Source organism: Impatiens glandulifera, chromosome 2 (assembly GCF_907164915.1).
Source record: "Impatiens glandulifera chromosome 2, dImpGla2.1, whole genome shotgun sequence".
NCBI lineage: Eukaryota > Viridiplantae > Streptophyta > Magnoliopsida > Ericales > Balsaminaceae > Impatiens > Impatiens glandulifera.
Window position 1 is genome coordinate 30765398 of NC_061863.1, and position 72089 is coordinate 30837486.

General features: G+C 34.8%; 1 protein-coding gene across 1 annotated transcript; it reads left to right on the forward strand.

The window, feature by feature from the left end:
* Window positions 1–8647: 8647 nt before the first annotated feature.
* LOC124923854 lies at window positions 8648–48862 on the forward strand. Its single transcript, XM_047463830.1, has 36 exons — window positions 8648–9715; window positions 10824–10968; window positions 11835–12113; window positions 12203–12370; window positions 12543–12758; window positions 13873–13967; window positions 14559–14733; window positions 15486–15901; window positions 16374–16497; window positions 18120–18215; window positions 19446–19517; window positions 20502–20639; window positions 21086–21239; window positions 22975–23315; window positions 26063–26517; window positions 26585–26932; window positions 28463–28687; window positions 30371–30461; window positions 30646–30723; window positions 30826–31116; window positions 31209–31406; window positions 31496–31984; window positions 33777–33938; window positions 34083–34412; window positions 34495–34577; window positions 34718–34822; window positions 34964–35192; window positions 35405–35770; window positions 36807–36908; window positions 39210–39353; window positions 40210–40298; window positions 41625–41707; window positions 41779–41894; window positions 44032–44117; window positions 44218–44317; window positions 48230–48862. The coding sequence occupies exons 1-36, from the start codon at window positions 8823–8825 to the stop codon at window positions 48293–48295; spliced, it is 7548 nt and encodes a 2515-aa protein (XP_047319786.1). The 5' UTR covers window positions 8648–8822; the 3' UTR covers window positions 48296–48862.
* The last annotated feature ends 23227 nt before the right edge of the window (window positions 48863–72089 follow it).

The following is a 72089-nucleotide window of genomic DNA, read 5'->3' on the forward strand; positions in this document are numbered from 1 at the left end:
AGGTATTGGTTTAAGATTATTATATATTTATTCCTATAATATACACAAATGAGTATATTTTCAACCCTTTTTTTAAATGACCAATGCAAAAATACAAACCTTTAACCTAATTTAAATTAAGCAAATTTAGGGTTCTTGTTTTATATTGGATTTAATCAAGAAAGAAAAGATATAGATTTCTAAACCAATTCAATTTCAATAATGTACAAGAAAATTAACATTTAAATTAATATCACCTTTCAAGAATTTAAGAACAAGAATTACAGTTTGTATAGTGCATCACGAGATTTGTATAGTGCGTCAAGCGAATTGTATAGTGCGTCACAAACTATATACAATATTTACGATTTTTACTATAATGTTCTTCAAGATCTTGACGAACATTACGGTTAAGATCCTGACGAACATTATAGTAAAAATCATGACGAACATTAATGTTTGTTAGAATTTTTACTGTAATGTTCATCACGGTCTTTATTATAATGTTTTTCACTATCATTACTTACTTACTGTAATGTTCGTCATGATCTATACAATTCGCGTGATGAGTATGTAGAAATAGGAGGAGGCATATATTTTTGATAGATTTTTTGAAATTTATGGGAGAAAAAGAAAACATGAAGATGTAGTTCCTCCTAAACCTTAGGATAAAGGTAGTTCATTCCAACCAAGGTTTGGGAGAAAGTACAAATCTTCATTCTTTCTCGTCCTCCCATCTGGTTCAAAAAATATATCAAAAACATGCCTCCCATTTCTACAATACGCGTCACGCGAATTATACAATTCGCGTGACGAACTACACAAATCATGTCACAAATTATACAATACGCATCACAAACAATACAATTCGCGTCACAAACCAATACATAATTGTGTCGAAAAACAACTATAATATTCTTCACAAAATCAAGTCACTAACAAATTATCAAATCAACTAACTATAACATAAACATAAAATGCACATTTAACATACTCATATGAGAAGGTGATGGTTGTCTTCTTCAACCGTTCCTAGCTGACTGCTGATGTTGAACAGATGACTGTGAGTCTTTTTCAACCGTTGTTGGTTGCTGATGTTGAATGAACGAAGAGTCGTGAGTCTTTTCAGCCGCTGTTGGCTGTTGATGTTGAACGGAGAGTCATGGGGATGGGGAAGAGGGATTAGGGTTTAGGGAGAGGGAAATGGAGAGTCGTGGCTGCTGATATTGAGTTGGAGAGTTTAAAGTTTTGTAAGGAGCGGGAAAAAGAAAATGAACGGAAGGAATGAGGATTCCCGAGATTGGGAGGGTATAAAGTCCATTAGGGACAATATCGACATTTCATAGACCCAAAAAGTCATTTTGACAAACATTATCAACCTTGAGAGTCATTTTTCTAATTTGACTTACTAAAACACCCTTACTCAAAATCGGGAAATTTGACGAAATAACCCTAATAATAGGGTTATTTCCAAATTTAGCATAGGATATATAATATTTGCAAATGTAACCTTTTGTCCATGGAAAAAGTCTTTTTTGCCCCTTTAATAAAAAAATAACATTTCCTTCCCTTTATATTTTCTTTCCCTTTCTATTTTCTTTCCCTTTCCTCTTTTCATATTTCTGAAACCCCCTCTCTCCCCGTATTCTCTCTTCTTCTCCTCTCCCCTGACGACGATCCAAGCCGTGCAACGAACGAAGGAATCGACCGATCATTTCAGGTTTAGGGTGAGTTTTCTCCGAGGCAACCAACTCCCTGAGGCAACACCACATCATTTAAGGTGAGTTTTTCCCATTTTCCCGTTGTTTACCTTCCATGCATGCTGAAATGGAAGAATGGTTTAGGGTTTTAGCGTTTAGAGTTTAGGTTTAGGGTTTTATAGGGTGACTGTATGGTTTTGGGTTTAAAATGCATCTATCGTAGGCGTCATAGAAGAAAATGCATATGTCGCAGGCAAAAATGCATCTGGCGCAGGAGACAATGCATCTGTCACATGCGACAATGCATCTGTCGTAGACAAATATGTATTATTCTTCTGCGACAGATGCGTTGTCGCCTGAGATAGATGAATTGTCTCTTGCGATAGATGTCTTATTTGCTTCTTTAAAGAAGTGGTATTTGCTTTCATTAGTCTAACATAATGTTTTTTTTGCAGATGGCACCAACCAAAAACAAAAGCAAAACCAAATTCGTTATTGAGAACTTTCCTGGTCGCGTTTCATGGAAATCCACTTGTACCTACTTGTTAAAGATGAAGAACAAGTTTAATCACCTTGGTCTTATGGATATGGCTTTGCAGACTCAATTCTAGCATCTATTTAAAACTCTGACTATAATTTTCTCAGAAATAATAATCCATCAGATGTTGATGAGGAAAAGCAACTATAATTCGAAGAGAATAAGTTTCCTGGTCAATGGTCAATAGCTATATTGGGGCATGAAGGAATATGCCTTGGTGACAGACCTAAATTTTGGAAGATTTCTTATGGTCAAAAACTGGCACATTGAAGAATGTCCACCCTAGTCCGTAAATATTTTGGGGGAAAAACGATTGTTAGAGTGAATGAAGTTTAAACAATTTTCCTCTAATGCTCTGATAAAGAGGATGCATGGAAGATTGGGCTCATAAACATGATTTACTAGTGTCTTTTTGGATCTGATAATAGAAGGATGGTAAATTTGAAAATCTTCAGCACGGTGGAGGACATAGAAATGTTCCTTCAATTTCCATGGGGAAAAGTGTCCTTCAGTTCAACCCTGAAGGGTATTGACAAAAACATGAAACATCTCCGGGAGCTATATCTGGCCAAGAAGGAAACCTGCAAGGGGAACTGTGATGTCGCTTATACTATTACTGGGTTCGCAATAACCTTCCAAGTTTGAACATATTTGGTTATCAAGACATTTGTCCCCAAATTTGCGGATATGACCGAGGAACAACCTATATGCCCAAGGATATTACTCTTTACAACCTCCAGGAGCAACACCAACACTATCCAAGAGGTATCCACTACCTTTTTGAAGTACAATGTGTTTAACAAGATTGATGAGTCTGAAGAGGAGAAGAGGAACTATTGTGGGGAAGATTTTGAAGAAATGGGAGGCTACATTTATGAAGAATTATTTGAAGTGGATGGTAGGAAGAGAAAGAATGAAGATGGTAGTACTCCTAAACCGGCGCCCAAGAGGAGAATACCACTTAAAATCACACTAGCTAAGAGGACCGATAGGTCATTTAATGATGAATCTAGCCAAGACACCTCTCGGTCTACTACTCATGAATCTAGCCATGTCCCTTCAGCGATGACTCCTCAAACTAACGAAGACAATTCTCCAACTAGTCAAGACAATCGAGTGACTCAAGCCCAACATGATGTCAAGTTTGATGAGCTGAGAAAGGATATGAAGGAGCTGACAAGGGATGTGAATGAGCTTAAAACTAAAATGAAGGTCATCAAAAAGGATCAACGTGTTATGTTTAATCACATAATCAAATTATTGGGTGAAATAAAACAACAGAAAAATGCTGATTCAGATTTAGTGGAGAAGGAGTTGGAGTTCAACAAAGATGTTGTTACTGATGGGTTAAAGATGAACAAAGATGTTGTTGCTGTTGATGTTGATGATGGGTTGGACAAGAAAAAAGATGTTGTTACTATTGATGTTGATGATGGATTGAATGATGGGTTGAATGATGATGGGTTGGAGATGAACAAAGATGATGTTGATGTTCATGATGGATTGAATGATGATGGGTTAAATGATGATGGGTTGAATGAGAAAGAAGATATTGATGTTGTTGATGTTGTTGATGGGTTGAATGAGAAAGAAGATATTGTTGTTGTTGATGTTGTTGATGGGTTGGAGAAGAAATAAAATATTGATGTTGTTGATGGGTTGGATGTGAAAGAAGATATTGATGTTTTTGATGATGATGTTGATGTTGAGAATAAAAACAAAGATGTTGATGTTGATGTTGATGCTGAGAAGGAAAACAAAGATGTTGATGTTCTGAATGAGTTGGAAAAGAAGGAGGCTGAGTTGAAGATGAACGACAAGGAAGATTTGGCCACGAAGAAGAAGGAGTTCGCCACGAAAAAGAAGGAGTTGGGAACGAAGAGGAATGTGGAGTTGGCCAAGAAGAGGTTGGAGGAGTTGTCCAAGAAGAGGAAGGTGGAGTTGGAAAAGAAGAGGGATGATGATGTATTAGAAATGACTCCAACAAAATTTTTGGGGAAAATGGGGAACTACACAGACCCTAATGGAAAAACGTTTAAACTCAATGATCCAATAACTGTCATATCGCTACGAAGTTTGCGTTTCGTTATTCAAAGTTTGCCAAAAATCTAGAAAAATACATCTTCGACATTACCTTCATAGAATATTTCATGGGTGATTTTGAAAATTTCCTGACTTGTTGGAGCACTATAGATATCGTATATATCCCTATGAACCTGAAGCTGAAGCACTGGGTCCTGTGTGAGGTGCAACTACAAGAATGGTGCATCAATGTTTATGACTGCGAATAGTGGTTTATCAAAAAGGATCATTATGACAAGTTAATGAAACCACTATGTGAAATGATTCCATATTTGTTTCAACATGGAACGACCTATATTGACAGGAGCAGGTATCCTAACTTTAGTTTGAAAAGTATACCATATGTTGTAATACCACACCCAACAATCCCCAAGTGCACCAAGAGTGGGGACTGTGTGTTTTTACAATCATGTATTTGGAGTACCTTATTGCCAAATTGGATATATCAGCTGTGATCACAAAAAATATGAATTTTTGAAGACAAAAATGGACAGTAAGGTTAATCCACCATATAATAGACCCATAGGAAATGGACAATCATATGTTGTTTTAGGAAATGGACAATTTTTGAATGCAAATGGTTGTATTATTTTGCTAATGCTACAATGGTTGTATATTTTGAATGCAAATGGTTATATAATGTAGTCTATGTTTACTTTTGATTGAATATATATATATATATATATATATATATATAATGTAGTATATTTTTACTTTCGATTGTCAAATGAGTATATATATATTTTGCTATCTGCATTTGTCGTCTATGATAATTGCATCTGTCGCAGGCGAAATTGTCAAATACTGCATTCAAAAAACTGCATTTACTAGAATATACATTTGTCGCAGGAGAAATTGTCAAATTGCATTTATCGTCTACGAATATACATCTGTCGTAGGCGACAATACATCTATCGTCTGCGACAGATGTATATTCGTAGACGAAAAATGCATGTTTTGCCTGCTATATCTCGCTGTTAATACAATTGTTGGCTGTGTAAATGACAACACACTTAAAACCCTAACACTTACAATGACAACACACTTCAAATGAAAACACTTAAAGTTAGTACAACAATTTGATAAAAAAAGTTAGTACAATAGTTTGATCAAAAAAGTTAGTACAACAATTTGATAAAAAAAGTTAGTACAACAGTTTGATCAAAAATAGCATTTACTAAAAGTTCTATCATGCCAAAGATTGGGCACTAAATTGTGAAGGTTGTGTACTAGTTTGTGTTGGTCTTGCAGTAGATGGTGCATGCATCACTGCTGAGTATGTTGCCCTGTTATGACCTAGACCGCCACATGAGCCGCACTGTCTCCGTTCCTTACGAGGCTCACCTTGTGATGACCTACGCTTTGTTGTTGATCGTCTTTTCTTAATCTTCATGGGGAGTTTTAGGCAAACTCGTTTCTTAATATATTTGAGAATGTCCCAAGCTTCATTATGATTAAAAATTGGAAAACATGTCTCCGCATATGCCATTCACCACGATTCAGTTGAGTAAAACCTGAAAAATTATATTTGGTTAAATTCAACATAAATTAAACATAAATTGAACATGCAATTGGTTAAATTCTCTAACCTTGTGCAAAACTCATAGGGAACCGATTTCTGGAAACGGGCAGCCGCCAGAGCATGCGTACAAGGAAGACCAGATACATTAAATACCCTACAAGTACAAGTTCGGCCCTTGAAGTCAACTTAAAAATCAAATTCACCATCATGCACATGGAACTGAAATCAATTAAGTGGATAAACGTTGTAGAATCTAGCATTTTCGCATTGCTCACGTAAGAACTTTTTATAATATACAGATAAATGTTTGTTGTGGTTGGTTGATTTTCCTCTTATATGATGAAACCAATCTTGTATTGTGAATCTTAAATAGTCAGCTAATGTTGTTATGGGATATTTCCTAGCTTCCCTACTCTGACAATTAAAACTCTCCACGTAATTGCTTGTCATTTTATTGTATCGCAAACCAGGAAAAAAACACGACTCCATCTCTTCACTCCAATTTGTTCCAAATATTCAGCAATCCGAGGGTCTTTAGTTATGATCTTGTCAAAATGCAGATGAAACATGGACTCGGTGTATGCGCGAGAAGCCAAATCAAACTCAACATGACAGTTAGTTTTAAATTTTGGACATAATATTCATTTTGATGTGGTATGTGAATGCACCGTGATGCGCTTCTAGAAAAACCGCGGACAAGGCATTGACAATACTTGGGTGTCTATCGGATATGAAGATGAGATCCAGGACTGATCTAATTGCCAAACTTAGTTGTTGCATGAAATATATCCAAGATTTATTATTCTCCGAATCAACGACGCCAAAAGCAACGGGATATAGTTGCTCATTCGCATCCAATGCTATCGCAACCAGTAGTTGACCTCCAACCATGTGGTTAAGGAAGCTGACATCGACGCACAATACAGGACGACAACAACCTATGAAACCCATAATTGAGACCCCTAAGGACATTAACATATACTTGAAGTGGTCTGCTCATCCGTATGGATGTCAGTTATGGTACCTGAGTTCTTCTTCTGCAACATAAACATGTATGATGACAATTACCATAGGATTCCTCCACAGTTCCTCGCATCGCCATTAAGGCCCTTTCCATGGACCTCCAAGCCTTATTATATGTCAGAGTTAACCCATAACTTGTATGCATGTCTTTCATTATTTTCTTAGGCACATGATCATGGTGATGTCCATGTATTTACGTTTGATGCACTCCCTAATTACCAAGATGATGTTTGCCTCACATTTTCTTGTCTCGTAAAAATTGAGCATGTGTGTTCTTTTACAAATTTTTTGATCTCAAATATCTCCGGGAATTTTCCTTTCTTAGCACGCAATTTCCACTTGCAGTTCTCAGCCATACATTTTACAAACCAAAGATTTTTTTGTTGACTTCATCACTTTGAGGATAAAATGATTAGACATTGAATGTCTATGCAACCTCAATTGTATTTCTTTTTTGTTATCAAAAAACGTACTCACTTTCAATCCATTTTCAATTAATTGAGCAGGTGTTTCAATCTCGAGTGGTTCATATGAGAAGTGATTGGTTCCCTCAATATGGCTGAATGTTTCCCTAACATGGGAAGTGCTTGGTTCCTGGGGTACTTCTTCTGCATGGTTTTGACTTGGGAAGACATCTTGCTGCTCAAAAACATCTTGCTGCTCAAAACATCTTGCTTCTCAGATACATCTTGTTGCCTTCGGAAGACATCTTGCTGCTCACATACATCTCGATTCCTTGGGAAGACATTTTGCTGCTCAAATATGTCATTTTCTGGCCTTTTGCTTTCTTGAGTTGAATGTATTGATTTCTCTACTAAAGAGACACACAATAGAGCGCGATGGTTGGGTAGTGAAGACGAAAGTTCTTGAAAATAGAACGCCACATCACTATCTCGAATGATTGTTGCAGGAGGAGAATTCATCATAAACATATTATACTTCACTTTTAACACTAAGTCATATTTTAATTTGTCAACACCAATAACATCATAGACAATGACAACTAATTCGTCATATGTAGCATTTCGGGATATATTCACACCACGACATGAACTTGAGACAAAAGAACTAACACCACCATCATCAGTTTTTCAGTCTCCATCAAAGAGGAGAAAAACACTCACATACATGTGATCTGCAATTGATAAAAATCCACAGAAGTTAGTGTTAATTGTGCAAAATGCATCTGTCGCAGGCAGAAGATGCATATGTCGCAGACGGAAGATGCATATGTCGCAGACGAATAATGCATATTCGCCAGCGACTGATGCATTTTCCACCTGCGACAGATGCATCTTCGCCTTCGTCAAATGTATATTCCACCCTAAAACCATTCAACCACGCTCTAAAATCATTCAGCCACCACCTAACCTAAACCCTAAACTCTAAACGCTAAAACATAAAACATTCTTCCATTTCAACATTAAACGATGGAAACACGGGAAAACTAACCTAAAATGTTGAAGCGTCGGCATTGCCTTGGCTTTCCGATTTCCTCCGTTTTGTTCGTTTTGTTGCTGCGATCATGAAGCAAATGAGAGAAAAGGAAAACTGAAAGGAGGAAGTTGGGAGAGAGAAGGAAAAGGATAAAAAAGGGAAAGAACGAGTCCCAAATAAACTGAAAGGGGAAAGGAATCATTTTTTATTTAGGAACAAAATGGACTTTTTACATAGACAAAATGTTACTTTGCAAAAATTATATGTTTTATGCTAAATTTGGAAATAAATCTATTATCAGAATTATTTAATCAAATTTTCCCTCAAAATTTCGTTTTAGAAAATAAAATTTAATTTTGGGAAATTCACGGCTTCATCAAGCTTTGACCTCTCTCTCCGCAAGCTTCTGCAGTATGAACGGTGATGGGTGGTGTTACTGATTGTTTGACGGCAACGACTACCCTTTACTGAAGTTCCGATCACCACTGGCGATGACCCCTTATCAAATTTGCGATCTTTCTCTCGATTAAACTCTTTGTCCATGGAGGATACAAATACGGAGTTACTTTCTCGGGTTGCGGCTAATCATCTCATCTTAGCACAATTTGAGTCCTTCCGGGCAATCATTAGCACTCTCCGCGTCAGACAACCAAACCTCGCACGAGCCATTCTACAGAATGTCGTTGCTAATTCCGGAAAATTGGATAGTGTCCTCTGGTCGGAGTCTTGCCCTTCTCCCGCTCTACTCGCGTATTTGTCATGTATCGAGCTCCTCCAGTTCGACGACCCATCATCTATATGGAGTTTCGATCCTCACACGTTGCGTCTGCGCGTTGAGTTATTGCTATACGTTGAAATGATTACTTCCAGGGTTTCTGAGAGCCTTCATAACGCTGTTGATTTGGAGGGAATTGAGAAGGTTGCTGATAAACTGACTCAAGAATACTCGCAAACTGAACTTTTAACTAGAAACGAGGAGTTGAAAGAGTTAGACAAAGATACTTCAGGGCCATTAAGAGTCTTGGATAAGATATCAGCTCTGGCGACTTGCAGGCTGAGTCCTGAATCTGTTGCTGTTGATGAAGAAGTAGGTAGGGAGTCTTCATATGAGGTCGTTTTGGAGGAGTTCGAACTTACATGTTTGCAATCAGCTGTATTGGAGAATGCAGACATATTTGATGCTTTATGCAGGAATATTCACAGACAAGTCATGAGTGTCGAACCTGAGGATCCAGGATTAGCAATTACATTACGAGTTGAAAGGAAGCCATCAATCTCTGACGGAGCTAAAATGCTAAGACTAATACAGAAGGCTGTTCAGATTGCACATTTAGATGCCATGAAGGAAGGATTGAAAAACAAGGAAGAGAAGCAAGTCTTGTCTCATATCCGGTTCCTTCATATGGACTATGGAGTGGAAGAGGCCAAATACCGGTATGGAGTGGCTTCCATATACTCAGCTTTTAGCTTGAATAAAAGAATTCTTTGAACTTTTGGATTGATTGATTATGTTGTCTCAGTTTTATTACTGATAAACTTTAGATTTAGTTGTCTTTAGTGATATTGAATGAATGCTTCCTCAAAACTGAACTTTCGTAAAATAAGGTATAGACTAAATTATTAAGTATAAATATGGAACACGAGAAACTGGATCAGATAGTTTTCAAGTAATGCTCTCGTCTTGTACTGGTAGATAAAACATTTGGGTAGATCATTTCACCATCAATTATTTATTATCTGCATTGATTTACAACAGCTGAGGAACGAATCTTTCTATTAAGGATCATCGCTCTTTTATCCTGGAAGTGTTAACAAATTGTATATTTTCCTTTTGCTACATGCTTGCAAAGGACACAAGCAACTAGAGCGTGATCTACATTGCTGGTGAATCTCCCTTCAAATTAACCTTTTGGATTTCTTCAACTAAATGCTAATTTTCAGCCAGGCTCTTGGGAATTCTGAGATTTTATATCTGACCACTAATTTCATCTTTGAGTGTGCGTACATTGTGATTAGGTTACAATCTTCCCTTCTTATTAATTATATTTCATTACTTCACCAAACAAGAACATTGTCATCTTTCTTTCTATTCCAGGGTTAAATTATAGCTGGAATCTGTTGTCAGATTTACATTTATGGTTTACGTTTGACCCATTATTATGTTATAGCAAACCCGATTTTTTGGTACTAGCAACCCAATCACTGGAGAAAAACCCTTCAATCCGAATAGGGTCGAGAATGCTGATTTTGAGAATAATAGTTGAACCTTAGATGAACTCCACTAGCAGAACATAACCCCGCAATATGAATAGGGTCAAGTATGCTGATTTTGAGAATAATAGTTGAACCTTAGATGAACTCCAGTAGCAGAACATATCAGATGTTAAGAACTCTTAATTTTTCCTGCTTAAATTTTCCTCTTTTAAGTCATATCAGTGGGTCTGAAGAGAACATAATGGATGCAATGTTTTTATGTTACCTCTTGTATGGGAGTTTTATTTCTTTGTTCTACACCTCTTAACATTCTTCTAATGTCTGATAGCACGGTCTTGCGTGATATCGTGAAGAGAATAGTGCTGAGAAAGGCTGAATATGGAGATACCTGGATTGCAATGAGAGAGAAGTTATTGTTTATTTATGGAGAAGCTATTTCATCAAACTGCTCACTTCTTGTTCAAATGATCCAGGTATTATTCTTTCCTTTCAAGTTAAGTTGCATTGTTTCTATTTTTTTGTGTGTCTTTATAGTTTAAATTATGAGTAAAACTTTTTGATCGGTTGCTAAGGAGAACTATTAAACCACATTTTGTATGTTATACTAAATTATGAAAATATCTGCTTCAAGAAAAATAAAAAAATTGTGAAACTCTTTAACTACGCTTAAAGGTAAGCTGTTGAGAAAGCTTGTTGTGAAGGTAGTATGCTATTGAAAGGAAGATGAATTGGAATATATTGATTGAAGTTAAGGACTAAGCCTAGAACTTCACTTTTTTAATGAGAAAACACAGGGGAGCCTACTAAAACTTGGTCAGTGATTAGGGATCTCATTACCATATTAGAGATCAAGGGTTCAAATATCGACAGATGACCCATAACTTAAAGATCTTGGTGAATTGCATCCACAACCTAAATTACTGTTTCCTCTGCCTAATATATATGGAGATTTTTTTGCAATTGTCAGTTCAGTTATGGGATCTGCACAAACATTGCCTTCCCTATGAACATGCTCGCTTATTTGTCACTCTCACCATAAGAAATCCTTTATTTCTGGAAATAATGATAGTAACAGTTAGCAAATAACTTCTTTATGTATATGGAAAGAAATGTCAGTGGTCCATTTTTGTTTTTGATAGAAAATCACTTCCTTAATTTAGGTTCTATGCTCTCATCTAAAGAAAAGGGCATTGTTTCAGAAGAAAGAAAGGACTTTCTTCTGTTTACAACCATATGGAGTAATTTCTTCTTCCAACTTGCCATGTTTAATACTCTGGAAATGCAGGTTGCCTTTCTTTGGTAAGTGAAGAGCTTAGTTTAATGAAATGAATTCTTGCAGGATATCCAGGATGATGTGCTTTCTGAAGAGATTAACATGCATAGAGCAGCAGATAATGAGCAAATTCCTCCTCCACTCGCACGTCTTCTAAGTCTTGCTACAAACATGGAGCATGGGAGAGATTCAGTTGACATAACTGCCCTGTTGAAAGAGGCAGTTTCTTATTGCACAAGAGAAATGTACCATTATGCCAGGGTTTCTGGAGTGCATATACTAGATAGTGTCATGGACACTGCTCTCTCTGCTATTAAGAAAGGACAACTTCAAGACGCTAGCATTGTATGTGTCCATTACATGCTTACATCAACATCACATTTATTAAAAATAAAGTGCTTATATTCATCTGAAGTCTTTCTTTCTTTTTCTAGGTTCTTTCGCTCTTTCCACGGCTTCAACCTCTGGTTGCTGCCTTGGGTTGGGATGTATTGTCTGGGAAAACATCTGCTAGGAGGCAGCTAATGCAACTTCTTTGGACAAGCAAGTCACAGGTCTTACAGCTGGAAGTGTCTTCTTTATATGGAAATCAACAGGATGAGGTAAATATTTCAGTTTCCAAAATTTTGTTTCAAATAGTTGTTTCTAGTCTGCCATCCTTGTATGCATAAGGTCACTTTATCTAAAAGTTCTAGTGCTTAATTGTTTAAACTTTATTATTTTCCTAGCTTGTACGCTGAAGAACTAATATATTTCTTTTGATGACTTTGACAGGTCTCCTGCATTGAACATCTTTGTGATTATTTATGCTATCAGCTGGATCTTGCATCTTTTGTCGCCCATGTCAATTCTGGTCTAGACTGGTCCTTAAAATCTTCTTTGCTAATGTATCGCAAAGAATCAATTGGGTTCTCAAGTGAGGATGCTGACATGGATCCATTTGTTGAGAATTTTGTGCTGGAAAGATTATCTGTTCAAAGCCCCCTACGGGTATGAATGCGATTGCATGTTTCTAAAACTGATGTTAGAACTTACTAGTTAGACACTATTTTCATCAATTCTGAAGTTTATAATTGAGCCTGTTTGGAAAATAGTATTTTGTCACAATTACCAACACAATCACAATCATGTTATTGGTAACCACCCACTATTCCCATTATTCTTTCATGTACAAAGTGTAGGTAATTGTAAGTTTTCATTCCTACCAATATACTGAAAATTCAGCAAATATCTATCTTATTGTTTTCCCTCCTTACTCTGAATCTATGTAAACTCTTGGAAGCAAATAACACTGAATGGGGGCTCTACAGGGATTTGAACCTGAGGCTTCAAGCAACTGTCCTTGTATTAGTTATGTCAATGTAAAACTTGCCTTGGTATATCTCTCCATGATTGGACCTATAGATGCTGAACCTATAGAGGGATATAATATATAACTATATAATCTCATTGAATTGGAGAGGTTGCTTCTAATAAAGAATTTGGGAGAAAGTATTAGGTGTATGATGAAGATTTGCAAGCATGATTAATAGATTTTGTGTGCTTAAGTGTTATGGCTTCATGACGACGAATATCTCGCATTTGTATGTTTTTGAGGAAGCTTTGTTCTACTTTTGCATCTTTGGAGATCGTTTAGACCTAATGTTTGAGGTGATTTATTTTTTCTTTCTTTTCTCTCTAGGCCCAGTTTCTTCCTCCAGTCTCTTTTTTGGTAGCAGTCTGTGTATTATGTCGCTTTGTGACAACTTACATTTCTTGACTTGTAATATATATGCAAGTTATGAACTTTTCATAAAGGGAAGTTGGGAAAGGAAGTTGAAATTGATATATTAAAGGAGTAGCATATTAAATGAAATAAATTTCTGTCAGTCTATTTTGTTTATTATATAAGATATCTCTTAGCTACTATGAGATTACATGTCTTGGAAAATGCCTGGATATACTATGAGATTAATGATATTTATACTTTGAAGATAATATTTGGTCATACAAATGAACATTTTTTCATCTTTCCTTCAACATTAAACACAAATAATACCAGGGTTTGTTTATATTCATTTGACCTCTTTGTACTCATTTCCTCTGTTTTATTCTTATTTTGCAGGTTTTATTTGATGTAGTTCCAAACATAAAATTTAAAGACGCAATTGAACTGATTAGCATGCAACCAATTAATTCCAAGATGGCTGCATGGTGGAGGTAATACTGGTTTTCCTTTCCTCAGAAAATTTTAAGAATACTTCAGTTCATTTTGCTATAGAAGTGGGTATTATTCCTCTTCCATTGTGGTTGTTATCTGGGATGGGAAGTACTTACTAAAGATGACTGTAGTTGCTATTTCTTTTCATTCCTCATCAGATCATCTATGTTACGTTGAAAGAGTCACATGCAAAGTTGGAGGTTTGGATTTGTACCATTGCACTAAGGAAAGCTGAAAAAAGGAAATCTAATATGTTTATCTTTCATTCTGCTACCTTTTAGTTATCTATCACAATTTTTGATGATGTAAATTTTAAGTTCACAAACATGGAATAGAATGCTGAATATTGGCCTAAATTGGCTGCTGTTTCTTTCATGTAGTTTTGTGTTGAGTTTAATTCTGTTTTGAAATCTTAGAAGAACCATGTTAATAGAGAAATGTATTAGGATGCAATTCTAATACCAGGGAAAAGTAAAAGAACTTAACTCTCCTTTCTTACTTTTTTTTTCTCTTAGCATTTAGTTTTCCCAATCCTTGGTCATTATCCAACGGATACAGTAACTTATAACCCCATAAACTTCGTTTTGTAGGATGCAGGATATTGAACTAATTCACATGCGTTATGCACTTGAATATGCTGTCCTTGCTTTGGGATCTATGGAGAAGAGTATGATTGATGAAATGGGGTATGGTAGTAAAAAAGCATTGCAGCATCTGAAGAGTCTAGGAAACCATCTGGAAGCTATTATTACCCTCCCTCGCAAGGTTATTTTGCACTTGTTTTTTCATCTTCTTCTCTCCTCGGTGCAATGTGTCTCACAGTAATAAGCTATAAACATCTCTTTGAAAATGAAGTTGGGTCTTTTTCTTGGGCTTGTTTGGATTGGGTTATTTGAGGTTATTTGAATAATCTCAAATAACCCATCATCTTTTCATCCATTCCCTCATCAATCACATTATCAACCAAAATAGTGGGCTATTTGTTTTCTAAAATAATTATTTTGTCATTATAAAAAAAAAAAAGAACAACTAGTTAAACACATAGCCCGCCAACACACTTAACCAAGCGCAGAACTTGCCGCCTGACGGGCTTGAACCCAAGACCTCAGAGAGGCTGGGATACCCACCTCATTATATATTAATACCCTTTAAGTCTTGTTACCCAAATAACCCACTTTTCATAACCCCAATCCGAACAAGGCCTTATTCCTAAGTGCAAAAGACATATTGGCATCTAACCTCTCTTTTTGTTTTATGGTTTTTGATTTTCCCCTACCCATCCACCTCCATACTCTGTGATGTTTGAACACTCCTTGCATTCTTTTAAATTAAATGTTGACATTTAGAAAAAAAGAAGAAGACATATTGAGATCATTGGATCATGCAGAAAATTACCAAATCCTGAAATAATTAATTCACTACAATAAATGTGTTAATTTTATGTTCATTTACGAGTTTTTCATTTTGGAATCAGTAATGTCTAAATTTCTTGTGGATATGATCTGTATTATTTGCAGGTGTTGATGTTGAATGTTGTCATCTCGCTATTGCATATGGATGATCTTTTTCCTACCTTTTCTCATTGTGCACTTATTAGCCATCCAGAATTGTCCAAAGATTCTACCGGGGAGGAAACTGATGGTGCAAGTAGTGGAGGAGGAAACAAGATGGCTGTGTCTTTCATACGTTTGCTGCTTGATATATTGCACCAGAATTTACCACTTAGTGTATTTGAACAACAGAATCCTGGCCCTATCCCATCTGACGGGATCCAAGTAATGGAATGGAGAGTATCTAAGGCTAGAAGCTTTATTGAAGATTGGAGGTGGCGTTTGTCAATTTTGCAGCGCCTTTTGCCATTATCTGAACACCAATGGAGATGGAAAGAAGCATTGGCTATCTTACGAGCAGCTCCCTCCCAGCTACTTAACGTGTGAGCTCAAGTACTCTTTGCTCAAAATTTGAAATTTGATATTTTCTTTTCATGGTTTATGAATACTTAAGGTTCCTGTGTCATCATAAATCTTGGATCCCAATGCAAATGAAAATACATAACCAGGTCCTATAGCTTCCCATTCACCTCTTGTTGCTATGATAATTTTTAAAGGGGGGTTGGGAATGTGCCCATGTTAAAATAAACCAATGAAGTTTAGCGGCACTTACAAAAGAAGTGCACCCTACAACAAAAGAGATGCAACAAACTATATCAATAGGCAGGATAAGACCCTATACACTGTACTAATTAATCTTAAGAAAAATGAAGATGAATCCTAAATCATGTTTGGAATGTATCAAATTCTTCTACACTCTATATGGGCAACTTTTGTTTCTTAACTTCTTTTCAAAATCCAAAGGAAGGACTTATATGTTCAATGGAAACTTTATGGTGCTTGTTTGATTTGCAGTTGCATGCAAAGGGCAGAGTATGACATTGGAGAAGAGGCTGTACTTCGTTTTGGCTTACCTCCGGAAGACCGAGCAGCCCTTGAATTAACTGAATGGGTAGACAGTGCCTTCAAAAGAATTTCTGTATGTTCCAAAGCAGTTGCATTATATCATATCAACTATTTCTAGGGTTATTGCAATTCTTGGACTTATGAGCCTGTAAAATATGCTAAAATGTCAAGGGAAAAAGGGAAGAGAAAAAGAGTGATGGTTGCACTTGTCTTTGTTTTCCAAAGTAAACAATTTTTTCTTCTAAAGTGTCATATGTGCTTTATCCTTGTCTTTGTATATCTGGTATATATTGATTTCGATTCATGTGCTATTAGGTATCATATGGTGAGGGGCATAAGAATATTGGGATATAAGCTAAGTATAAAAAGATTTAAATAGTGTTTTTTGGTTGAAGGTTCAAAGGGGTTACAATACACAATTTATCACTTGATATTTGTCTAGCGATATAAGGATATATAAAAGCAAAAGGGTTAGTATAATCGAGCTCCGTTTGATCTCCCAGAAGCGTCTCTCTGCAAATTATGTGTAAATTGTCATGCTATTTTCCAATTAACAATTATCTATCCTAATGAATTATTAGACATGATATTCTTCTTTATGATTGTTTGAGACAAGTTTTATTATTCATTATTGTAGTTATAATCTTTGTGGATTATTTCCATAAATTAATTTATCTTCATCATAATTAAATATCTGAACGTTATAATTAACTGCTACTTTTAATATATCTTATTGATAAAATCTAATATAATGATAGTCTTAATTGAGTTTTCCTTAACATGATTAGTGATAGTACTCATTTTAACATCATTAACAACTATACTAACATGATTAGATGATGAGATGATAAAATATAGAACCCTATATGCTAGAGAGAGTACAATTGGGATGAGACAGAGATAACAACTCTAATGAGAGTATTCAACTAATTCTTTTCATAACTATAACATAATCACTACTAATCTATTTATACTATTTTATTTATAACCACCACTATCCTCTACAAACTGCTATTCAACCCTAGGGCATTAGGTAACACTAACCTTATTCATTACCATAATGATTTAGTGTTATACATGTGGTAAGCCTTGTACAAGGCAGAATGATAGCAGACCAATTAAGTAAGTTCTGGAATTGCGTTCTAAGATTATCTCTGCATATATTTTATGCTAAGGTTTATAATGAAATGAATATTCTACTATTGCAATTTTACATCTACATGTAATTGCATTTTGTATTTGTTCCAAAATGCACAATTGACTTCTTAGACATTAGTTGACTTTTGTGCAATTGGTAATGCCGATCAGAATTCAGTATGCTCTTGGAAATCAATCCTGTATTGTATCCTCAGAAAACTTGTAGTTCCTGGTATATTTTTTTTTTGCATATCCGAGTTTTCCAGTAAATTTGTCTTAATTGGACCAAAATATGAAACATTTAGCTCGAGGATTTGGATCTTTCACAAAATGTCTTCCTCTATTGCTTATTTTCTTTTATAATGAATCTTAATTGTTTATTGCTTCCTATGGGATTTTACAATCGTATCATATTTTATTTTTTGATTTGTTGATAAGTTTTGCTTTTGAGCTTAAATATTTGTCATCTTAGCAAGCCTTTTCATTTTCCCATTGCAATTGTTTATTAATTTTATTTTGCTTGGACTTGACTAATGCTGTGTTGGTAATTGTAACAAGGAGGAGGACGTTGTCACAAGAGCAGTTGATGATAATTCTTCTGTCCAAGAATTAGATATTTCTTCCTTGCGCTCACAGCTAGGTCCTTTGGGTGCTGTAAGTCTTTACATTTCATTTTTCTTTTATTCCTTAAGTAGTGGTGGTGATGCTGACTGGATCATTTTTGGTTATACTAGAAATGCATGAATTAAATAGGATAGAATATTATAGATGTCATGTACCAAGCTAAAAATGACAAACATGGGATCCAATGTAATTTAATATATATATATATATATATATATATATATATATATATATATTTGTCCCACCAGTAATTTATTAAGTCATCCAGTGGTTTTGGGGTGTCTCACCTCTTGAAACCTCAAAGCATATTGCTCCTGTAAAATATAATATGTTCCAGTGGTTTTATAGAAGACAAAATTACTCCAAATAGACTGTTCAAAATAAATTTCACTATGCAACTCTAAATAGGCCATTTAACCACTGCCTATCATAGTCTCATCAACCATTTATCCTTCATAACTACTCTTACTGTTTCCAATCTCAGATTCCTTCCATATTGCTTGCCCATTTTTTTTTTTTGGCTGAAGAGAGCTTGGGATTTCTCATTGTCTGTCTGTGAATCAACTTTTAGTTTTAGCAAAAAGAAACGTCTCTGGTGTACAAATTCAACTGTAACATTCATACATGCATTCCAACATTGATGATTGTGGACTAGATTCTGCCATCACAAGTGCTTATGCTTGCAACACAAATTAGAAATTAGAGACTAGTCTGACTAGATAATGTTTGATTTAGCTAAATGTATAAAACACTAGATTAATACAAAATGTAGATAAATTAACAGAATCAAAGGGGGCTTAAAACAAACCTGTGAAAGCATTCCAAGCTGAAAACTTACTTTTTATGAAAAAAGCATCTCTTTCACTCTCTATTTTTCTTCTTCTTAGTTTTATAAAAGCTTGCATTGTCTTGAAATAAGTCCTACTTTCTCATCTTCTCACATATTGAATGCAAGTTGCCAAGTTCCAGTTTAGTTTAGCTCCGGATAAAGAAAAGTGTCCTGTGGACTTAAGATTAAATAAGTACATAACTAAGTGAAATTAATATAAGTAGGCTTGGAGGGTATCAAAAACATTCAAGTTAAGCATATTAGGCAGTCTTCCCAAGATTTGAAACATTTAAAGTTTGGACAATAAACACGTGACTTCCATTTTACCATATGAATATCACATATTTGACTTCAGGATTAAGATTAAACTATAATATTTTCAATTGTTCTTCTGACCTTCATGGTTGATATGCCTGAATTTTTTTTATCAGATTCTTTTATGCATTGACGTTGCTGCAACTTCAGCAAAATCGACTACTGTGTGCCTGAAACTTCTAAATCAGGTAAATGTTCACTTTATTGCTGAGGTCATTACACGGTTCAATCTTAGTCTGTGTACTTTTCTTCCATATACTTTTTTTATAGGGATTGTAAATGATACCAAGGGTCTGTTGTATAATGGATAAGGAGTTTAATTGGACATGTGTTCAATAGGTTCACTTTTTTGTTGCTTAAAGTAAGCTCTGAATCAGAGAAGTTGACTAGCCCCATCTGTGATAGCTACTTTCACACTAGGTACAGGGTTTGGTATTTGAATTTTCCTAGAGATGCGGATATACTCCTAACACATTGGGACGGGGTTTGGTATTTGAATCTAAGCGTATTTGACAAATGCTGTTGAAATTTAAAGCTGGCTCACTATAAAGACATCTACTTCAAAAGTTGGAGTTGTGTCTTCCTAACAAAATGCTTATTTTTGCCTATCTTGGAGGTTGTTCTTTATTTATTTAGTCTTTTTTTTTCTCTATTGCCTATAAACTAGCCTCCATTGTAATAGTTTCATTTTGAAAAATGTCAACTTTTCATTTGAACAAAGAAAAAAGAACGCAAGAAGCATTCAAGCAAAACAAATAGGTGAAGGGGAAGGGAAAAACCAAAAAACAGGGAAAACAAGAACAAACACGGTTGGATGTCAATAAGATCTAATACAAAACCCACTTTTCCGAATAGAGGCAAAAGCCTGAAGCATAAAGCCTTTGATTCTTCCAATACCGTAGCTTTTATCTTGAAATATTCTTCCGTTCCTCCCATTGTACTAGTTCATTAAATTTCTCTTCAAATTTCTACAAATACCAGTAACATACTACTCTTTTCCTTGCAAAATTTTTGGGAGCACTTCTTACATCAATAAAATCAATCGATCATTCTTCAAACTTCAACAACACATTTTAAACCTTGTCTATAACTGTTGATGTATGTTAGTCTTATTCACACAAAACAACTAATTATGGAGCATATATACTGTAAACATGTTTTTGTCTTTGCAGGCTCAGGTTATGCTGTCACAAATATATCCTGGTGCTCCTCCAAAACTAGGCCCATCTTACTGGGATCAAATACTTCAACATGTGACTATTTCTGTGACAATGCGAATTCTCAAAACTTTACATGAATTGGCTGAACAGGTGATTTATCATGCTTCTTTTTTCAGTGTTGGTTGGTTGTATGACCATCTTTCAGTCATTATAGTGTCGATCTGTAGACGAATTGCTATAACATTTCAATTTCAACACCATCCTGCCATCTGAATGTTATTTAACAATGTGTATATTTGTATGTTTTTACAACATTTAGAGCTATTTTGTACATTTTTAAAGTTGAAGAGCTTATTTGTACATTTGACCAAATTTGGGGGGCTATTTCCTTGGTACATGTTATATCTCCATATTCTTGTACTCACATCACTGTCTATTATGAATATGCCAAGTATTAAATTAACTAATTGTCACTATTTCCAAGTAATCCTCTTCTCCAGTGCTATGCTATGGAATGTTAGTTCAGCTTTGTTTATAAACTGTATTACTTTATGTTATATGCAATATACATTACTAGAAAATTTTATGCTCCTTAGGATAAATCTCCGCCACTTCAAAGCATTTTATCTGGGGGATTTCTAACTTATTTGCCAAAGGACCTGTATCGACAAGTACATAGGGAGCGAGCACTTGGTATACTACAACAAATGATTGAAGATGCTCACAAGGGGAAGAGGCAATTTCTAACTGGTAGTTATCATTTCTTCTTTTTACTTTTGAATTTAGGGTTGGAATAGTTATTTGATGCTTTCTTGCTAAATTCTTTAAATTATTGAGTTAAGCTTTTCTGTTGGTTCATTGTTTTTTATTGGGTTCTTGTAACCTCCTAAGGCATTTACATGATTTAATTCTTGTTAAATTATTATGTCAAAGCATGCTTTATTTTTTTTGGCAAAATGTGCTTTATACCTACTCTAGAACTTGATACAGCGGATAGGATCATTGAAATTGTTGTATTTATGGTAGCACAATAAATATATTATTGACAAGAAATTTGATTACAATGAGAATTTAATGCCTCTATTTATAGACTACATTGTGCTAAACATTAGGACCTGCTGAAGTTATAGGCTACATTAAGATAAACATAAGAAATCGTAATCCAATCAGATTCATATAATGTAATGAAGTCTTAAAAAATATTATTTTATTTACTTCTAACAGTCTTACTCAAACCGAAGTTGGTGAACATCTCGAACATTGATTTGGAATCAATCATAAATATTCATCATGAACAGGTCTTCAACCATGATGGCAAAGGGCGGATGCCTGCCTAATGTCTCAACAAGATGATACATTAGCATTCATAGTTTGTTCTGGTTTGGCCCAAATGAGATGATACCATAACATTTTCTAGCTATCGGCTCTAAATTCATCTGACAAATGAAATGATAAATGTGTCCGCAAAATAATGACTGAAGAAGATACATAAGATTAGAGTAAAGAGTCATTTTAAAATAAAAATTACAGTGAAAAGTACACAATCTTGCGGGTCAGTAGGGTCTTGTTGAAATTCATAAGGTCCCTAATTCCAAGACCACCGTTTTCTTTTCTCATTTTCACTATATTCCATCTCACCAAGTGTGGAAAGGATAATTCCGAGGATCCCCCATAGGAAATTTCTTATAATCTTCTCGGCTTAATGCCACTGTCTTCGAAGCCTGAATAGTGACATCATATACAAGCCTTGCTGATGTGTTTTTAATTAATACGAACTTTCTCCCTTTGGATATAACTTTATATCTTTTCTTTTCCAAAGGCCAACTTGTTTCCATTCTTTCTGGAATCGGGTTCCAAACTTTGTTTCACACTTCTACACTTCTTATTTTTGTGATTGTTTTCATGTGGATATCACATAGTGCCTCCACGAAGCTGGAGGTTGTGCAAATATTAACACCTCCTTACTATTTACATGATTTGTTCATCTTGGGCATTGATTAAATTGTTCAGGCACTTTGGGTTGAGCTTTAGTTAAAAGGGGTTGAAATATCAGGATTATAGATTTGATTTGGTTAATGAGGCTTGTGGAGAGGAATACAGGACTATTAGTGAAAATTGACTAGTTTTATTCAAAATCAAAATTCCTTCCTTTCATAGTGTTAGCTTTTTTGGAACGCTTTTTGTTGTCATGTATCAGTTTCTGTTGTTTATGGGAATAGGTTGCTCACTAACTTGCTGATGATCCATTTCTGGTTCCTTCAACCAATTTTCCTCATATGTCAGATATCTGTTTCATCAATATGCACATGTATAGGTACATATTTTAGTCTTGTACATTCTGTGCACAATAGTTTATTTTTTCATGTTCAGGTTACCTAAGGTATCACTTTTTTACTATTTATTATTGTTGTTGTGTTAAGATATTTCTCTCAGGATCTTTTTGTTATGTTTTTTTTCTTAAATCATTGTTTGTGTTTGAATTCAGGTAAACTTCACAATCTTGCGAGGGCTATTGCTGATGAAGAAACTGAGAGAGATCATATGAAGGGGGAAGGCTTATATTTTGATAAGGATCGTATTCTTGGGCTGGGTTTAAAAATTGGTACGCAAAAATCTAACACTGGATGTAATGAAAATAGCATGCAGCTTGGTGACTATGATGCAAAAGATACAGGGAAGAGATTGTTCAACCCCTTAACTGGGAAGCCAACAACATATCTTTCACAATTTATCCTCCACATTGCTGCTATTGGCGACATAGTTGATGGGACTGATACAACACATGATTTCAACTACTTCTCGCTGGTATTTGAGCGGCCAAAAGATGTAAGGTTCCTGTTCAAACATTTTGCTTGTTTATATATTGGAAATAGCAGTGCGGTGCTCGAAGTTTCCCTGAGCTAAAAGTTCAGTTATTTCCTGAAGGAAAGAATTGGTACAAGTTATTCTTAGATTGTATATCACCCTAAGGAAATTTTGAATGCATTAGATATTGTATTTTTTAACTATTGTACAAATATAAACACTACTAAAATAATTTTAGTTTAAGATTATTAGTATATTCAAATAATAAAATTAATAAAATTCACTAACATTTATCGTTGTTCGGTTCTCCATTTTGTCCCATTTAGGGCGAACCTAAGTCTATGCTCGAGCCATTTTCCCTTACCATATTCCCTTTCCCGAAGATGTAATGATTCATTGCAAAGAAATTATGTTTTACAATTATATGGTATGTGGAATATCTTGCGAGTGAAGATTAAGAGTAAAGAGTGATGATATTATTCAAATATGACTTGTGGTTTACATTAGAGATGTGTGATATATAAAGGACATTTAGTGTAGTAAAAGCAAGGAATGATAGCAAGCATACCAGGAGGCACGTTCATGTAGACTTCTTCTACAAGTTCTCCATTTATGAAGACATTTTTTACGTCGAGTTGGTGTACTTCCCAATCTTTGTTAGCCGCCAGAGATAGAAGTATTCGAATGGTGTCGAGTTTTACAACAGGCGCAATTCGCAAATGTTTTGTATCCTTTCTGATTTGGTGAGTACCCTAGAAAGATGCATTTCGTGTCTCGAGGGTCGAGTTTGTCCAGATTGTGGTTATAAGTGTGGACAAAAGAGGTGCATCCAACAATCTTTGCGGGAATGTATTTGGATGCGATTTTGGAATCGGGAAAGATTTTTAAGAGAGTTTCAATTGGACTTTGGAATTGAAGAATGCGTGATGGAATATGGTTAATAAGGTAGGCAGCGGTGGATACGGCATCACCCCAATATATTTTGGGAGCATATGAGTTGACTAGAAGAGATCGAGTTACCTCGAGTAGGTGGCGTTTTTTTTCGGCGACGCCATTTTGTTGGTAGTATCAACACATGAGCTTAGATGAATGATGCCTTTTGATTTTAGGAAGTCACCGATGTTTGAAGAAAAAAAATTCACGTTCGTTAACAGTTTTGAAGGGTTGGATGGAGGATTGAAATTGGTTTTGGATTAAGATGAAGTCTTTGAAAATTTGACAAACTTCAAAATTTTCCTTTAGTAGGAAGAGCCAAGTGAGGCAAGTGCGATAAAGATCACAAATTATCGTTTACCATTTAAAGTATTCGTGAAGGAGGGTCCCCACATGTCACTATGAATTAATGAGAATGGTTGACGGTTTATATGTAACAATTGAGTAAGATGATCGAGTGTGTTCGGCAAATTGACAAGTGTCACAATGAAAAAAGTGGCGGTTTCATTGATATATAAGTTTGGAAATAGTTTAGTCAAATACAAAAAACTAGGATGTCCATGTCTACGATGCCTCAACATTTTTTCGGCATGTTTGTTTGAAAAGAGAAGTTGAATAACCTGAAACCTTCTTTATAAGTGGGTAATGTTACATGCAAGATGTAGAGTCCCGATCACAACTTAGCATTTCCAATAGTTCTCCCCGAATCCTGAAATTCCAGTCGAAGAGTTGACGAAAAACTTCCAGTTGGACGTCAGTTGAGGGGCAGCCGTATCAAAAGAGTGCTGCCAGTCGGCAGCGGAGTGAGCGGAAGCACTAGAAAGCAGCTGCGATGAAGTGGCAGCGGCTGCGATGAAGTCACAGCTGCAGCGGCTGAACGTTCATGCTTTCATACCATGGAAAATATTGAGCTCTTGAGAGTGAAGATTAAACAGTGATAATATAATTCAGATATTACTTATAGTTTAAGTGAGAAATGTGTTATATAAAGGATATTGAGTATAATAAAAGTAAGGGCGGACAACAAATAATGTCTAGAGTATAAACAAAGCAACATGTTAAGTGCAATTAAATTGTTTCAATTCCAAGGAAGATGAGTGATAATTCTATGTCGAAATACAAAACACATTCAAAAAGAATATTGTGTTAATGTTAATATAATGAGCTCCTAATGCCAGCTTATAACTCCAGCCTATATATTTCAACATCTAATTTACGATCTGACAACAAATGGTTTTCCTTATAAACATGAATGACTACCAAACTACACGTCTTTCTCCTCTTTATTCTTTTACTGCACTTGCGGAATGCATTTTATGTTTCTTGTCTTTTATCTGTGTTATGCAGGCAATAAGGTAATGCAAATCTTCAGGACTCTATATTAGACAAATTCCCTTAAAACAGAAGTTTATCTTTTAAGAAACTTGCTATATTTTGTTTAATCCCATGTTACCGAATTATTTCGATATTTGTTAGGCTATGTTTGGCTCTGTTAGGCTAAAATTGATAGTCCAATTCCAAATCCATTGTTTGTCGATGACTTTAAATTATAATTTAGATTTTGTTATGTTTAACTCCATCATTCCTTTTCCAAGTTGCAATTTTTCTGATTGCTCCAAACATAAAAAGTGAATTGTAATTAAATTCTAGTTCTTATAGAATTGTAATTAAAATTCTGATTCTACGTATGCCATCAAAACATATTAGATTTTTAGCTTCTTTTGTGTTGCTTAATTTTACTTCTACCTTGTATTAGCATTATGATGAAGAAGACTGATATGAATATATTTGAGTGAGGTTTGTAATACGCTTATTCCATGATCATCTGCATGCAGCTTTTAACTCGGCTTGTCTTTGAAAGAGGCAGCACCGACGCAGCTGGAAAAGTAGCAGAAATTATGTGTGCTGATTTTGTTCAAGAAGTAATTTCAGCATGTGTACCCCCTGTTTATCCCCCTCGGTCTGGACATGGTTGGGCTAGCATTCCTGTAATTCCTACTTCTCCTACGACTTTTTCAGAAAGCAAAGCACTCTCACCTTCCTCAAGAGGCACCAAGCCTAACTCTTTAAGTGGGTCTTCAAAAATGGCAGGAGTTCCTTTGTACCCTCTTGAGCTGGATATAGTTAAGCATCTGGTTAAACTATCTCCAGTCAGGACTGTTTTGGCATGTGTGTTTGGCAGTCGTATTTTATACAGTGGAAGTGACTCTGCCATTAGCAGTACCCTAACACAAATACAACCTGATGATGACAGGTTGTTTTATGAGTTCGCTCTTGACCAATCTGAGAGGTAATATTTTTGTTATGCATTATGCGATTGTGAAATGAGGTCTAATATTTTACCATTGAAAGAACAGGTTCCCAACTTTGAACCGTTGGATACAAATGCAAACCAACCTTCACAGAGTTTCAGAGTTTGCTGTAATGGCTGATGATGCAGTACGTGACCATGGTATAGTTAAGCCTGGGAAAAGAACTGGCATCAAGCGTTTTCATGAACATGATAGTGATACTGAGTCTGGAGTAGAAGATATCAATGCGAGTATTAGCACATATATAGCTTTGCCAGATCTCAAGAATTCTTCTAGTGTATCTTCTGACCATTGGCATGAAACATCAAACTCAGAGCTTCCAGGTTTCGATGCTAAGGTCTTCCTTTCATTTGATTGGGAGAATGAGGTGCCCTGTGTAAAAGCTGTTGACAGGTAATCTGATTTTTCTTTTTGATTATTCTCTGTGTTTTGTATTCTTCATTTGTATCAAATCTTGTAATGTTTCATCTTTGTTGACTTACTTTATATATTCTTTCAAAAGACATCTAGTGTTATTGGATTTATCTTCTTCTGGATGGATACAATCATGTGATTGTGAATATAATAAATTACAATAGATACATTTAAAAGGGATATAAATTGTTAGAAGTAGGTTAGAAAACCAGGTATGTGACTTGGGAGATGCACTTAGGTTCTACCTTTATCTACATAAGAATCAAATTTTTGTAAAGATGATGACATAATCTTTTTCTATAAAGATTATTTAGTATAAGGACTATTGTTTCCTGAACTACTTCCACAATTCAATCATGTATCAACCATGAAAAGTGAATCCCTTAATGTCACAAACTCTAAAGAATATTCTTATTAATTATTAATCAGATAGACAGTTATCTTTAAAAGCATTTCATAATTATTAGGATTGAATTATCCTTACTACAAAACTCATGTAAACATGTATTTAAACGAATTCCAGGGATGAAAAGATAATTCAACAGCTACCTTTCTATTCCCCAAAAGACATTCAAATTAAGCACCAAACATCTTATTAGACTCCATATGTGCATCTGTTGGTTTACGTCCTAGAATTCTAGTCTATGTCAATAGATATAGGGTGTTCTATCTTTAATTCACAACTATCCCTTCCTTTCTTTTAACAACTTTCATTCACATGTACTTTAAGCTGCATAGGTCTTTAATCTCAAACTCCTTATATAGCTTCTGTTTTAGTTGTGCAATAATCATCACGCCAAAAAGCAGAATCTCTGTTGGACCTCCTGCATCCAAAGCCACCGCCTGCCTCTAAACTTGTTTCTTCTTCATTATTTATTTATTTATTTCATTTTTCAGTTTCTTGACAATTTGCTAGCATGCATGCCATTATTGAAAATGGACAAGATGTTGATTAGTTGGTAAAACACATGCAAAACTCATTTAACATGTCATAGTTTGGATGATTTACCACAACCTTATGTCTGATTGACCAACTGCTCTCTTTTGGGATAGGTGTAGGCATCAAAATGGTATTTAGAAACTTTTTTGTTCAGAATCTACTTTTGCTTCTGCATCACTTCTGGAAGATATTTTGTTTCTGTAGAATTTTTAGAGAGGGAAAATAATATTTTTATTACTTGTATTTTCTTTCGTATTACATAAGAAGTCTAGTGCTTAAATAGTGAAAATTATAATTGATTTGACAATCAGCAGCAAATCTTCAATCAAGTAGCAAATCAATTATTCTTATTGATTTGCTACTGATAAGATTCAATTCTTGGAATTTTCATTCTTGAAATTGTTTCCTTCCAAGATAATTCTACAGTTTCTTTAGTTTCGTAATCTTTCTTCCCACTTATATACCGCTTGCATTCTTTTCTGTTTATTTGGATGGATGTGAAATTTAAATAAAACTTATTACTCTTCATATCTCCTTTCTTGGAGTCATGCAAATCCTTTCTTTAACAGATTAATAGAAGAGGGAAAATTGATGGATGCCCTTGCTCTTTCTGATCGATGCTTACGTAACGGAGCATCAGATAAGTTACTTCAACTTCTCATTGAACGAGGAGAAGAGAATGATAATACCAGTTTACAATCTCGTGGATTTGGTGATCATGGCTTGTGGAGCAATAGTTGGCAGTATTGTCTACGCCTGAAGAAGAAGCAGCTTGCAGCCAGATTGGCTCTCAAGTATGTATCCGCTCTTTCCTGTTCTATATTTCGTTAAAACATAAACTTAATGTAAGCACCAGCACAATTTTTGTGTATGCTTCTTTTCTTTGTCATGCATACTTCCCCCTATTGGGTAATACCTTAATATCTTGTTTCTTTCTTCAACACATTTGTTCTTCTCAAACTTATTGCCTTGTTGATAAACTACATGGTATAAAAGCTATCTTTATCAAAAACGTTTTTGAAATCCAGCTAGCCAGAGGTTGCTTTCTTAATCCAATGATCCACAAAAATTAAACAGCTCTAAAGCTTCATATATAGGTAACTGCCACTTCAGACAACTTACCATCCTCAGTTCATTTGAGTATTTTTAGTCTTGGGATTCCTCATTTAATCTACCAAATACTCTAACCGTCGAAACAAGTATTCCACTAGTCACATCAAACCTTTCCACAGCATAATCAATGTTAGGTCCTGTCTCAGACGCGGTCTATCTGATCCACCCTTCAAAACATTTTTTTTTGTAGTAAGCATAATGAGTCAATTCATGTAAACCATACTGAAGAACAAATGGAGGCAATGTATAGAATCTTGAGATATCTCAAATTCCCACTTGGGAAAGGGTTATTCTTCAAGAAACATTATGACAAATATCTGGAAATCTACAGAGGTGCATGTCATGCAAACAATATGGTAGACAAGAGATTAATCTTTGCATTGTTCCAATATTTGGGGAAATCTAGTAACTTAGAGAATCAAGACATTGCGTCAATAAGTAGTGATTTAGAATTACGGAGTTAGCTGTTGGTATATGTGACGAACTTTGGCTACAAAAATATTGCTCAAAGAATCCCACTATTTTAGGAAAGTGTATCTAACCTAGAATTGTTCTGTACTTAAAGCGCATGATCCATGAATAAAGTTCGTCACAATTAGACACTACTATTTCCGCAAGAACATTTGACGGAAAGTGTTCTTGCCTCTATCATTAGCTCGGGTAGTCGCCGTTTCTGGTGTCTTAGTCACATTTCAATGGCTCCCTTAATTATGTGCGTTGAAATTCCTTCTTGACTAATTGGAAGCGGGCTAGTCCCCGAAAGTTGGGGATCACAATCCTTCTTTTGGTAGGGAGATAATTCATTTTCTTCTTTTATATCTTGATCAACTACACATTGATTCAAGGATGTGGATGTTCTTGATCATTTTCTTTTGTTTCAAGCTACATGTGTGCTTCCTGGCAATGCTAAATTCCAAGATTATTATTATAATATAAATAGAGGAGTGATAGGGGGAGGGAATTTGAGGGAGGGAATGATGTGTCACTACATCACTGGTTGGAAAAATGATAAAAGGTGAGGAGAGAGAGAAGAGAGAGAAATTTTGTTATTTTTTTGGCTAATCAAATTGCGCCACATCATTCCCTCTCCCATTCCCTCCCTCAAATTCCCTCGCTCAAATTCCCTCTCCCAATCATTTCTCATATAAATATTTGCCATTCTATTCCAAAATTAACTTATGATTATTTAAATTGAGCTTAATAGTTTTCATTCCATAGATTTTTAATAGAGAAATGTTTTCCTTGACCAAATTACTACATATTCAGAAACATATTTGACTAAACTTGCCCTAGATTTGGAATGCTAAAGTTCTTTATTTATCCTGCTCAAGGAGGTTTGATTTGATGCAAAAACCATGTTTCAGATATTTGCACAAATGGGAGCTGGATGCTGCTCTGGATGTTCTCACTATGTGCAGCTGCCATTTGCCTGAAAGTGATCCACATAAGTATGAGGTGCTATTTTGTTGATTTTGGTTCCTTCTGTTGGAATATCTCCCTATCCCTAACACTGATGATGAATGCATGCTAGGACACCTATTGTAATGCATAACATAGATATCAAGCTACATCATCTATTTTTGTTCTTCTGTCCTCATCAATAATGACATATTATCGATATGTTTGCTTTGAATGCTAGGTTGGGCAAATGAGGCAAGCTCTCCTTAGGTACAAGCATATTTTATCTGCAGATAATCGTTACAATAGCTGGCAAGAGGTCTGAGCAATTGAACCTAGACTGAACTATCTTCTCAACAAGCTGAAATATCATACTTGATCATTTTTCTCTTCCTGTTTTCACCTTTCTTGGAGATCTTAGGTTGAAGCAGAGTGTAAGGATGATCCTGAAGGTCTAGCCCTTAGATTAGCTGGAAAAGGAGCTGTTTCTGCTGCTCTTGAAGTGGCTGAAAGTGCAGGATTATCTGTAGAACTGCGTAGGGAGTTACAAGGTCGTCAACTTGTGAAACTTCTTACTGCAGACCCTCTGAATGGTGGAGGGCCAGCTGAAGCTTCACGCTTTCTTTCTTGCTTGCGTGATACTGAAGATGCTTTTCCTGTAGCCATGGGTGCAATGCAGCTGTTACCTAACCTGCGGTCAAAACAACTTCTTGTAAGGGTGTTTGTCTTCAATAAAACATGAAAAAATTGATTTGGTATTCTGTTGTTTCTATTTATTAAGGAAACATTTCTGTTATTTCCTAGGTTCACTTCTTCCTGAAAAGAAGCGGTGGTAACCTGTCAGATGCTGAGATTTCTCGGCTTAACTCATGGGCTTTGGGTCTTAATTTGTTGGCCGCCTTGCCATTCCCATGGCAGCAGAAATGTTCTTCCTTACATGAGCATCCTCATTTGATTTTGGAAGTGTTGTTAATGAGAAAACAATTGCAATCAGCCTCTCTGGTAGATAATCATTAATTTCTTCCAACTTTTTCTCCATACTGTCTTCGACTATACCTGGTAACTAACTATGCATTTATTATTTTTATCAGATACTTAAAGAATTCCCATTCCTAAGAAACAACAGCGTGATTCTCACTTATGCAGCTAAGGCTATTGCTACAAGTATCATTTCCCCTTCTAGGGAGACTCGTATTCCAGTGTCAGGTCCAAGAGCGAGGCAAAAGACCAAGACAGGTGCGCCCTCCAGGTCATCCTTTTCGAACAGTCTAAGTAACCTGCATAAAGAAGCACGCAGGGCTTTTTCCTGGACACCTCGTAATACTGGAGATAAAGCTGCTCCAAAGGAATCTTACCGAAAAAGGAAAAGTTCTGGATTAGCACCATCTGAAGCAGTTGCTTGGGAAGCAATGGCTGGTATCCAGGAAGACCGAGTCTCGACATATGCTGCTGATGGACAAGAACGTCTTCCTCCAGTTTCAATTGCTGAAGAATTGATGCTCACAGGTGATCAAAATAAGGATGACGCAATTCGTTCCTCCCATAGATATGAAAGCACTCCTGATATCATTCTCTTTAAGGTACAACAACAAGCTTCATATGTTGCAACTATTTTTCCTTTCCATTGATGTAAAGTGAATGGAATTCGCTAATAATTATAATGATGGAGGAAATCACTTTACGTGGGCATGACTAGCCTTATGGTAGCCACTTTCTGGAAACAGCTCCTTTTCCTTCTCATTCCACACAAAGAAACAATGACTATTTATCCACATAATTTCTAATGCATAACTTCATCTGATTGAAGTTTGTACAATGGTCACAAGTACAATTACCTTTTTCTCTTACTACTCACGCTACCTTAAGGTCTATCATTACATTACATTAATTATGAACCATTATTAACTTTTACCTTCTTCCCTCCATTATCCTTAGGTACATAAATGACACATATGCATGCCCAGTTTTGTTACTCTAGGTTCACTTTGATGTCTGATATATTAATTATTTGTATAATTATTGGAGGGAAACAATGTTTAGTGGATTAATTGAAAGACAACTTTTTGACCTATTTTGTCCTCTTAGTTGTTCTCACACATATGTCCATTTTAGCGGGTTTGACCAGAAATGTTATGCTTACACACAAGACTACCCCGCTTCCCCAAAACTTCTCGGGGACTACTTTCTTTGTTTTCTTCTCACATTTGAATGTTGAATCCTACTTTCTTTAATGGAAAGGAAAGAAGGTTTGATTTACACTGAACCTTCTCGTAGTAGAACATTCAGCTACACCCTCTACTAAATGTCCAAGCCCTTTCTCCTTCTCTCCAGCAGCCTATTGTTTTGAAACAACTTTGCCAATGTGTTGATGTTTCACTCTTAGCATAGGATTATAGTTATCTTAGTCAACTATAGAACTGAGTGTGGCGGGACATTGTGATGCTTATGGGGAGTAAGAATCATAAAGGTTGAACAATGAAGACTAAAAGACGAAGGATGATCTAGATCAAAGACAAGATGAAAGTAAAAGATCCAAGTGATGAGGCGACAATGAATGGATAACGGCCACATATTAAATGACACGTGCCGAGGATTCTAATGGAAGCTAGCGATTGTTTACTTAGGGACTGATTTGTATAAAATTCCAGGCCCTGTAATATTTTAATAATCGTCTATCGAGCTGTATACTTATTCTCTTCTCATATCAATTGCTAAGTCCTAGAGATAAAATTCTACCTGCCAAGTTCTCGAGATAACAGCTAAGTCCTAGAAACTAGGAATCCTATCATATTGACAATAAACAAACTGTAGCATCTTACTAATAAGACATAATATTTGTATTCATTGTTGTTTATTTGTTTCAAATGTTTTGACGAATTGTTGGAACAATTTATGTGCCACTAATTCACTTTCCATTTCCTTTCATACTCTAAATGTTGATCAACCCATGGTTCATCAAGGTTGTAATTTAAACGCTTTGCTCAGGAGAACAAAATGTTTACATTTTGGATTTTCAATCTTCAATTCAATTAGTGTCCTTAAACAGGCATTGCCCTCTCATGCAAACCCACCTATGATGCATTTGTACAAAATAATATTGAATGGGCAGAGGATAACATAATCCCTCTATTCCTAAAATGTCTCATTCTCACATCTTTGTAGGTATCATGTTTTCCATAAGTTCACAAATTATTGCACTTATCATTTAGTTCATTTTACCCAATTTTTTTTCTTAAAGTAAATTAGAGTACATTCTTCTACTTTAGATTTTCATAGTATTGTGCTTACATATTTGTAATAATGCTCCCTTCGAATATGATGTTTATAATTTCCATTAATGGGATGAGGTGTTTCACTTTTTTACCTCTCTAGGCACTTCTTCAATTGTGCTCTGATGAATCAGTATCAGGAAAAGCTGCATTGGACTTGTGCATTAATCAAATGAAGAGTGTTTTAAACTCCCAACAGCTTCCTCATAATGCCTCAATGGAATCAATTGGTCGTGCATATCATGCTACGGAAACATTTGTTCAAGTATGGGTTCTCTTCTTGCATTATTTTCATAGGTATATTTTGGAAAAAGAATCTCATTAAATAGATGAGGTTAGGAAAGTGCTGTTTTATACTAGACCTATTATATGGAACATAAGAAAATCATTTCTGGTGCCATCTGTATAGGGTCTACATTTTGCAAAAGCTCAATTGAGAAAGCTTGCTGGAGGAAGTGACTTGTCTAGTAATTCTGAAAGAAGTAGAGATGCTGACGATGCATCCTCTGATGCTGGCAGCTCTAGCGTGGGTAGCCAGTCTACTGATGAGATGTCTGAAGTCCTAATGCAAGCAGATATTTGGTTAGGACGAGCTGAGCTGCTGCAAAGTCTTCTTGGTTCAGGAATTGCTGCTTCTCTTGATGATATTGCTGATCAAGAGTCATCTGCTCGACTTCGGGATAGACTGATTGTAGATGAACGCTATAGCATGGCTGTGTATACATGTAAAAAGTGTAAGGTATTATATGAAGCCATTATAATGATATATTTGCTCTATATTTCCAAACTGCAAATAGTTTCAAACTTCTATCACATTTCAGATTGATGTTTTCCCTGTCTGGAATGCATGGGGGCATGCATTAATTCGGATGGAGCACTATGCACAAGCTCGTGTAAAGTTTAAGTAAGTCATCTGCTTATGTAAATTATTTTGGAGAGGTGGTCATCAGCCATAAACAATTACAGATGTCGATATTGTTCATGATTTAGAGCTGTTAAAAATAACTCCAGTCATACAGATTTCTCATGCTTTGAACTTTACAGGCAAGCTCTTCAATTGTATAAGGGTGATACATCATCAGTGATTCTTGATATTATCAATACAATAGAAGGAGCTCCACCTATAGATGTTTCAGCTGTTCGTTCCATGTATGTCTGAAAACTTTCTTCCAGTGTTTAATTAGCTTATTAAATGTTTATTAGGCTTAGGAGTATTATTTTGTTGCAAGATATTGATATACAACTTGCATAATTTCCGTTTCTAGATAATATGCTCACTCCACCCTGCAGGTATGAACACTTGGCTAAAAGTGCTCCAGCAATTATGGACGACTCACTCTCTGCTGATTCATATCTTAATGTTCTATACATGCCATCAACATTTCCACGCTCTGAAAGATCAAGACATTTTGTGGAATCTGCTGGTGATGATCCCTTGCATGGTAATGACCTTGAAGATGGACCTAGAAGTAACCTGGACAGCATGCGATACCTTGAATGTGTTAGTTATTTACAAGAGGTATGATAATCTTTTTAGACATGTTACCATGATTCAAGTCTAGATATCTTCAAATATTTTATAGCAACGACTGCCAAAATGATTTTGAAGTTTCAATATCTCTGATGTCTAGGTATTAATTTCTATAATATATGACAACCCTTGTGGACGAAAATATTAAAATTCTCTTTTCTGATTCAATATGTAATTGGAGTATTTTATTTTATTTGCAGTATGCATGCCAGCATTTGCTTGCATTTATGTTTAGACATGGCCATTACAAGGATGCTTGCCAGTTGTTTTTTCCTCCAAATTCTGTTCCATCACCGCCTCCACCATCTTCACTTGGGATGGCAACTTCTTCATCTTCCCCTCAAAGACCAGATCCACTGGCTACAGATTATGGGGCTATTGATGATCTATGTGATCTGTGCATTGGATATGGTGCCATGCCCGTGTTGGAAGAAGTGATATCAACTAGAATATCATCTGCAGGCTCAGAGGATTCAGGAGTCGATCAATATACAGCTGGAGCACTTGCTCGCATTTGCATCTACTGTGAAAACCATAAGCATTTCAATTATCTGTACCTGTTTCAGGTATGCCTGGGTTTAATTGAATTTGTTATGCATATTTCTTCGCTAGCAATGAAGACATGAATCGAAAACCCCAAAAGTGCAATTTGAAAAGGAACTTGTTGTTCCCTGACGTAATTCTGTAAATGAATTTATAATATTTTGTTTTTGTTTGAAAATTTGTAAATTCTTTGACAACTTCAGAATATTGTATTTATTCATATTCTAATAAATATAATTACTTACTAATCTAGAATTTGGAGTTTGCATATGTTATAGCTAGGTGTAACAGTTTGAAGGTTTGTGTTGATTATCTTGGTCTTGCTCATAGATCCATTATATTTACATTTGATCTATTGACTGAGTATACTCTTCTTGTATAACTGCATCTAAAGTGTACATTATATGTGCTCTTCATATCCATGTCAGTATATATATTCAATTTTTGAAGTTACAATTTCTGTCAGAGTTATCTTCCATGCACCATGATCACCCACATGCTTATGTGCTATCTGAGAGAAGAGTAGTTATTTTTGTTGTTGTGAAGGTACAACTCTACCATGGTAAATTTAATGAAAAGCCAAGTGGAACTTACAATAAGCTATAATGCAGTGCATTGGAAAATGCATGTCAAAAGTAAAGGCTATAAATTACAATTCAACAAGACTAATAGATTACCTAGCCAAAAGTAAGTTATTATTCAACTCAAATTCCTCGCAACGCAACCAATTGCGATAGTTATGAGAATATCTTACTCTTAATCTTAAGACAAAGGACCACATCTGTCCATATTTTAATCTCATGATTATACATTCTTTCCAAAACTTATGTTGTTTTTCAAACCAAACTTAAAACACTTCCACAATAATGGTGCATCTGCATTTTCTTCTATAAGCAGGAAAGCTAATGCTATTCTTTTCATTAGGCTGGGGTTCTTATGTTATTTTTCCTCTTGTAACCTATTAAATCTAAAATGAATTATGCAGTGAATTTTTAGATTGTATTTGTTTGTTATTTATTCTATGTACATTAATTTAACCTGACACGCACAATAATCCAGGTTATCAAGAAGGACCACGTTGCTGCTGGCCTTTGCTGCATTCAGTTGTTCATGAACTCTTCTTCACTGGATGAGGCGATAAAACATTTGGAGCATGCCAAGGCAAGTTAAAATTTTTTTTTATAAAAAAATTCTCCTCCCCCCACGGTTCTTTGGCCTTTTATAACAAGAATGTCGATGACTCAAAGAGGAATGATATTTGTTTTATCTATAGCATTAATTATTTATGTGCAGCCTTTCATTTGTAGACCCTTTCTTATAATCCCTTTATAGTTCGTTTCTTTCCTCTTGTTTTGGCATTACAATGTTGTACCCCAACCATGTTAATGGATCTTGGGAGTAGCCACCTTGGAAATGAGATTAGGTGCTTGGAACAATTAACCTTTTGCACATAATCAAGGAGAGTCTACAAAAATCATTGTGGTATTTTTCTTTAATTTTTTTGAAAACAACATTATTCATCTATTTACTAGTTTAGGTACATCGTTTAAGCACAACGATAAAAACTTTTATAAAACACAATCAAAATCCAACAAAACTACCAAACAAGACACAACAACAAAACACACAATCAACCCAAAAACAAAATATCAAACACAAAAACCTAAATAACCAAAAACACCACAAACAACAAAACAATCATACATGACCCACAAATCCCCTTAATACCCCAACCACCTACTTTCTAGCCCTATGATCCTCAAGAACATCCACAATTTCTCCTACCATGTGGTATGTAGATCTGGCCCTAACCTCAGTCAATTTCATGAAAATGGAACTCATAATCATATATCTCTAACACTGCACTTTTCCATATTCTCCAATTGAATTTCATCTTTTTTGTTATTATTTGGTGTGATTCTGTCCGTTTTCAACAGAAGTCCAATGTTCCTTGGATTCCTCCTGATTGAACCTTCTGATGTACTGGATATTTAAATTCAAATTATTTGAGACTATCATCATATGTTTCCTTAACCGTGGCCTTCTTGCATATTGCAATCTGGAAGAGGGACAGAAACTGTGGCCATGCTCTGGACCCCACTCCAAACACTAATCGAAGAATCATCACCAAGCTTGAATATTGAGTTTCTTCTAAAACCTTCCCCCAAATTTTAGATCCCATTCCATACATTGCATCCCGCAAATCGATTACCCTTTTTGGTGAACCATCCTGACAAATCTTGCTTATATTTCTCTCATGTCATTTGTGCCTACAAGAAATCCCTCTCGAGAGGGAGTCTACAATACCATTTGGAAAGTGTTGAAATTCACAAGGTGCCTAATTCCAAGACGTCTGTTTTCCCTCCAAAAACTAATCTAATCGAAGAATCATCGCCAAGCTTTAATGTTGAGTTTCTTCTAAAACCTTCTCACAAAAATTGGATCACATTCCATACATTGCATCCCACAAACCGATTACCCTTTTTGGTGAACCAACCCAACAAATCTTGTGTCATTTGTGCCTACAGGGAATCCCTCTCAAGAGAGAGTCTCCATTTGGAAGGAGGTCCTTGTTGAAATTCACAAGGTCCCTAATTCCAAGACCTCTGTTTTCCTTTATCATTTTCATTGTAGCAAGTGTGAAAAGGATGATCCGAGGATCTCTACATGAAGTATTTATACTCTTCTCCATTCTTAATGACTATTTTTGGGTGCCTTAATAGTGACATTATGTTTATGGACATTGTAATTTCACTATTAATGTAAACTAACTTACCATTAAACTTTGGTTAATAAAGTATTAATATATTTTCTACAATGAATAGTCAGTGCAAATTGCAATTACAATGATTCTCATAATTAATGCTAGAAAATCTACATAAGTTTACAACTACTAAAAATTGTTTACATATTTTAATCTTGGATGTAACTTATATTTATTGAAAATGCCTCAATGTTATTATCAACTTCTTTTTCTGCATAATCTTTAGAAGCAATTTAAGTTTTACAGTGTCACATTAAATTAAATATATCATAATGTCAACAAATGACCTTTGATTTCTGTAAATGTAAATAGGTTTGAACCTGTACACATATGAAATCAATCTACTCTTTTAATCAGCATATAACTAGATAGGTATACACTGAGTACAATATTTTAAAGAAATAGGCACTTCATGTTTTCTTCATTTTGATTGAACTGTATTTATGGACATTCTAATACACATCATCAGAGATGGGAAAGCTGAAGGCATAGGCTCAATCTTTTAACCACTTCTACTATTATTTTTCAAGTAGTCGTTTAAAATAATGTCCATCTAATGAGCATTTAATATATGTCTCATTAATTTTTCTATCTATTCATTTCGAACACTTCACATTCTGCAACTTACATAGTTTCTACTGAGATTGGACCAAACATCATCGCCCTCTTAATTCTGTAATTATTTGCATTTGTCATAGATGCATTTTGATGAAGGATTGTCAGCAAGATATAGAGTTGGGGATTTGACTAGGGTAGTAACTAAGGGAAGTCGCGGAAAAAGTGCATCTGAAAAGCTTACTGAAGAAGGACTGGTCAAGTTCTCTGCTCGGGTGGCTATCCAGGTGATGATATGTATTTGAAAGAATTCATTTAGCTGTTATTTTGTTTCTGACAAACCAAAATTGACCTGTTACACTATATTGTTGATACTCTTTATATAATGTGAAAATATTGTCGGGCAGATTATATTTTATTTAATTACCATCACAATAACTCGAAAGAAGCCTTTTGGCATCCTCACAGTATTCTCCTCGGAAACATGTACATTATTTATTTCCTTTCACTTTTCATTGATATCCTCCTTGTACATTTTAGTATCGAAATATGAAAAAGGCTTTGGTCTTCAGCTTCACTTTCTTTTCTTTTTCTTTCCAATTTTGTACACATCTGGAGTACTGTTATTTTCTTTAAGTGGTCTTTGTCTTGCTTTAATTTCTTATGTAGAGTATTTTAATTTGCCTGAATATATACATTTTAGTAACATTAATTCTTAAGTGAATGCCTTCAAGCTACAAGCATAGAAATCATAGATGACACTGCTGTCTCCCTTCTCAGTACCTTCTTTCTGGGTGGAAGCATATTGATAATTAAAGTTATGAACTTGTGTTTCCAGTTTTATATTCTTTTGTACCTCTTTTGGTTTGTCATAGTCTAAAATTATTTCTGAAGATTGATCATATGTAGTGTTCCAACTTATTTGCATGACATGAGAAGTATAGTTATGGAAAATGGGAGTAAGATGTCCAACTGGGAAAGGGACATTTCTTTTTTATCTCCCCTTCCGATCTTCTAATTCATAATATGTCTACTTTTTCATTTTCCTAGGTCAGAGTATCCATTTTTTCATAATGTTGTTTTTTTGGCGAACACAGTGTTACTGATATGACATCCTTTTGGATTCTTGATATGATATTACAGGTGGATGTTGTAAAATCCTTTAATGACATGGATGGTCCACAATGGAAATATTCACTTTTTGGTAATCCAAACGATCCTGAAACTTCCAGGTTAGCAACTTTCTTCTTCATTTTCTCTTTACAATAATTTGGCAATGCTAGCTTACTTCTATACTATTGAAACATGCACTGCTTGATAATATCAAATAAAAGTACTATGGAAACCAACCATAAAATTCAGCAGCAATATCCTTATTAAACCAAGGCAACAATATGATGTTTTATGATGGTCCACTTGTTTGGCAGAATTTGTTCCAATTTGATTTGATTCAATTAAATATTAGATATGGCACATTTATTTATAATTATTTTTTCTGGTTGCTTTTTGATAAGTCAAAAGCTCGATCCACCTTTCATCATTTATCTACCTTCGTTTTCCATGCCTCTTTACCTAATTCATATCATTATTCTACCTCCACATGTAATGTGAGCTCTTTTATGTTGGGATATTTTAAATTTTGTTTAGTATCCTTTGAATTTAGTTATACAATTTTTCCTAGTCATTTCTATTGAACAACAGAAGGCTCGCTTTGTTGAAAAAGTTAGCTTGTGATTTTCTAAACAAGAAAATTTATAGAACCATGCATTTGTTCACATGTAGAAGATTCAATATCTTTATCAAAACTGTGTTTTCATCCTTATTGGTATTGAGTAGTTAGTGCCCTACTTTGTAATAACTATCAATGACTTCAAACCATGTATGTATTCCGGTCTCTCAAATACATGTATCATAGCTACCAATTATTTAGAGATTGGTTGATGTTGTTGAATGTAATTGTAGTGATAAATTGCGCAAGATGATAACAATAACCTTGTAGAACAATGAAAACCAAATGCATAATGTGAGCATGTGGCGTTGGATATGCCTTTCTTGGTTGATTTGTTTGATGCTCGAATGTACAATGTGCTGAATTTAAGAGTCAGTTAATTGGTTGATTTGTTTGATGCTCGAATGTACAATGTGCTGAATTTGAGAGCCATCAACTGGCCAAACGATGGGCCTAATTAGGATCATGATTTTTCATCATTATCTTGAAAAACTTACAATGTTATGTTCTTCAAAAATCACAAGCATTATCTTAAATATAATCTGGATTATATTTTTTCTACAAAATAAAACCAAAAATTACACTATAATCTGGATCATTATCTGAAATATATATGAATAATACAGAAACAATCTTATACCAAACGAAAAAACCCATTTTCACCAATGGGATCGTGGTAACAGTTTCCAGATAGGCTCTATTTATTATCTTTGCTTGTTAATCTGGTTATGTATAATTTTTTCTGTCAAGTATGTTTCTGTTCCCCGACCTGGCTTTAAAACTGAACTAGTAGAAGGTACCCAACATTTTAAGTTATTGTGAAATGCAGGAGAAGATCTAAAATTGCAGAGACTCTTACTGAGAAATTTTTTGATTTGGCCTTCCAAGTTATCTATGAGTTCAGTCTTCCTGGTAAATTCTTGACTTCCTAATCAACATCCAATAGCATCTTTGCATATTAAGCTTAAATATAAGTTTCTCAGCTGTTGATATATATGCTGGTGTTGCTGCTTCACTTGCTGAGAGGAAAAGGGGTGGGCAGCTGACTGAATTTTTTAAGAATATTAAAGGAACAATTGAAGATGAAGATTGGGATCAGGTATCATGATACAAAGAATATGCTTATGTATATGATTGAAACTGCATTAGTCTTGAAATTTTCCCAAAGTGTTGGCATTTTTCATTTTTGGATATAACTTCTTTGTTATAATTCATTTTTAAACCAAGATTTTTCTGCCTGCAAGAGGCAGCACAACATCCTACCTCCATGATGATATAAATTTGGGTTAACCCTAGCTTTGAAGTTAGAACAATACCTTGATCTCGTTGAGTAGAGCGGCATATGAGATGAGGAAAATCAGAGTATGAGATAAGGAAGAACCTGTAGATTATGATCTACATTTGAAAAAAAGAAGGGTTAAAATAAGATGAATGGGAGTAGTAAGAGACGAGGTAAGGAAGAACCAGTAGAATATGATCTACATTGGTTCAGTTCCGTTTCTCTTCATGCGTCTTTTGATCCAGCAGTTTGTTTGGGTAACGGTTGAAGTTGATGCTCGATTAAAGTTACCACTAGTGTTAGTTCGATTCACAAAAGGTGTGATTCCTCTAGTGGTATTTCAATTCCCGTAAGGTATTGTTCTCGGTGTTGGAAGTATCGGACCCCCTTTATTAGCTAAATAGCCTCGACAGACTAAGTAATCACACATGGAGTCTTGCAGCTTTTTGTTTGTTCGTTCTTGTAATCTCGCCATTCCTATTGCTTCGTTCAGAGCCGTTGTTTTTTTTTAATGCGTACTAGATTCACAATTTTTTCCTCTTTCAGTCCATTCAGATAACCTTTAATTGAGTATGCCTCATTTTGATCTAGTAGCTTATATAGAAGATCCATTTAATTTATGTCGTACTCTTTCACTGTTGCTGTTTGTTTCAAGTTTTTCCAATCATCCAATGGATCGTCAAAGTCACTAAGACCAAATTCTTTTAGCACCAGTTATTTTAATTCTTCCCACACCGTAACCCTATTAAGAGGTCTGTGATGTACATAAGAACAAAACCAACGGCGAGCTAGTCCTGTTAGGTGTCCCCTTGCATATTCAATTTGAGTTTCGATGGGTGTGCGATCAACCTGAAAAAAATTCCACTTAAATTTGTACCGTTAAATCCAATCTTCTACAATTTGGAAAATCCATCTTTGTTAATCTTGTTGGTGGCTGATAATGCTGATCTCTTTTGGCTAGAGTCTCTGTTTCGTTCATTCCAGCCTTTATCATTTCTGTTTCGATCATTCTTGCTCAATCGTATCTGTTTCGATTATTCCCTTCTCGGTCATTTCTGTTTCGATCTCGCCTATACCAGTCGTTCCTGTTTTGATCTTGTCTGTTCCAATCGTTCCTGTTTCGATCATTCTCTTCTCGATCATTTCTGTTACGCTCGTTTCTGTATCGACCATAACTGTCCCAATCGTTCATGTTTCTATCATTATCTTCTCGATCATCTCTGTTTCTTTCGATCATCTCTGTTTCTTTCGTATTAGTCTCGATCGTATCTATGTCATAACCTTAAGCTCTATTACTGTATTATTGTAAGAAACTGTTGTGTATATTCTCATTAATATAATTAAACATATATATAAGCATCTGTCGAACTTTAATAATGCTGATAATAATATTTATCACTAACAAAGAACAAAAAAAGAACTGACGATTCCAAAATTGAAGGTTGTATTCCAAAATTGAAGGTTTACAAGGAGAAGTGGAGACTCTTTTTGTGCGTAAACTATGTTGGCAAAAAGTACAGACACTACCAGAGCAGAAAACCTACTATCGTGATCTCCAAATTCAAGAGAAGCTGAGCCCGTAAAGGAACCTTGAGTTGACTTGAGATTTCAAGAGTAGTTAGGCTTGTGAAGTTTAGTCTTTTGAGGGTTTTTTTTGGTTTCACTTCCTTAATTTCGTGACTTCTGATGATTTATTTGTGGAAATTTATGCAAAGACTTGTGTTGTACTGCTTTTTGTTTTCTACCACTAATGATGCGACCTTCGCGCTCATACTTCAAAAAAGTTAAAAGAATCGTATATTGATTTGTTTGATAACTTGGTAGTCAGCATGGGTTTTAAGTAACTTGAAATGACCCACATAATTAATGAACTGATGGAAGTAACCCATGAATGGGAGACACTCATATTTTGTAGCTTGTGATCCAATAATCTGATGCTTCTTTTGCTTTGGTGCAGGTCCTTGGTGCTGCTATAAATGTCTATGCTAACAAACACAAGGAACGACCGGACCGCCTCATAGACATGTTATCTAGTAGCCACAGGTAAATAATCAATCAACAATTGAAATGAGTGGTGAACTAGCAATACTATTATCTAGCAGACATTTTAGCTTATAGTTGTCGTGTTTCCCTCCTGCTGTAGGAAAGTTCTAGCATGTGTAGTTTGTGGTCGTCTGAAAAGCGCCTTTCAAATAGCTTCGCGAAGTGGAAGTGTTGCCGATGTTCAATATGTTGCACATCAGGTTAGATGGATCATCTTCTGCTTTAGCTGTGTTGGTAATTGTCATATTTCTTGAAGAATTTGCAAAATTAAGGTGAGATAGACAAAGAAAGACCTTAAATGTGGTTTTCTAAATTAAACATATAGGCTGGGAATTGTATATGTATACACTACCTTCCATCTAAGACTATGCTAATGAAATAAAATAAAATACAATAAAAATGAGTAATATTCTCGAATTTATCATGATTTTCAATGAATCCGTTGATTAGATCTCAATAGACACAGACTTTATGGGATTAGCTCACTTTACTTATTCACTCCCCCCTCAAGTTGGGTAGAATAAATTGGTCATGCCTAACCTGCCTCTTAATTCCTTATGTTAATGTTTTCAATTTGATTATGAGATGACATATATGATGGTTCAATATTCTTATTTGACACGTTCTCTTAGATGAAATATCAGTCAATCATAATGTGCTTAGGTATGTAATGCTGGACTGGATTCTTGGAAATGCTTATTGCTGTCTGATTATTACATAGAAAGCATAGTATGTTTTTCAACGATTGTTCAAAGTTCTTTCATGACACGTTGTATCCAGATTTCGCAAATTCCTAGTGCAAGAACCCTATATTCGGCTTCATCGATATTTCTTGTTTCCCCAAGTGGCGAGATTTTTCCATACACGTACAATAACAAGAAGTAGATTGCATATCAATGATGTCACCACCCAATCAACAATGGAATAGACTTGGATAGTTTTAATATCATCTCGTTTAAAGAGGAGAGACCATGTATTCCCGTACTTTTAAGATACCTCAAATTCGGAATATTGCATTTATGTGGTCTTCAGATGTGTAGTTCATATACTATCTAACCACGCTAACAACAATTTTGATATTTGGTCGTGTGTGAGACAATAGAGGAGTCATCCTACACAACATTGTTATCTTCTTTTGTGTGCAAGGACATCATCTTTGCTAGACATTTGTCACGGCCCATTCAAATAGGTTGAATATGTCAAGCCCTCAATATACAGATTCTCTAGAAAGTTATAGGTTTTTGTAGTATTTTTCCTTTTGTGGAACTCTCTAGAATTTTCTAGGAGTTCCTAGTTCTAAATAAGGTTATAGAACTCTCTAGAATTCTCTAGGAGTTCCTAAAACTAGGATATGTAATAGAACACTCTAGAATTCTCTCGGAGTTCCTAGGTCTAGGTTAGATAATAAAAGAGTCTAGAAAATCCTTAAGTCAAGGAGAATCTATAAAGATCTCTCCACTTGTATATAAACAAGACTTGTACACTTCATACCCTACTTCACACTTGTAAAGCAATAAGCAATAGACAAGTTATTCTCCAAACTTTTTCTCTCTCAAAGTATTCCTTCTTCTTCTTCTTCTTGCATCTTGTAATAGGCTGACAAGCTAGTATTGAGGTAATCTAGACTAGTGCCGACGAGACGAGGAGTTATTCGGTGACCGAGTTTCTTCCCGTGACATGTGGTATCAGAGCAAAAAATGTATTGTATCCCCGTTTGTGCTTCCGCATTCGAAAGAAGATCGTGCTAGAAGAGATGGATTCAGGTCGAACGTCACGAAGGTTTCGACCGGCCAACGAAAAGACAAGCGGTCCAAGAGGGGCAAGTCCGTCGAGAGAAGTGTCGACATGCAAGTGTGGGTGACCCGGCTTGAGGAAGGCATGTGCGAGCATGAGGAGGCTCTCGAAGTGTTGAGCGCGGTGGCCGATAGGGTGACGGTGTTGGATGAGGCTGGTGAAAAGTTGGAGAATGATGTCATGGGGATCATTAACAATTCGAATCAAAGCATAGTTTGTTAACGGCCTAAAAACTTGGGCACAGTTAGAGCTGTAAAGGGTCAAGGTGCAGAACGTCCCCGAGGTAATTGCGCTGGCAGAGAGGCTGATTGAGGTCAAGGTGTCCGTGGACAGGCCGAAGGTCATCATAGGTAATGAGGAGAAAGACACCCACCCAAGAAGTGACATACACACAACAACTCAGGGAGGCAAACCGACGAATCGGGTAAGCTAAGAGTTCGTCATATTTGTGGTGCTCATAATCACATAAAGTTTATGTTTCCGTTTAAGTAGGAAAATGTTGTAGCAGTGGGAATTGAGTCCTCCGAGGAGGAAGAACAGACTCAAATAGGAACCCTTAAATTGCTCAATGCTGTGAAGGCTAGTGTTGCGGAGCTGATCAAGGGAACAAAGAGGGGCTTGATGTTAGTGGAAGTCTTGATCAGGGGAAGGCGCATTAAAGCACTAGTGGATTCTGGGGCTAATCACAACATTATGCGTGAATGAGTGGCTAAGGCGTTGAGTCTTCGCATCAACTCAACGAGAGGGACGGTAAAGTCGTGAATAGAACAGCCAAGCCGGTGGCCGGGGAAGCTAAGAAAGTGCACACCAGGATCAGAGACCGGAAGGGAACGGTCTCGTTTACGTTAGTCTCTATGGATGACTACGATGTAGTGTTGAGACAACAATGGTTCGATCAGGTACGTGCTTGTATAATACATTATCCTGATTCACTAATCATTTTGGACTAGCGTGATACCAACAAGAAGAGAATGAGCATGTTCTCGGCGATGCAATTCAGCCGAGGTCGCAAACGTGGTAAAAGGACATTTGCCACTTCTACTAGAACGGATGATGGGGACGGTTCCAAGAGAAAAGAGGAAGTACCCGAGGAAGTCCAGATAGAGTGCTTGGAGGCCTTCGAGGGACACGAGGCTATAGGCACCAAACAATCATCAACTCCACAGAGTTTGGCCACAATAAACTTTGGTCAAAGTCAGTCCGCCTTCACTCTCGCCAAATCCGTAGAAGAGGAAGCCGATCGTGCTCGGGCATTTTTGGATAAAGCAACCTAGAAGATGAAGAAAAGGGCAGATCTGAAGAGGCAGAGGCGTGCAATTGAGTTTAAGGAAGGGGACCGAGGAATGGAGAATTACTGCCGCAAAAATCTAAGTCTCTTCGATCTGTGCTCAAGGACTTGTGCGCTGATACGAGGGACCGTATAAAATCGAGAGACATGTGAGAAACGTCTTATATCAGTTGGAGCTGACCGCTATACATCAAACCGAGTACCCGTCTAAGGTCGAACTGAGGACAACCATGACTTATTCACCCCATAATTGTTAATAGCGCCCGTAACTCTCAATAGCGTCAAAGCTGCTCATGGCTATAGCGTAAAACGAATAGCGTAACGAGGGTTATTTGAAAATAAAGTGTAGAAAACATGGACCGACCACTATACGCTATTGACAAACTAATATATTGGGGCAGGGTATATATACACACACTAACCATTTAATTGAAACATGCATTTCACACCACACTGTAATAAAAAAACATCTACAATAAAATCTAATAAAATAATATCCTTTAATTTATCACAATTTTCAGTGAACCTGCTCATTCGATCTCACATGCACCTTCCTTATGGGATGAGATGAATTCACTTTGATTCTCCATTTCTTATTATGACTCTTTAACTACCTCTCAAAGCTCGGGGTCACAAGGTCGCCTTAAGATCATTTTATAAACTGAATAATGAAGCAAATATGGGGTGTGTTTGATAAAATTGAAAATTTAGAGTTGAATAAATTCAGGCTGAAAATAAATGTTTGAGTTATCCAAATGAAAATGTCTAATTTTAAGTATTCAATATAAATTCATTTAACAAAATGTGTAATAACATTAAAGTGTATGTTTATATGTTAACTTTAATTAAATTTAAGGGTTTAAAGTTGTCTTTTGAATTTTTTTTTATCAAATTATCGAATTAAGTCATTCAAAGTTTAATGAATTAAGTTATATTTTTAGTTTAATTTATACTGAATATATATGATGATATATACTTTTTTTCCTAATTTTAAATATATTTTATTTTATTTTAAACCTTTTTATTGCAGGCTTTACACGCAAATGCACTGCCTGTCCTGGATATGTGCAAGCAATGGCTGGCGCAGTATATGTGATTTGTTATTTTTCCTCCACAATTGTGCCAAATGTTTATGACTGAAGAATCTATGTCAGTTCAGTGGTTGTGAATGGGGATACTGAATGGAAAATTTTTACATGAGTTGATGGATTGGTTGGGCTATAAATAGTGTGGGGGTATAATTTCTTCCTAACTTGATAATGTGATATAGAGCTGTTTTCTATTTATTGTTGTTGGAGGTAACGAGGAAAACACAAAATCAAATAATTAAGTTTGGAAACATCAGCGTGGATTTTGGCTATTTTGTTGGGTGTTCAGGAATAATTTTATTCCAAGAACGAAGGCATCATTGGTTACCAAGACTAATCCTGATTATTCTTAAATTCAATTTGGCTGGCTGCAAGGTTTTACATGAAGCCTGTTTATTTAGGTTTGTGAGCAATGATTGAGATATCAAAGCAATTCAGTGCTGAGACAAACTGTATAAGTCTATTTTGTAGTATGTTAACAACATTGTTAGGTTATTCTGTAATTTTGCAAGCTATGTCATGTAACCTAAACGAAATATTCTTTTTTATTGGATTAAAAATGAAATGATTTTGCATAGAACTTATTTTTTTTTCTATGGTTTATTTTTGAGGTTTTTGGCAGGAGGCTTGATTTTCTATTGTTTGTTTATGCTTTATATATTAGTTTTTGTTTCCTGCCATCCTGTTTATGCTCAATCCCTTGAAGTGTTCATGTAGAAATGGGGAAGGTAAGCAATCTATTTAAATATGAGTATAAAATAATTTGTAAAAGTATATTCTTAAGGTGATTATTCACCTATTGAACTCTCAGTCTAGTATCTTATTACTCGTGGTGTTTAAGTGACTATTGAAGTGGTATTTTTATTTGTTTTTAAAGTCACTGCATATTTCTGTATTATTCATTCTTAACTAATCTAAAAGAAATGAAAGAGATGAGCCATTTCCCTAAGGTACACTGCCTGGCACTCTGAGACCCCATGACCTTTGTATTACTTGATTGTGAATTTTTTAAACTTAGACCATCCTTATCCATGACCAAATAATGGGTGATGATGTTGGTCATGAATGATCATGTCAATTTATCATGACCAAATGTTTGGTCATTCCATGACCAAAACCAAGTCATTGGATCTTTGTTTTTGTCATATTATGACAAAAATCACAACCAAGGTCATTTAATCAAATGCTGTCATTTGTCGGCATTTGATTGGTTACCCAAATTTTTTTTATCTTTTATCTTTAAAACTCGATTTTAATATTATTTATAATTTTAAAAAAAAATTATATCAAAATTCATAATTTTTCGAGATCTATAAATAGAGACCATTATTGCTATATTTTGGAGCACAAAAAATCACTATTTTCTTCATTTTTACTAATTATCCTCATTTGTTTACAATTATCCATAATTAACATGTATAAAAATATTATTATGTATAAAAATTAGAAATTAAATATTATTATTATATTTAAAAATATTTATTATTTTTTTAATTTAAAAATAAAAATAATATTTTTAATTCATGATCAAGATTTGGTTGGTCATGAATAAGCACAATGACTAAAATCTTGGTTATAAAACTGTTTTCATGACCATGACAAAAAAATGGGTCATGAATAAAGATGCTCTTATATGTATAACATTGAAGTTAGTTTTCATGTAATGTGTAATGACCCAATTATATGAGGGGTGTGGGGTTAGTTTTCACGTCATGTGTCATTGACCAAATCATGATCTTGGACCAGATGTCTTATATAGTAGAGGATTCTAAAATATATAATGGGTTGAGTAATATATAAACAACCTTAGGAAAATAATCTAAAATTTTAGATCTTGATTGACAATGTTGAGAGGATTTGCATGAGTGGAGTACCATACGCGATTGGTTGATGAATTGTATGCTTTGAGTATCACTTTCTGATATCAGTCAAATCTTGATAAGATTATAGTACAATTGTCAACAACATTGTTAGTACTTATGAAGGAATTAAGGATCGATATATGTGCATAGAGATGAAGATCAACATGTGAACCGTGATTTCTCGTTCTCTTAATAGTCGTGTAATGAGTTGAAAGAGTTACAAGCATGCATCAACTACATATAGTTAGCAGTGTGGATTAAGTTCATCACATAACCTTCAACATAACTAGATGAAGTTCATCACATAACCTTGAGTGATTCCCAACATTATAATCAAGTACAAATATACATTGTGATTTTTATTGAAACTCTAAGTTGGAATCAAGGACGAATTTAAAGAGGGTTGAGGTGGACTTTAAGCCCAGTTCTAAAAAAATAAATTATTATTATTGTTAAAAAATTAAAAAATATTATATTATATATTTTATATATATATATATAATAAAATTAAATAAAAAATTTATATAATTCCCAAGTATATTGGGAAATTTAACGAAATGACCTTACAGATCACCTTAATTGCATCCGTGGTCAGCGCATAATTTTTATTGCGCTATGACCACTTTATATTTTTTTGACGAAAATATTCCCATCGCGTTATGCGATGGGCCTTCACGTTTCGCGAATGAAAAAAGTGTAAAAAATCCAGAAAATCCATACTATTTAATATAACTTTCAGCATATTTTTTTTTTCATTTTTCTTCTCCTCCTTCTCTCTAAACAGCGACGATCGACGAACAACCACAATGGCAATCTTCAACGGACACCACCATGAGCACGACGAGCACGAGCACTATGGCAACTGGTACATTTGTTGTTTTTATTGTTTATTTAAATGCATGGGACATCCCTTCGGTTCTGATTCAGTTCTAATTCTGATTCGGTTCTGAATCACACCACCATGATGCTTTGATTCAGTTCTGTTTCAGATGGGCTTCCCGTTTCGCGAAGGAAGGGCCATCCCGTTTTGCGAAGGGCCTTCCATTTTCGCATATTTAATTAATAATTGCATGACTTCAATAGTATTATTTATCCATTCATGTTTCTATTGCATGACTTCAATAGTATTCATGTTTCTATTGCAGCTGAAGTATTTTGGACAATATTCAGACATCATGGTATCAGATGAACATTTCATTGTCAAAATAACCTGACAATCATCCTCTTGATGCGACTGCTCCTCTTCTTTGCGCTGGAATTACAACTTATAGTCTTTTAAGGTACTTTGGTTTGGATAAGACATGAACCAATTTAGGTGTGGTGGGGTCTTGGTGGGTTAGGTCATTGTGTAGTTAAGTTTGCCAAGGCTTTTGGTGCTAATGTATGTTCAAGAGATGATTGATTTTATTGCGAAACATGGTATAATTGTATATATTGAGGTTGTTTCGATCGATGATGTGAACATTGCGAGGGAGCGATTGGTGAAGGCGGATGATAGATACCATTTTGTAATTGATATCGCTAACACTCTAAAAAAATAGTCCTAATTGTTCTTAATTGATTTAAGGATGATGGAGAATTAGTTAATAAATGTGTATGTTAATGTGTTCTTATTATGTATGTTGTTTATGTATGTTCTTATTATGTGTGTTGTTGGTAGTTTGGATTTGTTCAACTTTTGGGTAGGGCAAAGCAACTTACTATGTAGTAATTAATTAAAACATGTATTATAATAATCCTAAAGTTGTTCATCTTTTGATAAGGTATACTAATGATAAGGTATACTACCAATACAATAACACATTTTTGTCTAATAATTGAAATTAATCAAATAAAAAAACATATATTTATATATATAAATCTGCAACTTTTATGTGTAATGGATGAATCTGATTACAAATACATAGTTACATATACCAATCAATGAATCAATCAGCATAGACACTTTGTCTAACGGAACCATAGAGCTATTCTTCTCGGCAATCCATAATAAAGTTCAAGTTCATCTCTTCTTCTTCTTGATGAGTTTTCTTCTTCATCCCTTCGCGAAACTGCTTCTCAGTCGTTCAGCCTGCATCAATCAATGATTGAGACATAATTGCTGATCAAAAACTATTAACAATCAATCATGATTCATGACGAGGCAATGTTATCGTACCTTAGGCCATGGTGAGTCGAGACTTGCATTTGACAATACATGAATACCTATTGAACAACCTCCATTTTTGGGTAACTAGCTTCTTTAGATCTGTTAGTTATGTAAACCATTACTTTGGATTAGGTTAAACCCGTTATAATTATCTGTTTCCTTCATCAGTTCCTCTACAAAAGTCTTTGGATCCTTCTTGCTCTATACTAGACAGCAATAAGCAAAAGAATAAATCACATAAGCCAATTACTCGCTAAATTGTGATTAATCCTTGGTTGTTCTATCTCCAAGCTTAATTCAGGATAGGTATACTATATCTAATTTTTGTCAATTCAAACTCTAGAAACTTTAAACAAAAATACACATTCAAATGAATAAATATAATGGAAATTGACCTAGATATCAAGTTCTTAATCTTATAGCTGAACATGCATTTTAACAAACATGTAATGTGCTCAAAAGTGGAATTTCACCTCAAGGTAGGTAATTAGGTGAGCACCTCTGCTCATAGCATTCGGTAAATTCTGAATTTCCATGACATTTGTAACAAAAACAATTCTCCCACCTTTAGAACAAGCCAACCACGTACCTCCGGCGAGATTATCTCTTCCACCTAGTATCCGATCACCTTCCCACCATTTCAATGGCGTCGCCGGCCTTCCAACGAAACAAAATAAATGGAACGAGATAGGATGAGGAACAAACAATCATCTCATCAACAAGTACAACAAAAAAATCGCTAATCTGTATAATGTGTTCGTTTTGGTCGTCGATCTGTATAATGTGTTCGTTTAGGGTTCCGACGCCGTTGCCGTCTAAGAGAGAACGAAGTAGAGAGAGATTGGAAAATAACAAAATGAAAAAAAATTGAGTATTTATATAAGAAACCTATTCCCTTCGCAAAACGTGAAGACCCATCGCGTAACGCAATGAAGTATTTTGGTAAAAAATAATATAAAGTGGTCACCAGCGCAATAAAAATTATGTGCTGACCACAGATGCAATTAAGGTGATCTTTAAGGTCATTTCGTCAAACCTTAATTCTTCCATAGTTTACCATTGATTTCCTTTTCATTTTTTTTGTTAAGTCATTTTCAAGCAAACACAAACCTTAGATTTTATTCCACTAATTCTTTTTTTTCAAATTATTTTCAACAAAATCCTCATATTTATTTTTTTAATTTCCAAAGAGGTAAAATTTCTTTCACTTTAATTTTTTATTCTAATTCTAATTTTCTTAATTGGTATAATATTAATTTAATAATGTATATGATATTTATAACGGATTTTATGTATGTTTAATTTAATGTAGAACTTTGAGAATTTATCATGTTAGTATTACTTTTTTTTTTATTTCATATTTGTACTCTAATTGTTCAATTAAATATTTACTTGTTTTTTTAATGTTTATTCAACCTATATTTTAATTGTTCGATAAACTATTTAATCTTGAAAATTATGTATAAGTATATAAAATAATGGAATTAAAGAAATAAAAGTCAGTAATATATTCATTCTTTAAAAATTTAATAAAAGACTGTTTTGTATAATTAATCACGTGTTTACTATATACAAGATTAGAAAAGAGATGTTCATTCTTTAGGATTAATTTACATTCATATGCATTGAATTGTACTTACCATACAAATACAAACCTAAGGTGAAAACTCACCGTTATAGAAAAATTATATGAATGGAGGTCAAACATGTGTGATTTCTGCAACACTTTCCAACATTCTAGCACTAAATGTGCAAAAACAATTGAGGAAAAATATTAAATCCTGAAAACACAGGAAACGGAAAAGTAGAAAAATAAAACGGAATAATCAAGAATTTAAGAGCATATTATGGAAGTCAAGGATAGTGAAGAAAAAATAAAAATGAGAAAAATGTAGAGGAATAAAACATAGAAGAATCAGAAAAAGAAGAAAGTAATAAAGCTGAAGAAATAGAGGATACTAAAGAAGATCAATCTAAAGATAAATAAGAGGAATAATCAAAAGATAAAAGCAAAGAAATAACAGAGGAGAAAATTAAGGAGGAAACAAGGGTTGTTGATTCTTAAACTCGCAAAGTTGAAGTAGAGAAAAGTACTGATAAAAGTTGAAATTCTGAAGAAGAATTTATTTTATCAGATCAATGCAAGTTCATACATAGGAAGGTTAATTCAAGGGAAGGAGATTAACACTGGGAGCAAACATGCATTATCATCTACTACATTTCAATCACCTTTCGTGAAGTCTGATCGAGAAAGGGGACGTGGAACAACGCGACATGGAAATAGGAATCATGATTGGAATATATAGTTAGTTTGTAGTCTTTGTTTGATTGTAACTTTTTTTGTACTATTGTTTGTTTTCTACCATTAAGATACTCTAAGGTCGATTGTTTTTCATCCTTTAATCAAAGTTAGAGCCTATCTAGTTTTGATTCTTGACTTTCCTACTTTTTTAGTTTTTTTTAATGAAATGTTGCTAAACCGTTTTTAAAAAAAACATGCAAACAATCATCTTTTCTTCAAGCCTAGTCTATGACTGTGATTAGTCGTTACGACCCCAAGGAAAATAGATCTAGTAACTAAACATTTCATACGCCGCTGTAACTCCAAAAAAAACATTCTTCTAGAAAAGTTCGAAGTTTGAGAAATTTTAATCTCGGTTTGTGTGTCAGGAATCTATTTAAATAAAACATTATTTTAAAAGATTTATTGATAAATTTTTTTAGTACCGATAGTTTAAAATTAATTATCGAAAATATTTAATTATTGATCAAATTTCAAATAATCATTTAGATTTGAAATAATCAAATAACAATTTGATAAAAAAATATTTTATTTAAATTAATTAAAAATAATTAATTTAAAAGCTTATTTATATGATAAAGAGTCTCCAATTAATTTTAAGTTTAGAATCAATAAAACGATATACGTATACAAACGTATTTTTAACTTGAGTTTCGTTTTCTTTCATAGATGTCCCTCGATCGGGGTGTTAGAATCCTCGGTTGATGTTTAGAAATTCTTGGCTAGGGTACTGGAATCCTCGGACGGGTGCGAGATATCTCAGTCCACTGTGAGAATTCTCGGTCATAGGTTAACCTAAGATTAAGTTTATTGTTCATGAGTGTGAAGAACACTCCGTCCTGGCTAAACTTGGGCTAGTTTTTCTCAGTCCTAAGGATCGATGTCCCTCGGTCTTGGCTATACCTAGGTTAAAATTTTATCGGTCTTAAGGACCTATAACCCTCGGTTCTGGATAGACCTGGGCTAGTTTTCCCGGTCCTCAAGAACATCAAAACTGTAGGTTTTTCAATTTTAATTGAGGCTTGAATCTTTTGATCGAAGGGACCGAGAAACTTCACAAAGCTCCATAGAGCATTATGAACATCATCCTGAGGTGTCATTCAACCTAGATGATGTTCAATTTAATCAAAACAGTTTTGATACCAACAATGAGTTTTTTGGTTTTAGGCTTTGATAAAGTGTAATGAGCTTATAAATATCTTCATTATATTTTATATGATTGATAACAAAACATGAACACTGACTATTCGTTTTAACTAAATCAAGAATTTGAAGCTTTACACAAAATTTTCAAAAATCCAGAAGCTTGAAGATTTAATGGTGGAATTTTGGAAAATCTCGATTAAGGGCTTGAGAGTTTATCTCTCGACTTCAGATTGATCAAGGGAGGATATTTAGAGCCTCCTCAGGTCGGTTTGTGAAGCATGTGGTTTCCATTTAGTCAAAAGATCAATGATGGTCTTTTGGTCGTTTTCCTGCCAGTTGCCAGCATATGCACCAATGATGCTCTTAGATGTAGGGGAAATGATCACTAAAGTAGGGTGATCATTTAAGATTTTGAACAAGGTGAAAATATGGAGAAATGATAGAGTTCCATCTTTGAAAAATCAAAGATGGTTGCTGTTCTTGTCCTCCTTACGTCGCACGCAAGACGACGAACAAGGGATGAAACATCATAGTTTCGGGCCAAAAATCCGACACAAGACGCTCTTTTGGTGTTCCGTCCGCATTCCATCAGCAGTTGAGCATTCTATGGAGATTTAGCTAACGACACTGGGGCGCACATTAACTGATCATGTGCTTCGCGAGTGTGCCTTTTATTCGTTGTAGCGGGTGAAATGGACAACTCCTAGGAGGTGGATGATTTCTCGCGCCTATCTGAAGGTTGTTAATATAGATATAACGATTCTTCTGAGTTTTGGTTGCACTAGATTACAAATATATATTTTTTATTAAACTTAAGAGATTGTTTGAAATTGATTTTTCTTTCACCCTTTGTATTTATCTTTTAATCTTTAAAATATACAAAATATTTAAAATAAAATGGATACAACATTTATCTTATTTTATTTTATTTTAATAATCAAGTTCTTTTACACGGTATGAACTCTTGAAATGGAGGTAAAATGTACAGCTGCTACAACCATAGAGAAGGGAAAGCCCACCTCGGAATCCTCTTTAATTTTTTAAATTTTAATTTGAGATATAATGAGTAAAACAATTATCCCAAATTATTATTTTTTTGGCCATTATCCTTAATTAATTAGTATTTAATTATCACAATAATTAATCCAATAATTGTTTAATTAGGTTTTGTCCTTAGTTTTAATTATTTTGAATTTATTTATTCAAAATAATTATTTTAAAATTCATAAATTGAGTATGTAATATTTTAGTGCATACAAAGTGCTCCTCTCGAATTAAATTTGATTACATCAAACTAGTTTTGAAAATGTAGATTCCAGTATGACATTTAACACTAAGTTTTTCTCATCACATTTATGTTATTGAGGGTGATGGAAATATATAACCTGTAATGAACTGATGTTGGGGTGACCTAGTGTTGCTCGTATGTAGCATTCGTCGAGGTCCTCCAAGCATCGATCTTGGATCTTTCCTTGGCGATTATCCTAACATGAATAATTTCTTGAATCCTGTTTCACATATTTTAGCAAAGTATCCATAAAATCTATAGGATAATAGTGTAGAGATAATCATGGGCATATGTTTAAAAATCAACTCCTATTAATCATGAATCAACAGATTATTCAAGATAGTCATGTGTAAACGATTAAGGTTAATGTCACTCGACGAGATTAAATGAGACATGAAAGTTTTAGTAACTTTTTACGTGAGTTACTAACACGTAACATCTTAGAATGATATGATCGTGAGATTAACAAAAAATGTCTTAGTGAAAGCTGACGAGCTTTCTCATCAAGGTTACTAACAAGTAACATTTAAAGAGATCATTTATAGATGATCATGCTATTATTAACATATAGATTTATCGTGGGAGTTAATGAACTTTGCACGAAGGTTATCAATAGGTAATGATTAGGACAATCATGTATAAATGATTATGATACTATCAACATATAGGATTTTGTGTTCGTGAATTTGGGAAAAACACATATTAAGAAATATGTTTTTGATTAGATACCTATCAAGATATAGAGTTTTGTTTTGAGTACCTACCGAGAGATAGAGTTTTGGATACATATCGAAAGATAGAGTTTTGATGGATCATGTACAAATGACCGCGGTACTTGTTAATAGACAAGGTTTTTGACGGTATCGTGTAAAAACAATGTATCATACCTATCGATAGATAGAGTTTTGACGAATCATGTACAAATGATCACAACACATGTCAACACACAAAGTTTTTGACGAAATAACGAAAAACCAATGTCTCGTACCTATCAATAGATAGGGTTTTGATGGATCATGTACGAATGATCGCGGTGCTTATCAACATACAAGGTTATGATACATATCTAGGAAAGGATTTGACGGATCATGTATGAATGGTCGCATTACTTATCGACATATAATGTTTTAGACAAAATCGTGTAAAAATGATGTCTCGTATCTATCGATATATAAGATTTTGACGAATCATGTACGGATGATCCGATAGTTGTCAACAAACAAGGTTTTAGACAAAATCGTGTAAAGACGACGTCTCGTACATATTGATAAATAGAGTTTTGACAGATCATGTACGAATGATTGGGGTATTTGTCAATAGGATAAGTATTTGATAACTATCGAGATATAGGGTTTTGACGGATCATGTATGAATTATTTTAGTACTTATCGACAAATAAGGTTCTAGATGGAATCGTGTACAAACATTAATGTCTCATACCTATCGCTAATAGAGTTTTGACAGAACATGTACGAATAATCTAAGTACTTGACAAAATACAATGTTTTGATACCTATCGAGAGATAGGATTTTGACGGATCATGTACGAATGATCACGATACTTGTCAACATACAAGGTTTTGGACAAAATCATGTAAAAACGATGTCTTGTACTTATCGCTAGATAGGGTTTTGAAGGATCATGTATGAATGATCTCGATACTTGTCAACAAACAAGGTTTTGATACCTATTGAGAGATAGGGTTTTGACGGATCATGTACGAATAATGGCGATACTTGTCAACATACAAGGTTTTGGACAAAATCATGTAAAAACGATGTCTCAAACCTATCGACAAATAGGGTTTTGACAGATCATGTAATAATGATCTCGGTACTTGTCAACATACATTGTTTTTTATACCTATCGACATCTAGGATTTTGATAGATCATGTACAAAGATCACGGTACTTGTCAACTGACAAGATTTTGGAAAACATCGTGTAAAAAAGATGTCTCATACCTATCAATAGATAAAGTTTTGACAAATCATGTACGACTGATCTCTGTACTTGTTAACATACAAGGTTTTGATACCTATCAAGAGATAGGGTTTAACAGATCATGTACGAATGATAACGGTATTTGTCAATAGACAAAGTTTTCATACCTATCGAGATATAGGGTTTTGACATATCGTGTACGAATGATCTCGATATTTGTCAATAAATAAGGTTTTGATATCTACCGAGAGATAGAGTCTTGAAAGATCATGTATGAATGATCATGGTACTTATCAACAAATAATGTTTTAATACCTATCAAGAGATAGGGTTTTGATGAATCATGTACGAATGATCGCTATACTAATCAACAAACACATTTTTAGACGGAATTGTGTAAATATGATGTCTCACACCTATCAACATATAGGATTTTGATAGATCATGTACGAATAATGGCGGTACTTCTCAATAGACAATGTTTTGATATCTATCGAGAGATAGAGTTTTGACAGATCATGTACGAATGATCATGGTACATGTCAATACACAATGTTTTGATACCCACCAGAGATAGGGTTTTGACGGATCATGTACGAATGATCACAGTACTTGGTAACAAACAATGTTTTGATACCTATCGAGAGATAGAGTTTTGAAGGACCATGTACGAATGATTACAGTACTTGTCAACATACAAGGTTTTCGACGGAATCGTGTAAAAACGATGTCTCGTACTTATCGCCAGATAGAGTTTTGATGGATCATGTACGAATAATCTCGATTCTTGTCAACAAACATGATTTTGAAACCTATTGATATATAGGGTTTTGACGAATCATGCACAAATAATGGCGATAATTGTCAACATACAAGGTTTTGGACAAAATCATGTAAAAACGATGTCTCAAACCTATCGACAAATAGGGTTTTGACAGATCATGTAATAATGATCTCGGTACTTGTCAACATACATTGTTTTTATACCTATCGACAGATAGAGTTTTGATAGATCATGTACAAAGATTGTGGTACTTGTAAACTGATAAGGTTTTGGACAAAAATGTGTAAAAATGATGTCTCATACCTATCAATAGATAAAGTTTTGACAAATCATGTACGGATGATCTCTGTACTTGTTAACATACAAGGTTTTGATACCTATCAAGAGATAGGGTTTTAATAGATCATGTACGAATGATCACGGTATTTGTCAATAGACAAAGTTTTCATACCTATCGAGATATAGGGTTTTGACATATCGTGTATGCATGATCTCGATACTTGTCAACAAACAAAGTTTTGATATCTACCGAGAGATAGAGTCTTGACAGATCATGTATGAATGATCATAGTATTTGTCAACAAATAATGTTTTAATACCTATCAAGAGATAGGGTTTTGATAGATCATGTACAAAGATCGTGGTACTTGTCAACTGACAAGGTTTTGAACGAAATCGTGTAAAAATGATGTCTCATACCTATTAACAGATAAAGTTTTGATACCTATCACGAGATAGGGTTTTAATAGATCATGTATGAATGATCGCGGTATTTGTTAATAGACAAAGTTTTCATACCTATCGAGATATAGGGTTTTCACATATCGTGTACGAATGATCTTGGTACTTTTCAACAAACATGGTTTTGATATCTACTGAGAGATAGAGTCTTGATAGATCATGTATGAATGATCGTGGTACTTGTCAACAAATAGTATTTTAATACCTATCAAGAGATAGGGTTTTGATGAATCATGTACGGATGATCGCGATACTTATCAACAAGCATAATTTTAGACAGAATTATGTAAATATGATGTCTCACACCTATCAACATATAGGATTTTGATGGATCATGTACGAATGATCGCGGTACTTCTCAATAGACAATGTTTTGATATCTATCGAGAGATAGAGTTTTGACTACGAATGATCATGGTACATATCAATACACAATGTTTTGATACCCACTAGAGATAGAGTTTTTACGGATCATGTACGAATGATCACGATACTTGTTAACAAAAAATATTTTGATACTTATCGAGAGATAGAGTTTTGACGGACCATGTACGAATGATTGCAGTACTTGTCAACATACAAGGTTTTCGACAGAATCGTGTAAAAACGATGTCTCGTAACAATCGACAAATAGGGTTTTAAAGGATCATGTACGAATGATCGCGATACTTGTCAACATACACGATATTGATATCTATCGAGAGATAGAGTTTTGACGGATCATGTACGAATAATTATGATACTTGTTAACATACAAGATTTTATACGTAATCATGTAAAAATGATGTCTCATACCTATCGATATATGGAGTTTTAATAGATGATGTACGAATGATCGAGTTGCTTGTCAATAGACAATGTTTTGATACCTTTCGAGAGATTGGGTTTGATGGATCATTTACGAATGATCTCGGTACTTGTCAACATACAAGGTTTTAGACGATATTGTGTAAAAACGATGTCTCGTACCTATCGATAATTAGGGTTTTGATTGATCATGTTCAAATGATCGTGGTACTTTTTAATAGTTAAGGTTTTAGATAGAATCGTGTAAAAATTATGTCCCGTACCTATCGATATATAGGGTTTTGGGGACTCAATATGCCTATTTACTTTTGTAGTATCGATCTTGGCTCTTTTGGCCTTTAAGAGAATATTTAAACACAATCCTTTTTACCTTTCTTTTTTCAAAATGACCTTCACACCTAGTTGAAATTTGTTAGTCGATGATTTCAAACATTATTTATGAACTTGTGACTCATGTTTTTAGATAAATGGCATTTTTCCCCAGGTTCTATCCTTATTTCTCTATTTTTTTTTTTCTGAGATTGGCATGAACATTGATCATTCTATGAGTCATGACGTTTTTGGAATTCGAATCAAGACATTCCAAAACATGAAAAGAACTGTTGAAAACAGGAAATAACCATGATGATGCGATCGAAAAAGAAAGAAAGGAAGAAAAAACATTCAAGACATATAAACCCGTAAGTCAATTTCTGAAAAAAATTACTTCAGGTGGCAATTGCTTGGCAAGAATGTCCCCTTTCAAAGACAGACCCTAGTAAATATCCACAGGCCAAGGTAAATATACAATTAATTCTCAAACCAACGACTACAAAAGCACCCAAACCACCTAGAGTCTTTGATGATCTAGGTATGCCTTTAAGTCAAGTTATGGACCTTCTTTAAAAGGGAGACTTGATCGAACCTCTAAACCCGATAACTAATAAACCTTTCTAGGAAAATATGAGGAATCTTGGTGTAAAATTCACCAAATTAAGGGTCATCCTATTGATAATTGTAGTGCTCTTAAGCATCTTTTTCAAGAATTGATTGACCAAAATATCATCGTCAACCAAGAGAAAACAAAGAACCCTTTGTCAGACTATCATGTCAATATTATCACAATTGATGAAATAATGCTCAACGTTAATATATGGATGGATCTAATCCATGATGCCGAGCATGAAGTCAATATGATTGACCCTTGGCCCATGATGAAGCCTAAATCCCTTTTAAGAATGGCATCAAAATAGTGGATTAAAGACATGCCAAAAATATATGCTCAAGTCGCTGCTCAGGCAGAAGTTGCACTCGTGGTGAAACTAATTTTCAACCAAATTTCATGAAAACCAAAACGACTAACGAACCAACGACCTACGAACAACCCTCATGGAGAAGAAGGGAGAGAGAGCCTAGAGCTCTGAATCAAGATAGTCTTTTGAGCCAACTCAAAAAGACAAACACAAATATTTCCATATGAGAAATTTTGATGTACTCGATTGAACACAGGAAAGCTGTCCTAAATGAGTTAATGAAGGCTAATGTTCCTACCAACACTACTCCAATACAACTTGTAGGAATAATTTTCGCTAGTTCACAACACAACATAATCGACTTCGAGGATAAGGATCTTCCAATAGTCGAGATAAATCATGCCAAAGCCCTTTACATTTATATCCAAATGGAAGGGAAAACTATTCCAATGACCCACATCGACAATGGTTCAGCCCTCAACATATGTCTTTGGAGGACTCTTGAAAGAATTGGAATGCCTAAAGACAAAGTCATGCTATCTGACTTATGTTTTAGAGGCTTCGATAGTTTGCGACGCGAAATAATGTCATGTCTAAAATGCACTATCCAAGTAGTCGACATACCATAAGTTGACTTATGTGTCATATACATCCAACCATCCTATAAGATTATTTTAGGAAGACCATGGCTAAATTAAGATAAGGCTTTAGCCTCCATGCTCCATCAAAAGCTGATATTCAAGCCAACGACTAAGTTATTATTGTCACGGTGACACTGTCGCTACTATTATCATCGGTTCAACTCATTTTGATATCCCCGAGGTTGATCTAAACGGGTTCAAGATATGTCCAATCTTTTGAGAAGGTAAGGAATCATCCAATGTTCCCAACTTTAGCACATTTAGCATCCCTTATATAAAAATTATGTGCAAAATGGGATATTTCTTTAGCATGGGCCTAGGCCCAAACGCCACAGGCATACCTTCATTTCCTTAGTCATTCTATGACTTAGACCACTTTGTTTTATGATATACTCATTCCTCCAACCATGATTGAAGAATTCATCCGTGAAGGATAAATCACGATTTACTTCGACTTCCCTAAACCCTTTACCAACTCTGATTTATAGAGACGTTTTCTAGGAAATATTTTAGATTGTTCCTAGAATATTAACCCTTTTGTTTGCATGATTAGAAAAAGAACGGAATATCTAGCTTGGAATCATACGACGGTTGATCAAATTCATAAGATCAGCCCCTCATGTCTACACTAAACCGGCATCCCCTAATTCGTCGACACTTTGATTGATGAAAACAATACTCACCACCCTCTCATATGTAAAGTGGTGTTAAATAGTGTACATAATAAGGAAACTAAGAATGACAGTCTTGTTAGAATGTGTTTTCCTACATGTAATAAACTCCTTAATGTAATACGAGAAGAAAATTTTGAATGTACAACAAATAAAATGATCTTTCATTTTACTTTGATAAAAACTTCGATATGAATACTTCTTAGAAAACGAGGATGAAATTGTCTCTTCTGATGAAAAGATAATTGAACTAATATGAATACTCCAAATGATCCTCACATCGTCTTAATTGGCCAGAGTTTGAACTAAGAGAGCGTCTTGAGCTAATTGAGCTATTTAAAGCTAATAAAGACATTTTCGCATGGTCATACAAAGACATGCCAGGCATCGATTCAAGGATCACACGACATCACATTCATCTCTATCTAGAAGCTAAGACAATAAAGCAAAAGCTCAAACGGATGAAGGATGATGTTGTAATCAAAATTAAAGAAGAAGTCCAAAAGCAACTTGAAGCTGAATTTCTTGAGGTAATAGAATATTCTACGTGAATATTCAATGTACTTCCCATTCTAAAAATAAAGACAGGAAAATACGTGTATGTATGGATTACTAAGATCTAAATAAGTTCGGCCCTAAAGACCACTTCTTGTTAACATATTGACATACTTTTTAATCATGCTGTCGGTCATGAACTTTTGTCATTCATGAATGGATTCTCAGATTATAATCTCCTGATGTCCCCGCAAGATAAGGAAATACTAGATTAATAATAGAATTATACAATTTTTGTTATCATGTCATGCCTTTTGATCTAAAGAGCGTGAGAGCAACTTATTTTAGGCAACTACCATGATCCTTAATGACATGATCCACAAAGACGTGGAAGTCTATGTTGATAATATGATCATCAAATCCAAGGATCGATAAGGGCATGTCCAAAACCTCGTAAAAATTCTTCAAATGAATGAAATATCAGCTACAACTTAATTTAAAGAAAATCACGTTCGGAGTTACCGATGGTAAAATTTTGGGCTTCTTAATCACCCTAAAAGGAATTGAAGTCGATCCCTCTTAAATAGAATCATTAATAGTTATGCCAATACCTCGAAATGAAAGAGAGGTTCAAGGATTCCTGGGAAAAAAACAATACATTACTAATTAATTATTAAGTTTATCACAACATGTGATCCACTATTTAAGCATATGAAAAAGGACCAAAAGTTCATATGGGATGAAAATTGTCAACAAGTGTTTGACAAAATTAAGGATTATCAGAAATTTCCACCAATCATTATGCTGCCTAAACCCGACATCCCATAATATTATATCTCACTATAACGAAAATAGCAATTAGAAGCCTTTTAGCTTAAGAAAATAAGGATAAACTTGAAACAATTGTTTACTATATCATTAAGAGAATGACTGGATTTGAACTTAATTACAATCCAGTTGAGAAAGTATGTTGGGAATTAGTATAAGTCACCAAGAGGTTACAACATTACACGATACCCATCCTATCAAGTTGGTATATAGATAGGATCTTATCCATTTCTTATTCCAACATACACTCTTATTGTCAAGGTTAGCCAAATGGATGATGATGATATCCTAATACGACATCGTCTATACGATATAAAAATCCATAAAAGAAAGCGTTATCATGGACTTCCTAGTTGACAAACCCATCATTGTGGAGTCAAAAGATGAACTTGAGTTCCTTGATGATGGAATCATGAGCATCATGTTAGACACATGTAAATTAATGTTTGACGGGGCTTTAGGAAAACAAAGATATGAAATTGGATTTTTTTAGTTGATCCCAAAGGTACATACAATCCAATATCCATAAATATGAATACATTATTACCAATAATGAGGCTGAATACGAGGCATGCCTCTCGGGTGTCAAATTGGCATACGAAAAAGGAGTATCCAAAATAGAAGTAATCAATGACTCTAATTTTGGTTATATCCCAAGCAAACAACACATGGTAAGTAAAAGGGGAAAATTTGAAACTCTATCATGCCCATCTAACTAAAATCATGAACAAATTATATCAAGTATCATTTGTCCATGCCTTAAGAAGCCAAATCTACTTTGCGGATTCCTTGGATACTCTTGCAACCATGACTCAAATTCATGATGGAATTAAAGTCAAACCACTTAAGATCCTATATAATTAAAGACGTGCTTTAGAAAAGGAAACAATGATTTCTTGCGAAGGTTTTTGATAAACTAGGGTATGATGCTCTCCAAAATACATAGAATATGGATAATATTCATCCTATTTCTGAGCAAAGGAACGACGAGCGTTGCGCAGTATTCAATTAATATGCTTAAATAATAAACAAAATTTATAGACGATATTTCGTTGGTCAAAATATGTTTTGTGTAGATGGTCCATATTTGAAAAGGATCATAGAATAAGTGAACACAAGAGCATGTGGTCCACAAATGAACGGAATGACTTTAGCCAAGAAAATAATTCGTCTAGGATATTATTGGCAACACCTAGAACAATAATATTTGAGGTATGTAATGAGTTGTCATCAGTTTCAAGTCTATATTAATTTAAAGCATAATCCAGCATCACTACTCTATAATATGACCTCTCCTTGGCCCTTTTTTCAATATGGGGCATTGATGTCATGGGGAAAATATATCCCCGTGCATCAAACAGATACGAGTTTATACTCGTAGCCATTGACTACATCACCAAATGGGTTGAATCCACTTCTTACTAAATCTTGAAATCATCTCATTTGGAGAAATTCATCCACACTAGAATCATCGCTAGATATGGAGTCCATCACACCCTAATTCTAGATAATGGCCGACACTTCCAAGGAAAAGTGTTGTAATTGCTTGATGAATTCAAGATCGAGCATCATAAGTCGTCGCCCTACCGACCTTAACCTAATGGTGCAGTCAAAGTGACAACAAAGAATGTTATTATGATCATAAAAAAGATGACCAACACATATAAGGACTACCACAAAAAATTGGCATATGCCTTATGGGGATACCATACGACTGCTCGAACCTCGATAGATGAAACCCCCTATTAATTGGTGTAGGACATAGATATTGTACAAAAAATTGAAATCGAGATTCCAACACTAAGAACACTCTTAGAAAGTCATGTTATCAAGGAAGATTCAATCAAATCTCGATATGATCAATTGACATTAATGGAAGACAATATGTTAAATGCTTTGGGTAAAACTCAAGCCTACAAAAAACAAATGTCATATAACTTTAACAAAAAGGTAAAACACATAAACTTCAAAGAAGGTGACATGGTTCTCAAACGAACGTTGGAACTCTTAGACCCATGGAGAAAGTTTTGTCCCCAATGGGAAGGACCCTTTATGATCAAGAAAATACTCTCTAGAGGAGCAATTCACCTAACTATAATAGAAGACGAATAATTCATTTACTCGAGCAATCTCGACGCGCTTAAAATATATTTTGTGTAATATCAAGCTATGCGCAGAAAAGTTTTGAGCTCAACCTTAAAAGAATCTTATTTTAAGTGAATCTGATCCAAGTTTTGTTCAACTTGCACCACTAGCCAAAGGACTTTGTTTCTAACTACGAAAGACCTAATTCTTCTTAATACAAAAATAAAATTAGGAGAGAAGATACGTAGGTAACCTACATGTTTGTATGCCCAGTCTTAAAATAAATAAAAAATTCCCAGTCTTTTCATAAAAGAAAAGAGAAGGAGAAAATCTTTTTGAGAAATGAGGAAAGCCTTGATCCTTGCTATGAACTGATATAGAAGGTTTTAGGAAATAAGTAGGGAAAAAGTAAAAATAATCCATTCCTTCCAAAAGTGATAATCTAAAAACAAACCAGATGATTTCATAATAACTCTGATAGAGGGATATCGGTTATAAGAGTAACTCTCCAAAGAAAGTTTTTGAGAAAAGAACCGGAATAAACCAACCCAAAAGCAAGGCTGAGAGCCACAAATTGAGAAAGAATACATCATCACTTTTATGCAAGAGAAAAGAGAGGTTTAAAACTCAAGGCTTTGGGAAGAAAAAAAAGCACAAAAAACGCAAATATAGAAAACAGAATAAAAAAAGAAAATCTCCTAAAAAGATAGAAAAATATTTTTTTGTTGGTTGAGGTATTAAAATCACTATTCGTTGTTCACTTAGACTTTAGTCTCAATTTCTATGGAAAGAGTATAATCTATCGATTCTACCAGGTACACCCCGGAAACTAAAAAACAACTCAAAGAGGTCGATGTATTGAAATCACCATTCGTTACTCACTCAGACTATAATCTTGATTGCTACAAAAATAAAAAATTTATTGATTCTACCAGATATACCAATAGTCAACGAAAGAAAATAAAAACATATATATAAAAGGAAACCCAAAGCATAAAGTTTTAAAGCCTCTCTAGAGATATTTCAAGATGAGCGAACTTTCAAAGAAATCAGGTTTAAAGCCAAGCAAACAAAAACAGTTGCATTCCGTTAAAGATTAATTATTGCTATAATTAATTTAAAATGTCAAAACATATTTTTTAAATCTTTTAAAATAATTTTATTTTAAAAAGATTCTTGACACGCAAACCAAAGTTTAAATTTCTTGAACCTTGAGCTGTTTTGGGATTAGGGATTTTCGGGGTTATAATAATAATAATTAATTATAAATCAAAATTAAATAAACTTTTAGATTTAAAAATAATCAATCTACAATTTGATTAAAGAAAATTTTATTTTAAATTAATTAGAAATAATTATTTTAAAAGGATTAGTCAATTGAATGAAGAGTTGCCAATTGATTTTTAATTTAAATTCAATATAATGATGTATACGTACATAAAAATATATGTTGGATTAAATTAAATGAGGAAAAGAGTAAATTAATTAAGATAGAAATAATTAATTAACTTATGAGATAAGAAAAACATAATTTTAATGATCTGGTTAAATAAAACTAAGTTGTGACTTGAACAAAACTAATTTGGGTAACTTACTTTTGGGCAGGTACAGATCTGAAGAAGTCTGTCTATTCGGACGTCGTCTAACTCCTTTAGATATGGTCTAAGGAGTGCGCGAGTAGACATCGTCTAACTCCTTTAGACGTGGTCTAAGGAGTGCGCGAGCAGACATCGTCTAACTTCTTTAGACGTGGTCTAAGGAGTGCGGGAGCAGACGTCGTCTAACTCCTTTAGATGTTGTCTAAGGAGTGCGCGAGTAGACGTCGTCTAACTCCTTTAGACGTGATCTAAGGAGTGCGCAAGCACATGTCGTCTAACTCCTTTAGACGTGGTCTAAGGAGTGTGCAAGCAGACGTCGTCTAACTCCTTTAGACATGGTCTAAGGAGTGCGTGAGTAGACGTCATCTAACTCCTTTAGACGTGGTCTAAGGAGTGTATGAGTAGACGTCGTCTAACTCATTTAGACGCGGTCTAAGGAGTGCGCGAGTAGACGTTGTCTAACCTTCTTAGACGTGGCCTAAAGAAGAAGAACATTTAGACGTCATCCGACTTTATCAGACATCTGAAGGAGCGTCTTACTACGTACTCACTCAGCTCATCTGCAATTATCATTTTCAACAGTTTAACAACTAAGCTCCAACAACGAATGAACAACTTCCATGTACGCCAATATACAAATTGCCCACGATGTGTTGTACATTCTAGTACAACACAATATCAGAGAATATCCGACGCACTACTTGTCGTATACAGCCACGATCCCAATGCTCATACTCTGTTGTACTATCCTTTACCATTAGTGGTCTTTCAACAAAAGGAGGACACATGTCCAAGTAGAAGATTCGACCGTTGCCCTACTTGAAGTATAAATATCTACTCAAGGACAATGGACGAACTAGTGAAGTTATTAAGCAAAGTTACAAAGTCACATATATTCGGTTGAACTCTCTCTCGAAAAGTCTCATAAGTTGCTTAAGCTCTCTTTATGTGATTATTTAATCTCTCTCAAGCTCAAGCACGAATTACCCACTGTCTGTATGTGTGATTATTCTATAATTCATCCACTATTCTTTTTATGTGAAACTTTAGTGTTGTAAGTTGAACAAAGGTTGTTCTGTTCAACAGAGAGTTATCTAGAAGTTCATAAGTATGCAGTTGTTAAGTCCTATGGTTTCTGACTGGGTTTGTGTAGTGGGTTCTATATACCAATCAAAGTCTTCTAGTGAATATCCTTCTTGTTGAGGAAGAAGGGGTGACATAGGAGTTTTATCTTCGAACATCCATAAAACTCCTTGTGTTCTTTACTTTCTTCCATTTGCATTTATCCATCTAAGGCGCATTAAAAATTTAAACATGCATTTATTAAAATATTTTTTTGTGAGAATATTCAAAAAATATTTTTAAATTGTTTTTATATTTTTTTTGGATTTTTAAAATTTTATTAGGGCTTCTAATTGTTAAAAATAATTGAAAATTTAAAACCCTAAACAAACAGGTTCTTAGGCAAGTGTCCGGGTCGTGAATCGAGTCAAATATGCAGATCTTAGCCGATTTTAACCCTTAGTCAACAGGCTCCCGGGCAACACGGAGGCTGAGCTCTAGTCGCGTGCATTGATCCTCAATCGAACGCGAATTTCTTCTGTTGACGTCAAGATTTATTAGTCAGATGTAGGGGGTTGGATATCTCGGTCGTAAACCAAACACGAACATTAAAAACATCGACTATAGGTTTTGAAATTTTGATTGGAGCTTCCATCTTTCTATCTGAAGGCATTTGAAGCTTTATCTAATCACAATGATCATTTTAATGTCATCCCATAAAATATATCGATCGGGAAAAAGTTTCATTTGACCAGAACAGTTTTTGGGAAAAAATAGGATGTTGATTTTTAAGGTTCAATTCGGTATAAGGAATTTTCCAATAGTTCATTATACATATAAAGATCAATAGAATCAAAACATGAGCAATGACTATCCATTTTAACAAATTCTTGATTTTTCCAAAATTTTGAAATTTTGGGTTTCTAAGAAAACATGCTTAAATCTAATTGGAGTTGATCTAAAACTAATCCTAACATAATTTAGAAGATATTAGAAAAATTTTCAAACCATAATTCTTGAGTTAGAACTCAAGAATAAAAACTCGATTTTGAGATTTTTCAAAATCAAATTTCGGTGTTTTTGATTTAGCTTGATGTGTTCAAATTGAATTTAGGAATAAGATATGAAATGGTCCTAAGATAGCTAGAAAGTCAACCATAAGACGATGGAGCAATGTATTCTAGATATGTAGAAAATGTTAAATCAACACAAAAAAAAGAGGTAATGCACTTCATCGATGAGAAACTTGCTATAGTCTTGATAGGAGCATTGATAAAATTATTGTTAGGATCTAGGTCGCGGCTGGAGGACCGGGGTCTGGCCGGTTAGCGCGTTTCACTCAACGGTTGGTGTTTAATCCGGTTAGAGATTAACACCGGGGTTTCAATACTACACAAACTGTCACAAACCCTTGAACTGAGTTCAAGTGCGGAAGTGGTTTGTTTCAGGTTGAAGAAGCACACACTGGATGGACATAACCGAATTTAGATAAGGTCGGTTTGGAGTATAGTGGGTCGGTTTGGGATTCAATAAGTCAGGTTAGGCAAAATCGGTTAGAGTGCAAGGCCGACAGAAAGTAAATAACAAGAAAATTTTTTATGGATGTTCGGAGATAAACTCCTACGTCACCCCCTTCCTCTCGAAACCACGAGAAGGATATTCACTAAGGAATACACAAACACAATCCGATCGAGACTTATTTTCTGCTCGATAAACACTCATACAATTCTCACCGAAATTGTAATCACACTTCAAATAGACACTTAAGCTCTAAATCTTGTAGAAAGATAAACTTGCAATTAATAATTCTTAGAGCTCGTAGTTGGTAGAACTGGTAACCGCATTTACTCCTCTTGAGCTCCTTCTTTTATAGGTGAAATGTGCCAACGGTCACATTTCATTTCCTTGAATCTGATTGGTTGAGCATAGGTTCAGTGATTCAGACCTGGCGGTCTAGACTTCCAGTGTATAGGTCAAACCGGCTAGGTTTGTCTTTTACTTAGTATGGTAACTGTGGATTGGACAGTTGCCTGTACCTTGAGGATTGCGTCTCTGATTTATCCTGGAGTGGAAAGATTCTGTCGGACGATCTTCTACAATCTGCAGATTGTCCTCAGACTTGTATGAATATGGTAATACTAGGATCTGTCCTTTGGTATCATCTTTA

Bases quoted from the DNA above. Each gene is read 5' to 3' on its own strand.
- LOC124923854 (XM_047463830.1), top strand. From the start codon at position 8,823: ATGGAGGATACAAATACGGAGTTACTTTCTCGGGTTGCGGCTAATCAT. The intron at 35,193-35,404 runs GTATGATAATCT...TTTTATTTGCAG, and splicing joins GTGTTAGTTATTTACAAGAG to TATGCATGCCAGCATTTGCT. The intron at 41,708-41,778 runs GTAAATTCTTGA...TAAGTTTCTCAG, and splicing joins CTATGAGTTCAGTCTTCCTG to CTGTTGATATATATGCTGGT.